This window comes from Tachypleus tridentatus, chromosome 12 (genome assembly GCF_004210375.1).
Source record: "Tachypleus tridentatus isolate NWPU-2018 chromosome 12, ASM421037v1, whole genome shotgun sequence".
Classification (NCBI taxonomy): domain Eukaryota; kingdom Metazoa; phylum Arthropoda; class Merostomata; order Xiphosura; family Limulidae; genus Tachypleus; species Tachypleus tridentatus.
The window spans coordinates 120608532-120680620 of record NC_134836.1 but is presented as its reverse complement, the minus strand read 5'-3'; the positions used below and the strand labels follow the sequence as shown (position 1 = coordinate 120680620).

The 72089-nt window shown below is 33.3% G+C and overlaps 2 protein-coding genes across 3 annotated transcripts; one reads left to right on the top strand and one right to left on the bottom strand.

Moving 5' to 3' along the window:
* Positions 1-18585: 18585 nt before the first annotated feature.
* LOC143234525 (ribosome biogenesis protein WDR12 homolog) lies at positions 18586-46039 on the bottom strand. Its single transcript, XM_076471944.1, is given in 14 exon segments — positions 18586-18750; positions 22840-22963; positions 23730-23862; positions 26912-27017; positions 29710-29850; positions 30408-30496; positions 31337-31382; positions 33580-33584; positions 33586-33735; positions 35219-35334; positions 36250-36356; positions 38337-38443; positions 41130-41215; positions 45916-46039. Coding segments are annotated over 14 exon segments (1308 nt in total). The 5' UTR covers positions 45984-46039; the 3' UTR covers positions 18586-18720.
* A 2672-nt stretch (positions 46040-48711) lies between these two features.
* Positions 48712-71004, top strand: LOC143234523 (phosphatidylinositol 5-phosphate 4-kinase type-2 alpha-like). Of its 2 annotated transcripts, XM_076471942.1 has the most exons (8): positions 48712-49174; positions 50561-50658; positions 51161-51257; positions 52318-52470; positions 60887-61033; positions 64870-64983; positions 65452-65737; positions 68040-71004. In XM_076471942.1, exons 1-8 carry the CDS (start codon positions 49031-49033, stop codon positions 68213-68215), a joined length of 1215 nt encoding a protein of 404 aa, XP_076328057.1. In that variant the 5' UTR covers positions 48712-49030; the 3' UTR covers positions 68216-71004. The 2 variants fall into 2 exon arrangements, with proteins under 2 accessions (XP_076328057.1, XP_076328058.1); XM_076471943.1 differs by lacking the exon at positions 52318-52470 and having other exon boundaries at positions 68040-69661.
* Positions 71005-72089: the final 1085 nt, after the last annotated feature.

The following is a 72089-nucleotide window of genomic DNA, read 5'->3' as shown; positions in this document are numbered from 1 at the left end:
GATGGCCACTCCAGAACGCTTATATGGTTCCTCTGCAACCAGGATTGCACATATTTCGATGTGTGCTTTGGGTCATTGTCGTACTGGAAGATCCAACGATCCCCAAACCGCAAGTTCCGAGCATCATTCTTGATATAAGTGCCTAAATATTAACGTGCTCTTCTTTTTTCATGATTCCGTTGACGCGGTGAAGGCTGCCTGCACCAGAAGAGCTGAAGGAACCCCATAGCATGATCGAGCCACCTCCATGTTTAGCTGTAGAGACAGTATTCTTTGGAAGATTTCTTACGGAAAATATAGCGAACATCATTGTGGCCGAAAAGCTCGATTTTAGTCTCTTCTGATCAAAGAATACTCTTCCAATAGGTAAAGGGTTTATGTACATGCTTTCTTGCATACCTCAATCATGCTTCTAAATGAACAGGCTTTAAATATGGAGTTCTACAAGGACAGCATGCTTTGAACTCAGAAGAGCGTAACATGTCATAACTGTAGAGGTGCTTACTTCAACCCCAGTTTCCCTTACCAGTTTCTGTATGTCATTACGTGTTAAACGATGGTTCCTACTAACTTCTCTGAGAACCTTCCTCTTGGTTCTCTCTGGAATTTTGCTAAGGCATCCGGAACGAGGGAGGTTAGCAGTTGATCCTGTAAGCTTAAACTTGACAATTATGCTTTCAACAGTAGATTTCGGCACATTAAGTTGTGTAGCAATACCAGAAAGAAACACACGAGACTTGTATTTTACAATAATTTGGTTTTTTAAATCACTGGATAGCTGTTTCCTGTTCGCCATGATGACCAAGCAGATAATGACGGAGACGGCGCTAAATTGCTGGAAGTACATTTTTTGCTGGCTAAATTCCAATAATTATGAACCCAGTGTCTAGTTCTGGAATGGTATAATGTAGTTTATTCGTTAAACTAAAAAATTTTTACAGGAATATAAGTTTTTTTCACACGTTTTAAACTGTGCGAGCACTTTCTGCTTCTCCTATGTTTGGTTATTTGTTTATAAACAGTTTATTTGTCGTTTAATTTACATAAAAACTTATGTAGGTGTGTGTTAGTATAATATTTATAATATACTATACTTCTATTAGCCTACTCATGATGCTTTTTAAGTTATGAGCAAAAAAACACTCGGTACGAACACTTTCTGTCGTAACTGTATTTGTAAGTAGTTTTGGTTATTGAACATAAAGTTAGTTTTGGTGGTAGTGAATTCCATAAGGGTTGCTAATTGGTTGCTGGGGATGTGTATCAATGGGTTGGTGTCTTGGATATAAAGTTCTAAAGCTATCTTGCAGGCTTCAGTTGTTGAGACTTCTGTAAAGAGGGAGATTACATCACAACCGGCCATTAATGCTTTATGATTTAGTTGATTAAGAATATATTTAAAGTTAAACAAGTATTTGAAAAATGAGCCGGTTGATGTTACATATTTATAAAATTCTCACGCTATATATTTACCGAGATTGTAGTTAAATGATTCATAGGTCGACATTATGGGTCGTAGTGGAGAATTGGGTTTGTGAAGTTTGGGGTTGCTGTATAGTTATGGTGTGCGTGAGACGATCTTTCGTAGGTAAGAATAAATGTTTTCTGACATTGTGTTGTTGTCGGGTTTTTTTCGTTTGTAGTAGTATTTTGTTTAACTAGTTTCATGCGTTTTTGTTGGATTTGTGTTTAGTAGTTTAAATTTGTTTGTATCTGATGAGATGTTGTTCATATTTTAGGTTACTAAGACTGCTGGCTCTCGAAGTTACTTTACAAGAGAAGTGATTCTCTTCTCTGTCAGAGGTGTGTCGATAGTCCAGTTTTTGTTTAATACCTTATGTAAACACACTTCCTAATAAAATTGCGCCTCATTCGAAACAGAAAACACCTTTTTTATCACTTTTGTTAATAGAGGTTGGTGTTCTATGCTGTATATACTAATGATGCTAAATAATCAACTTTGACGACAAGAATCCCGACGTAGTTCAGCAATAAGTATAAGTAAAGATCGGGTTTTGATATCTGCGATGGGCGAAAACTTTGTAGCCTGTCGTACAGACTTGTGCCTATTAACAAAACAAACAAAATTTTTGTCCCTCTGTCACCAGTAGATTTATACACTAAAATCCATGGTTTGATAACCAGCGATGAAAAGAGTGTAATTAGCTCACTGTTTAGCTTTCCACTAAATCTCCGTCGCACCAAACATGCTCGCCCTTTCAGCCTGGAGGCGTTATAATGTGACGGTCCATCCCACTATTCGTTGGTAAAAGAGTAGCCCAAGAGTCGGCGGTGGATGGTGATAACCAGCTGTCTTCCCTCTAGTCTTACACTGCTATATTGGTGACGGCTAGCGCAGATAGCCCTCGAGTAGCATTGCGCGAAATTCAAGAACAAAACAAGCTTTGCACAACAACAAAAGCAGAGTTTGATTTATTCAGAATTAAATTCTAATATGCATGACATAAAAATTAAAATGAGACGTATCACAAAATACCAGAATGTATACAAGTATAACGCATACTAGCATAGAACGTGTACTACGCTGTTAAGTTATTAAAGAATTTTTAAAATCACGGGAAGAAAGGACACATGTTTGTATGTATGTATGCGCATGCTCAACCTGCAGGTATACTATCTGCTAGCGTAAACATTTTCCAGAACTCAACTCCTGCACGTAGCTATAACATAAAAATTCCTAGTGTTTTTATATCCGAGGTCAAACACAAACACAAAACTCTTAGAACGACAAATATGTGACTAGAGAAAATGCGCGGAACAACCTTCGAATGCTTACAACATTCTAGCGCGCCCTCTTCGCATGTTTTTCCCGCCAATCATAGATTTTATTGAGGCCTATTTCAACATGGAGAAGAAGAAACGACAACCAGTTCGTGTGCAAAAAACAAAAAAAAACAAAAAAACTGGCACCGGTCTCAACTTATTTAGTGGTCCATGAAGGCTTGACAGTTTTTTTGTGTTTTTTTTAATGTCTAAATACTGAATAGCTGTTTCCTTTGGACGTTCCCCACTCAATTTCACCCCCGGAAAAGAAGGTAGGTATATGGTTGTTATTTAAATATCGTTCATAAGCCTTGTCAATTGGCAAATTTAAATAATTCATAAGTTCTAAATTCGCAACAATAAAAACAGTTGTTTTTTCTTGAAAACAAGATCTCTCTTGACATTTATGTTCCCCCTGATGGCCTATCAGCTTGAGGAGCGATAAAGTTAAGATGTAGGGCTTGATTCCACGCTGTAGACGTAACTCAGATAGCTGGTAGTTTAGTTTTGCCGTTACTAACAAAAAAGGTAAAAGTCTTTAGTTTTCTTTACGTGATATTGTGTGTGTACTTACAATACAGTCCTCGTGTAGTTTAAAATTCATCTAAGAGTAACTGAGGTTATATGATAAAAAATATTAGAGTACAATCTGATAATAATTTAACCATCGAATTAGGAATTCGTTTCTATACCGTTCACTACCGGTGGGATCTACATATTGAGTCATTTTATGTTTCTACCTCTTGCAACTATGGATGTAAAAAATAACCAAAAGAATTAGTTACAATCACTCGTTCTACATGTGAAATGTATTGGAAGCTCCAGCAGTCAAATACAGTGAGGTTAAATATAGAAATTATGATGTTTCAGTTTTAATTTTAGTTATACAAGACACTAACACACATTTTAGTGCATAAAATAGTTCAGAAAATGCGTTTGAAAAGCCGTTGATATCCATACTAGGATTAAAGAAGGGTTATGATTATCATTCTAGGGTTAAAGTAGGGTGATTATTGTCATCTTATGGTTACAAAACGGTGATTATTGTCATTTGAGTGCCACTTAAGAGTGTTTATTATCTTAGGGTTAACGAATGGTGATTATTATCATCTTAAGGTTAAAAAAGGGCGGTTATTATCATCTTAGGGTTAAAGAAGGGTGATTATTATCATCTTAAGGTTAAAGAAGGGTGATTATTATCATCTTAAGGTTAAAGAAGGGTGATTATTAACATCTTAGGGTTAAAGAGGGACGATTATTATCATCTTAGGGTTAAAGAAGGGTGATTATTATCATCTTAAGGTTAAAGAAGGGCAGTTATTATCATTTTAAGGTTAAAGAAGGGTGATTATTAACATCTTAGGGTTAAAGAAGGACGATTATTATCATCTTAGGGTTAAAGAAGGGCGGTTATTATCATCTTAAGGTTAAAGAAGGACGGTTATTATCATCTGAAGATTAAAGAAGGGTGATTATTATCATCTTAAGGTTAAAGAAGGGTGATTATTATCATCTTAAGGTTAAAGAAGGGTGATTATTAACATCTTAGGGTTAAAGAGGGACGATTATTATCATCTTAGGGTTAAAGAAGGGTGATTATTATCATCTTAAGGTTAAAGAAGGGCAGTTATTATCATTTTAAGGTTAAAGAAGGGTGATTATTAACATCTTAGGGTTAAAGAAGGACGATTATTATCATCTTAAGGTTAAAGAAGGGCGGTTATTATCATCTTAGGGTTAAAGAAGGGCGGTTATTATCATCTTAAGGTTAAAGAAGGACGATTATTATCATCTTAAGGTTAAAGAAGGGCGGTTATTATCATCTTAAGGTTAAAGAAGGGTGGTTATTATCATCTGAAGATTAAAGAAGGACGATTATTATCATCTTAGGGTTAAAGAAGGGTGATTATTGTCATCTTAAGGTTAAAGAAGGACGATTATTATCATCTCAGGGTTAAAGAAGGGTGATTATTGTCATCCAAGGATTAAAAATGGTGATTATTATATTTATACTTCTGTAACGAGACTTATAGATGTAGCACGTGAAAAATTTACTGGAGATACAGAACAGAAGAGAACTGATTGTTCAAGTAACGTGTTTTCTAAAAACTTATATATTTGCAGATCAGAACGGACATTGCATATGATAAAGAAACACACAATATTTTTGTAATAACGATTTCTGATATTTCGCATCGTACATTCTCAAATCACAGCTTGATTTCTGACCCATCATGCTGCTGGGTAGATGGCTTAGAAAAAAAAACGTTTAAGCAAAAAGCTGTTGAGATCGTTGGTAACTCTTTTATTGATAGTTCTAAACTTTATGCTTTCCAAAAAGTCCTTTCGCTTTATTATTATGTTAAAATTTCACGATACGTTACCACTTTTAATAGATTAATATTCCCGTTATAGTTAATTTAAACAAAATCATTTAGAACAGAAAAATCGGTAATAAATCAGCAGAAACAGTCTGTGACACGATTGTATTTACACCGTACTGGTTGGGTCTTATCTCTTGATGTCCTCTTTTAGTGTAATCTTCAGTTGGGTCTTTACTTCCTCTTTTAGTGTAATCTTCAGTTGGGTCTTTACTTCCTCTTTTAGTGTAATCTTCAGTTGGATTTTCACTTCCTCTTTCAATGTAATCTTCAGTTAGGTCTTTACTTCCTCTTTTAGTGTAATCTTCAGTTGAGCCTTTACTTCCCTTTTAGTGTAATCTTCAGTTAGGTCTTTATTTCCCTTTTAGTGTAATTTTCAGTTGGGTTTTCACTTCCTTTTTTAGTGTAATCTTCAGTTAAGTCTTTATTTCCCTTTTAGTGTAATCTTCAGTTGGGTCTTTATTTCTCTTTTAGTGTAATCTTCATTTGGGTCTTTACTTCCTCTTTTAGTGTAATCTTCAGTTGGGTCTTTATTTCTCTTTTAGTGTAATCTTCAGTTGGTTCGTTACTTCCTCTTTTAATGTAATCTTTAGTTGGGTCGTTACTTCCTCTTTTAGTGTAATCTTCAGTTGGGTCTTTACCTCCTCTTAGTGTAATCTTCAGTTGAGTCTTTACCTCCTCTTAGTGTAATCTTCAGTTGAGTCTTTACCTCCTCTCAGTGTAATCTTCAGTTGAGTCTTTACTTCCTCTTAGTGTAATCTTCTGTTAGGTCTTTACTTTCTCTTTTAGTGTAATCTTCAGTTGAGTCTTTACCTCTTCTTAGTGTAATCTTCAGTTGAGTCTTTACCTCCTCTTAGTGTAATCTTCAGTTGGGTCTTTACTTCCTTTTTTAGTATAATCTTCAGTTAAGTCTTTACTTCCCCTTTTAGTGTAATATTCAGTTGGGTCTTTACTTCCCCTTTTAGTGTAATCTTCAGTTAAGTCTTTATTTTCCTTTTAGTGTAATCTTCAATTTAGTCTTTACTTCTCTTAGTGTAACCTTCAGTTGAGTCTTTATTTCCTCTTAGTGTAACCTTCAGTTGAGTCTTTATTTCCTCTTAGTGTAATCTTCTGTTAGGTCTTTACTTTTTCTTTTAGTGTAATCTTCAGTTGAGTCTTTACCTCCTCTTAGTGTAATCTTCAGTTGAGTCTTTACCTCCTCTTAGTGTAATCTTCAGTTGGGTCTTTACTTCCTTTTTTAGTATAATCTTCAGTTAAGTCTTTACTTCCCCTTTTAGTGTAATATTCAGTTGGGTCTTTACTTCCCCTTTTAGTGTAATCTTCAGTTAAGTCTTTACCTCCTCTTAGTGTAATCTTCAGTTCAGTCTTTACCTCCTCTTAGTGTAATCTTCAGTTCAGTCTTTACTTCCTCTTAGTGTAATCTTCTGTTAGGTCTTTACTTTCTCTTTTAGTGTAATCTTCTGTTGGGTTTTCTCTTCCTTTTTTAGTGTAATCTTCAGTTGGGTCTTTACTTCCCCTTTTAGTGTAATCTTCAGTTAAGTCTTTATTTCCCTTTTAGTGTAATCTTCAATTTAGTCTTTACTTCCTCTTAGTGTAACCTTCAATTTAGTCTTTACTTCCTCTTAGTGTAACCTTCAGTTGAGTCTTTACTTCCTCTTAGTGTAATCTTCTGTTAGGTCTTTACTTTCTCTTTTAGTGTAATCTTCAGTTGAGTCTTTACCTCCTCTTAGTGTAATCTTTTGTTAGGTCTTTACTTTCTCTTTTAGTGTAATCTTCAGTTGAGTCTTTACCTCCTCTTTGTGTAATCTTCTGTTAGGTCTTTACTTCCTTTTAGTGTAATCTTCAGTTGGGTCTTTACTTCCTTTTTTAGTGTAATCTTCAGTTGGGTCTTTACTTCCTTTTTTAGTGTCATCTTCAGTTAGTTGGTTAATTCATGTGTCACCTTCTAAAGGAGGAGAAAACAGTGAATTGTTAATTTTTCCATATTAGTTGTATAATTCCACAACTTAATTAACTATGTAAAATAAATGTACCACGAAACAAAAGTTAGATGTGGGTGTAGTTCTGTCAAAGTAATTCTGTCATAGAACCAGGAGCCTCTTTTTCACATGTTTGGTGATCCTGAGATGTAGCATGAGGGAGTGCTGTAAAAGGTGGACATCTTGAACTGTAACTTGAGAAATTCTGTGAATGTTTATTGGAGAGAGGTGTGTGTGTTTTTTATAAGAGTATTAAGGTGCTCTTTCTACAGCTTGACGAATATAAGAATCACATCAGATGGTCCATTATCTTTTTACTGGACATTTTATTCTGTAATCTCGATTTTTATCTCAGTTTATATTACATCTATTACCAGTTATATTATGTTTGTATTTATTTCGATTTTAAAACGACAAGTTTCAGATAAAACATATTTATTCTCATGAAGTTTGTATCAGAAAAACATGAATACCCTTTGAAGAGTCCCCCGCCAGTACAGCGGTAAGCCTACGGATTTACAATGTTAAAATCAGGGGGTTCGATTCCCCTCGGTGGGCTCAGCAGATAGCCCGATGAGGCTTTGCTATAAGAAAACACACACCACACCCTTTGAAGACTTATTCATGTTAGGCGCTACACAGACACTATGTTGTGCGAACAGTGCGTGCTGATATGGGCTAGTCATGTAACTTTCCTACTTAGAAACGACACGTTGTTTCTTTTTTAATATTCGCACAAAGCTTCTAGAAGAAAGGCAGCTAGTCGACGGCACCCACCGCCATGTGAATAACTAACATTAACTTATAATCTGAGAAAGCCAACTACATAGAAAGAAACTAAAATCAACCTAGTGACTATTACAGCTAATTAAATATACTGTTCTTAAGTTTTTACATATTAAGATTATAATTAACTGTTACGTCAGTTCGATACTTTCGCTGCTAATAACATTTTCGGCCATAAACCCAATAATAACTTACAAGGTTCGGCCGGCTTAGAAAATTTACGTTAGTCTTACGTACACATGTTAAGCTAATAACGCAAAACATTCTCTAAAATAAAACTACTGTAATGAAAATTAAAATGACTACAATAAAGTTAAATATATCAAAGATTCTAACCAATGCTACTGATGAAAGACAGTAAATAGTGAATAAGCTTACCAAACAGACAAATACTAGCTGTTGGCTTCCGGTTCCGTCGAATAACTAAAAATTATACTGCATATAACTGACAAAGAATATAAACACAGAGTTAAATTAATCGAATAGCATTAAAATTATTTTCATACACGATTATAAAAGGTTTGGTTGAAGATTAGCAACACCATCTTATTACGTTCTATATGAGTATAACAGTATTGTCTGTAATGTAAATACTTCGCAGGGTGTGGATGGATCTGCGCCAAAATTAATATGTAGGTTCATTAGGTCCATGCAAAGATACACACAGATTTTCAGTTTTGTATTGTTTTTTTTAAGTAAGAGTTTGTTTTGGTTTTTATACCAACACCTCATTTCCTTTGGATGAATCTTCATCAAATTTGATAGAGAAGTTCAGTGGACTCATGGAGAAATACATGCAAACCTGCGATTTCACATTTCGTGTTTTGAATTTTTATGAGCATTTTTACAACTAAATATAGGGGAAGAAACTTTACATATTCTAAGATAACCTTTCATTAATCATACATTTACAATACTTCCGTCCTGGGGACGAGTCCTCCATCTGGAATGTAATAAAGTTTCAAGTTAAAACACCCCTTACTTCTGTCATTAATTGTTTGTTTATTTTGCACAAAGCTACACGAGGGTTATCTGCGCTAGACCTCCATAATTTAGCAATGTAAGACTAGAGGGAAGGCAGCAGTCATCACCACCCACCGCCAACTCTTGGTCTACTCTTTTACTAAAGAATAGTGGGATTGACTGTTACATTATAACGTTCCCACGACTGAAGAGGCGAGCATGTTTCGCGTGGCAGGGATTCGAGCTACCGATCTTCAGATTACGAGTCGAGAGTCCTAACCACCTGGCCATGCCGTGCCCTAGTTAATATCCTTTATAATCTGAGCAGAATCTTCAAATATCATTTGGTTATATATTTCCAGTAACTTTTAGTGTTAACACACAAGAAAAGTATCTGAAATGATACAGTAAACAAAATAAATAGTTTCACACATCAACAAGAACAAAACGAAACTGATAAAGATATAAATTTCAATCTGAACTGTCCCTGATTTAACACGTTTTCTCTATCTTAGGTATTCTTTCGGAACTCGGCACCGTATGTCCAACATCAGATTCACGAAGCAGATTAATACACTGAAAACCACATAACAGAGTTAACCCACCCAATCATTATACGCTGTAAATACAACCTAACGACTTTTTTTCTATTTGCCCTGCTGCAATTTACCGATTTGTTAAGGTGGACTTTTGTATTTGAACTAGTCTCTTAGTCCGTTTAGGTCCGGCATGGCCAGCCAGTTGGTTAAGGTACTCGACTCGTAATCTGAAGGTCGCGGGTTTAAATCCCCGTCACACCAAACATGCTCGCCCTTTCAGCCATGTGAGCGTTATAAAGTTACGGTCAATCCCACTATTCATTGGTAAAAGTGTAATCCAAGAGTTGGCGGTGGGTGGTGATGACTAGCTGCCTTCCCTCTAGTCTTACACTGCTATATTAGGGACGGCTAGTGCAGATAGCCCTCGTGTAGCTTTGTACGAAATTCAAAACAAATCAAACTTACTACGTTTAGAACACATCGAGCGAAATCTCCTCTAAGCAACAATATTATACTTGTTTAAATGGTGTGTGAGACACATGTTGAAAATAGCTCAAGATGGAGGTATCGACTAACTAGGTCAAAAGGTGGAAAGTTACATAAAGTATGTGTGCTTGACCGCTTCTAATTTTAAACTGCTAATCTACAAGGAAGGCAGCTATTTATTAAATAGCGCGGACATAATGGTTGGCATAAGCTATATTTTAAAACGTTTGATTATAATAACAAGTGTTTCGTATTTTTATCCTGAACGGACTTCAAGGTTAGAAACCCTAAATTCATGTGTAACCATTTCCAACTTAGAACTGCTAACCAGGGGGAAGGGGCAACCAATCAATTGCACACGCCGCCTACATGTCTACTCTTAACCAAGTAGCAGGATTGTCTCAATTATAACGTCGACATACCTACAAATTCGAGTGTGTTCATTTGCACGTGGCCTCTCGAATTTTGGACCATTCAACACGCAGCTATGCGCGCTAACAACTAGGCCACACCCGGTCTGTTAACAATAAAAAGTAGATAGAAGTCCGAAAAGAAACGAAGCCAATAAAAGCAGTGAAAACATTTTTAAAAAAAGTTATTATATTTGTAAAACAGGATGTTTACAATAAACAAGGGAAATTCCTAAGGTTTTAGATTTTCTCTTCGTATCTACGTCACTTTTCTTACCCACAAGTAACATCACTTTTAGTGCAACTGCAAACGAAATTGGCATATTCTCGGAACAATTAAAACTTGCGATTTGTAAATTAGCCGTTTGTACAGCCGCCTAGTGGCATAAAGTGTAAAGTAAAAATTTTTCATAAAGAATTATTTGATATATTGAAACGTTTGAGTTCTTATTTAGCCTTAAAAAAACAAACTCGACCAGTCATCCAAGGGTAATGAGCCAGACCTCCTGCTTCTTGAACAACAACTTAACTAAGCAACCAGCTAATGAATTTAGAAATAACATACTTTTTGTAAAAAAATACCTGGCTATTTTTAAGTAAGACCGGACAACTCGTCTTGTAAAAAAACAAATAAAAAACTGTTAAAATTGATAAAGCTTTACAATCTTTGTAATATATTAATATCATTTTGACTCATAAGCTACCCTAAATATATAAAATATGACTCATTTATTTCTTAAACCAAAAACGCGGTTTAGTGTTTTCTGGGAAAGGTGGGATCTACCCTAGCCGTCCCTAATTTAGCAGTGATAAACTAGGAGAAAGGAAAGCAGCCAATAAACTACCCGCCTCCAACTCTTGAACTACTCCTTACCAGTGGATAGTGGGATTGACAGTCACGTTATAATGCCCAACTGCTGAAAGAGAGAGCACGTTCATGGATGAGATTCGAACCTACGACCCTTATATTGCGTGTCGAATAGAAAGCAGGCCGTTAAGTTAGTAACAGATAATTACGTAAAACATAACCGTTTGGGGATTCCGTTTCAAACATGTGGCTACTATTTTCAGAAGAATGGAAATCTCGAAACCGGATTTCATGTTCAATTCATTTTACATTAAATATACTTTAATGGAACATCATATAAACATTAGAAGTTTATCTTTCCTTGAAGTGGAGAGCGTCCTTTCTCGATAAATTCGTGTGTGTGTGTTTTGAAGTAACATGATATTTCTAATTTAATGTTTGCTGCAGTTGAGCATGTTTGCTTTAAGGTGTCACCGTTTCATGTAGAATAAAGATTTTAGATGTACAATTATAATACCGAGTGGCACGGCAGCATGTCTGCGATCTAACACCAGAAACCGGATTTCGATACCCGTGGTGGGCAGAGCACAAATAGCCCACCGTATAGCTTTGTGTTTAATTTTAAACCAGATAATACTGAGCACATAACTAGTATTAAGAACACCAAAGTCCACAAACATATTGTTTCCCAGTCACGCGCACATTTTCGTGAAATAATTATTTTAAGATTTAGGCTTAGCTGTGTCCTTGATAAAGTTTACACTTGCATAGTTTATTTTAATGTTTAATTCTATATTTCAGAAATAAATGTTTAATATATGTCGTATTTTGCTTTCTTGAAAAACGTTTTTTGTAATTATAATTTTAAATAAAAATTAGAGAACTTAGATATTAACATTATCACACGTTATATAAATATATTATGGAGTTTTAAGTGCCAAACGATTAAACTCGATGCTTTAAAAACAGTAAGAATTAACTGAATGACGCAATTAACTTAACGAGATTGTGTGGGTTAAGGCCATTAAAAAATATATTTTTTAAAACTCGTTTCCATTATTTTTACTCGTCTGGCAGTAGCTAATTTGTTTGTTTTTGGTTTTTTCGTCCTGAACATTAACTTTTCGCAAGCACTTCTGACCGAACGCTGCGATTCGTCAACGTGACCCTCAACGATTTCGGCTGACAACTGACAAGTGGCGCGAAAACTAGCGAGATGAATTTTCCTGATTAGGCAACTCAAGCTTAGAATGTATCCTAGCACGCGTTAAGATGGCGAAGAAAGAAAAAAAAATATATATATATGTAAGAGATTTATCGTTATTTCTGATGAAATGAACAGAAAGTCGACACTCTTAACATTAAAAAATAATAACAATTAGTTATTTAATATATTTATTATTTGTTTGTTTTCAATTTCGGTAAAGCTACACGAGGGCTGTCTGCATCAGCAGTCCCTAGTTTAGCTAGTTGGGCCACTCTTTTACCAACGAATAATGGAATTAGCCGTAACGTATAACGTACCCACAGTTGAAAAGGCGAGAATCTTTGGTGTTACGGTGATTCGAGCCCGCGACCTTCAAATTATGAGTCGAAATCCCTAATCACCTGGCCATGCCAGGATTATTTTATATACACATATATCAATAGGTGAAGTAAGCTAGTAGCAGAGGGTGTTATTCCCCTATATACTCATATTTGACCGGATTTATATTTGTTAATAATGTTAATGCTGACAAAGTTTCTGTGTTTTATTTACCTTGAGTGTTTTACGAAGTATTTCATTTGGATTATATAAATGCTACACTTTTTGAGGCAATTGTACCCCTCTTCACCATAAATTTACCATATGCAGAGGCGTCGCTAGGTGCTGGCACACGGGTCTCATGTTCCCGGTAAGTGTCTTGAAAAATGATAATAGAAAAACCGTGATGAATATCAAAGAAAATTCCCTTGCCTATGGACCCGAACGTCGAATCTTTTAAGCACTTGGCGACATCTGATAGTTCTTACTAAAACTTCTTTCTGGGACAATAAACTAAATGTGCCTTGAAATTTGTACTAGGATTATTTTTTTTTTTAGTTTAATGTACATTAATATTTGTTGTGCTTTGTAATTATCTCAACAACAGAAAGGCCCCGGTATGGCCAGGTTACGCCACTCAACTTTCAATCCGTAAGTCGCGGGTTCGGATCCCCGCCACACAAAAACATGTTCGCCATTTCAGTCGTGGAGGCATTATAATGACACAGACAATCCCGCTATTCGTTTGTAAAAGAGTTGCCCAAGAGTTGTCGGTGGGTGTTGATGACTAGCTGTCTTCCATTTCAGCCATGGGGGCGTTATAATGGTATCAGCCTCACTGTTCATTGGTAAAAAAGTAACCCAAGAGTTGGCGGTTAGTGGTGATGATCAGGTGCCTTCCCTCTTGTCTTCCACTGTTAAATTAGGTATGGTTTGCTCAGATAACATTCGTATAGCTTTGCGCAAAATTCAAAACAAACAATAACTGAAATTTCTTATTTTTTGTGGTTCAGGTCGTTTAAGTTCGTTGAGAAAGAAATCACAGAGACCAGTTGTTTATTACTGTTCTATGTAAATATTAACATTACTTAGACTGCAGCTAATTAAAGTTGTTCATTTTGATATCAAATAAGTCTCTTATTGTGCTAATACATTAAGAAAATCACACAGTTTTAATTATCATGGTGTAATTTAAGTCATTACAAAATACGAATTAAAAGCTGTACCACAACCCAGTCGTTTAGTAAAACTGACGGTTAACTTCTCGGTATCATAAAACTGTGTGTGAGAGCGGTCATGTTTACCGAGATAGATCGATTCTCCGGTTAGTTCTCAACCCAGCCATAGCCGTAAGTCTGTGATATGACGTACTCCGATGTGGGTAACCGTCTCTATTTCAGGCCGTGCTCGTGGGTTTAAGCCGAAGAACTACCATAGTTTCACTAAGAATCACTATCGCTCACAATATACTTAGAATATCAATTTATATAAATATTTATAGAATATTTCTATAAAATATTGATAGACATACAACTGATTTAAAAAAAAAAATCACTTTAAATACTCTTTTGTTTTTCATATTCCTCTCAACTTATAAACTGCGCACACAAATACATCTGAAATTATTAGAAATTTTAGGCCTAGTAGCTTTAACTGTACAATAACTTAAAATATTATACTGCATAAAAAATAGCGTTTTAGATAATTTTGTCTCTCTTTGTGCAACCCAACTGACGAGTTCTGGTATCACGCGAAAGACCTCTAAGAGTTAAATTTGTGGAAGACAAAAGATAGACCTGAAATGTTATTTTTGTACACCTCTTACTTCGAATATGCAATGTATAAATCAAGGAGAATGTGGGGGAAAACATGATTTTTATGATATATTTTATGACTCGCTATCTTTCAGTTTTTTTCCGTAATATTTAAAAATGTAAGATGTTATTACTGAGATATATCGTCACCTACTGCCATTTAACAAAGTTTCGAATTTTATTTGATAGTCAACATAGTTTCGCTAAAGGAAAAGGTTCCCTCACAAACATGTTAACATTCTTTGAAAAGGTTACTGCTCGTGTAGATATGGGAAAGTGTGTAGATTTGGTGTATATTTTCAGAAAGCATTCGACAAAGTGCCACATGAAGGATTTGTTTAAAATGTTATCTCCACTGATGTGGGGGAAAATTAGCAAATTAGAAGGGTGACTGGCTGGAAGAGAGATGTTATAAATAGAGTTCACTCATACTGGAGTAATGTCACAATCTCAGAACGTTTGCTCATTTTGATATGCATCAATGACACAGATGAAAGGATGGTTAATCAGTTAACTTTGTTAATTATATTAAGGTGTTGGTGGCTGTGAAGATGGTGCTGCTGATTTACAAAAGGATTTAGATCATTTAGTGAGTTCGGTAAATAAATGGTAGATGAGGTTTTAATTATTATAACCCACATACATTATCTTACATTTATTATTAAAATTATAGATACAACCTAAAATCCTATTTGCCCTACCACTAGCAACAGCATACTGCTTATATCTACTGAATTTTGAATACAAGTCTAAAGAAGTTACAATTTCACTGTGTAGGTCACTGGTTAGGCCACATTTGGGGCATTGTGTTCAGTCTTTGGCTCATTATCTTAGGAAAGACATTGAATTGTTAGAAATAGTTCAGATAAGGGTTACTGTAACGGATAAAAGGACTGTCATACCAGAAGTTGAAACTTCTCGTTTTGTTTTTTCCTGAAAAATTGAAGAATTCAAGATGGATCTGATTGAGATGTCTAATATTACAAAGGGAATTGATAGTGTTGATTTATCACAGTTTTCATATTTAACAGTAGGACTAAAGGGTAGAAATATAAATGTTGGTAGAATAGGAGTCATCTTCAGCTAAGACAGTTTGATTTTTCTAACAGGGTGATTGGCTTTATATACTTGTCAAGGGCTAGCTCTGAAATTTTTCAAAATTACTTTAATTTGTTTTATAGGATGGCACAGCCAAGATGGAATAATAAACCTCATGTTGCTCCAAAACGTTGTGTTATATGTCATAGTAAAAGTTTGTAACCAGCGCAAATATTAAATTTTGTGAATTTCTTCTTATGATGAGCGCGCCATAACACATCATTATCTGGCCTTTCATGTTTATCAAGAAGAAAGGTCGCCACCAACTACTGAGGTCTTGTGGTGAACCCTTTTTTGTGAGAAACGTGTCATTGGCAAAGGATATGACGAATATATGGTTGTTAAAAGCCGACTTGTTTTTTCCTGAATGAAAGGACCTAATACATAACGTGGAGTTCAAAAATATATTAGGCTTAATACTGCTGTCTTATGACAAGAGTCGATAGGACATACCGTTAATGATTAGAATTTCACTGAATGCAAATATTGAACGATATGAAATAATCACAATGCCCGTATCTTATTATTTCAATAATGATAAACCACAGAACAAAGTTCAAATACAGGGGTGCTATAGTATTTAGGTTTCAGTCCAATGTACATTACATAACCGTTTTATCTTATTAACTGACAGCTTCTATAGATAATAAAAATACACCACAAAAATCATGAAATATAAGAATTACTAAGCAATCCCAAAAGTGTTCCCAAAATTGCCACACCGATTCAACCAAATTAACGCATTACTAAAATTATACTTCATTGGACAGGAATAATTGTTAGGCTTAACTCTCCAAAACCAGGTTTTGTATCGTTTGCAACACAACGCTGAATTTAATACCACCGTTAGAGACCAGAAAATAAAAGTAAAGTAAAAAATGATGGTACCGTTTTTATCTGCCTACATCAAGAAGATGAAATTTTATGTCACGATATGTATATACACATGTCACTATTAACTAACTGAACATGGCTTAAACCTAACTTACAGATTAAATACAAACGTCTGTTTAGAAGAAACGTGTAGGTACCAAGATTACGAAATCTAGATTACTACATCCTTTCTAAAAGCATGCACGCTGACGTCACTAGGCGAACATTAAAGTAAAACTACTGTGTGTAATATATCTTTATGTTAGAGTTGTGACATTTGTCACGACAGTTTTGTGTCACGAAATAAATTTTCAAAACAAAATTCTGAGCTCTTTACACGATGTTAAAAGCCAGAAGTGGGGGAGGGAAGTATAAGGTGTTATATTCCCCACAAGAACACATCCCTTATCTCAGTACGTATTTTGATGTTGATTCCAGCTGGTAGGTAATTTAGTCTATTCAAAAAAATAATCTATTGCTGTTCTAATAATAGTGGGCAGACAACCCCTATGTAATTTACGCTTAAATGGCTATAACGTTACGTCTTCAGCTCAGAGGTACGGTGGTTAAACTCTTGAAAAGGAATAACCTCTAGAGGGCGTTACTTGTTATGATTTGTAATGTAGACTGGGCAGTGTCTCTTTGCTATATATGGAAGTGACGATATGAAAAATAGCCATATGAAAATTCTAGAACGAAACAATTTTCAGCAAAAGAAAAATATGGTCAAGTATGTTGTAATGAAATGAAATAAAAACATGTATATATTACATTAAATGACCTCATTTGCCCTTTTTAAAGTTATAAAAAATACTGCCACTGAGTAATGGTTGTACTTTTTATTCATTTTATTAAATTACAATTTTCGTTTGCGTAAAACTTTAACAATGAAAGCACTACTGTAAGATTTATATTTTTATTTATGACCAAGTAAATATTCTACAAATAATAAGGCCTTAGTAATTGAAACTATATAAATTATATGTTTTACCCTTTCAAGTGTTTGTTTGTTTGGGAATTTCGCACAAAGCTACTAGAGGGAAGGCAGCTAGTCATCACCACCCACCGCCAACTCTTGGGCTACTCTTTTACCAACGAATAGTGGGATTGACCGTCACATTATACACCCCCACGGCTGGGAGTGCGAGCATGTTTTAGCGCGACGCGGGCGCGAACCCGCGACCCTCGAATTACGAGTCGCACGCCTTACGCGCTTGGCCATGGCAGGCCCATTTACCCTTTCAAGTTATTAATTTAAGACACTGAATGCTAATACAAGTTTCTCAAACGAGAGGGCAGTGATTTGAAATAACGACACAACATCTGAACCGTTTCAACACAGATAACTACTTACTTAAGATTTTATAGCCAGTACTTAATTAACTGCCTCATAAAGTAGTTATGGAAAATACCTACACCATATAATTCCAGATGTTTTAAGGCATCACTGGTTATAGAGGTGAAACATCCACTACAAAAAATGATGTGAAATTCGTTCTGTTTAGCTACATACGAAGAGGTTAAATGGCAGGTTAACATTTGCTGATATGTGAAACAAAGTTTATGTAAACACCTGAATAACATTTAAATATGTGCTCCTTCAAAAAAACCTTATTCAAATTTTATGTCTGTGCAACTGTAGTTGTCCAGATAGTTATCAAATCTCATTAGTTCTCAAGTCTCTCTCATTCCAATAATTGTAACGTCTGACATAAACATGTTAGCGATCTGACTATTTTGTAAAAGTGTTATAAATTTAAATATTTATTACTGTAGTGTTAAATCTTATGCTTGTACGTAAAAGATTTATTATGAATAAACAAATATAGAAAACCATGGTTGACTACAATGGTTTTATCAAATTTAATTTAGAGAACTGTTGATTTTGGACCAGAAGTATAGAAATCTTTTATCTGTCACAAACAACTGCTGGAGAGACATTTTGTTTAATACTAAAACTTATCAGCTGTGCTGGAAGAAGCAACAAAAAATGATGTGGGAAAAACATGTGCAGCAGACATGATACATAGTTGATTTAAATGGTTATTGAATGAACAATCAAAACACATGGAAGTGGAGTATTGACTCTGTCAAAATTGGAAAAAAAAAACAAAAGGAATCACACACACACACACAAACAACAGCTTTGATATAATTTTATCTCAATATTTTTACATTTATATATTTCTTTTTGAACCTTGTACATAAGAAACAGTGGTTTATGTTCTAATAAATACTTATGGATTCATAGAAGCTGGGTATCATATGTTGAACTTATTCCATAGGTTCATCTTCTGTCACCACCTGTGGAAAAGTTTAAAAGCTAAATAATTTTATATTTGAATACAAATTATCTACCTCCAAATTAAGCTGTCTATAATTAATCACTGCACCTATCCAACATTTTATTATATATATATATATATCAATTGTTACATACTGACTAATGTTTTCTAAGCTATGCAGCACAAACTTTCTCAATAATTGTGACAGATTTGTTGATGTAGGTTGATACATAACAGTAAATGTTTTGCTTATAACTGAACTTCTTAATTATTAATAGCTTTTCAACAAATATGTTTACATTAACACTAGCTAATACTGGAATCAATTAAAACAATAATTAATAAATATGTTCTGGTAGTTGCAATTAATTTTCTGCAAATAATTACTACAGAATATGTACATATAATGATAATTTAAAAAAAGTTATACTATTGTATATATAATATTATTCATCATACATATACTAGTTATGAGACTTGAAACTAAACATCACCAGTTGGTTATTCTTGATGTTTCTAAACTGTTTGGCTACAATTCCACTAATATTCTGTCATGTTTAGACACAGTTTAAGGTTTAGATTTTATGAAATCATTAGTTGGTTATTCTTGATGTTTTTAAACTGTTTGGATACAATTCCACTAATATTCTGTCATGTTTAGACACAGTTTAAGGTTTAGATTTTATGAAATCATTAGTTGGTTATTCTTGATGTTTCTAAACTGTTTGGCTACAATTCCACTAATATTCTGTCATGTTTAGACACAGTTTAAGGTTTAGATTTTATGAAATCATTAGTTGGTTATTCTTGATGTTTTTAAACTGTTTGGATACAATTCCACTAATATTCTGTCATGTTTAGACACAGTTTAAGGTTTAGATTTTATGAAATCATTAGTTGGTTATTCTTGATGTTTCTAAACTGTTTGGCTACAATTCCACTAATATTCTGTCATGTTTAGACACAGTTTAAGGTTTAGATTTTATGAAATCATTAGTTGGTTATTCTTGATGTTTTTAAACTGTTTGGCTACAATTCCACTAATATTCTGTCATGTTTAGACACAGTTTAAGGTTTAGATTTTATGAAATCATTAGTTGGTTATTCTTGATGTTTCTAAACTGTTTGGCTACAATTCCACTAATATTCTGTCATGTTTAGACACAGTTTAAGGTTTAGATTTTATGAAATCATTAGTTGGTTATTCTTGATGTTTTTAAACTGTTTGGATACAATTCCACTAATATCCTGTCATGTTTAGACACACTTTAAGGTTTAGATTTTATGAAATCATTAGTTGGTTATTCTTGATGTTTCTAAACTGTTTGGCTACAATTCCACTAATATTCTGTCATGTTTAGACACAGTTTAAGGTTTAGATTTTATGAAATCATTAGTTGGTTATTCTTGATATTTCTAAACTGTTTGGCTACAATTCCACTGATACTTTTATTCTTAGAGAGATTTTAATGTTAGGCCTAAATTGACACAGTAAGCCAAAAACGAAAATTAATACTTATAAAATTAATCCTAGCTGAAAGGACACAAAAAGATATGTCAGTATAAAAAAGTGTACAATATTTTAACACTTATTTAATGAATACACTAAGATAATAAATTGTAGGAATTGGTTATTATTTACACAGATATACATATGATAACTTGTCCATTAAATATATGTACACATTATATTCAGTAAAACCTGTCTAAGCCAGAAAACTGCATAAGGCAGAAATCTGTATAAGCTGGAAAGATTTCTCTTCTGTCAGAATCTGCTTAACGCAGACAGAAAACTATCTTTCACCTACCACACATATCAACAAGTAGGATTAGAACCTGAGTAAGGCAGGAAAAATGTTTTTGAATAAATATTAATTTCTTACTTAATTTATAATTTCTTTAAATACTTATAAATTCTTGTTTAATCGATAATTTGTTTAAACATTAATAAATTCTCACATTTTGTTACGGTAAGTATTGGTTAAATATTCTATTCATTATTTTTACAGTTAAATTAGATTCATGATTTGTAGAAATATATTTGTCTTCTAAGTGCAAAATTCTACTCTTCAAATAATTCTCATGAAAAAAGTAAATTCTTATGTTCCTTAATTTCAAAATTTAGGTAAAATTCACCATGGGTAATGGGTAAAAGTGAAAATCACGCTGTTTCATAAATTTAAGAATCAACTTCCTGTGGAATGGAAAGCGAATAATAAAGCATGGATGACAAGTGTTATATTTCAGGAATTTTTGAACAAATTAAACAAAAGAATGGAAGAAAATAGGAATATTCTACTTTTCCCAGATAATGTAACTTGTCACCTAAAAGTTTAACATTCAAATGTACGTTTAGCCTTTCTACCTCCATGTACAACATCAGTTCTACAGCCACTAGATAATGGAATTATACAGTGTATAAAATTGAAATACAGAAAACTGATGCTTCAGTATATTATTGTAAACATGGACAACTGTAAGAAAGCATCTGAAATAACCATGAAAATTGGCATGTTAGATGCAATTGCATTTTTAAGTCATTCAGTCAAATGTGTAATAAAGTGCTTTCAAAACTGTGGATTTATTCTTGATAATGACGGAGACTGTGGAGAAGTTGTTTGTTATGATGATTCTAGTGAAATCCAAACTCTGATTGAGAAGATTGATGCAGATGATTCTGTGAACGTTGACAAGAATGTTTTGACAGAAACTGATCAAACTGATCTAAAATCTGTAATAGAATCAGAAGATAACAATGTGAGAGATTCAGAAGATGAACAAAATGGAAAAGATAGTGAAGAAATAGAAATTCCTACTTCATCGCAAGTGTTAAGTTATCTTAACACTATCAAATTTTATGCAAAAATGAAGGGGGAAAGTGAACTTCAAGAAAAAGCTGTAGAACTGGTGTTATCTTTTAACCATGTGAGAAAGCCAATTAAAAACACGAAACAGCTGAAATTGGACACTTTCTTAAAATAAATTTAAGATTTTGTGTACTTATGTATATTTTGAATGTCTATTTTTGTTCTTATTCTAATAAATATAACATAAACAGTATAATAATGTTATTCACAAACGTCTTACTTCCCTTGAGTAAAGCAAGTATAACGTTCCATCAAAAATTAAATATAATTAAGGAAATGCATGTTCACCTGATTAACCCGGAAATTTTACTTAGTCTCATGCGATTTCGCCTTAGACAGGTTTTACTGTATAATATGTTCAAAAAGTACCTAATACTTACTAGATACTGGACTTTCATTGTCACTGACATATTTAGTTACATAGTACTCATTCATGACACTAGGAAAAAATGTGTAATCATAAATGAAGGTAATTTGCAAAACAAGGAATCTGATTATTCAAGTACTTTTGGAATGTAGACTTTACTCCTTCAAGGATAAATTTGAAATTTCTGAAATGAAACAAACTCTTAAAAGAATTATTTTTTCTTGCATAAGGTCCAACTTTCAAAAATCAGTGAAGTACTTTTTAAACCTAATTATTCATAAGTATTTCTATTCATTTTATACAAGTTTAATTTTTTTTTTACTTTAGCAGGGAGCTGAGGATATTCAATCATACAAGAGAACTGTCTTACTTCAGATTGAGGCAATATAATCTTGAAAGATAGTTAACTGATTAAACATTGCTGTAAAAGCAAAATAACTTGGAATAAACATATTATTTTATGACATTCCTTGTAAATTTGTTTTTCTAAATGGACAACCATGTTTTATCAAATTGGAGATGCATGTGTTCCTATCTCCTGTTACATTAAATAAGCTGTGTATGTTATTTTTATCTTTTCTCTCAAAACCAAGTAGAGGCAGACACAATGACTCGTGTTTATCACAGAAAATAAGAATTGAAGTGTCTGCCTCTCATCGGAAGCAGTCTGTTGTTAAACTCATTCTGGCCAACAAACAAAGTAGTAATATGACAAGAACCACAAACTGGATTCACAGTGTTTTATACTAATCACTAGGCCTATCATTTATACTGCAGTTTAAAACTACTCCATTACTTTGAAATAAAAATAATGAAGTAATTTAATAATATTACTTTCCATATGCAATAAAAAACAAAAAGTAAGTATTCTTACTTCACTTTTGAATATTTTTATATGGCTATCTGCACCTCCACTGATCATGAGACTAGGAACTGACCAATCAACACACATGATTTTATCTTCATGCCCTGTCATGTCATACAGAGGAGCTTTGGGACTGAAAAGAAAAGGACAAACAAGTTAATTATAAAATATATATGTAGTTAGAAACAAATAACCACTTTGTACCAAATATTTCCATACAGTTTCAAATGAGCTATTCAGATAGCAGTGAAGGTTAGACAATTAGTTTTCAAGCTGTTAATTGTTCAATCTACTTAAACTTATTTTAACTGGAATCTGTACTTCTTGTTTGGAAGACTTCTGATCTTAATATAAGATACTTGTCCTACACTTTATACAAAGGTCAATTATAACACAAGATACTTATTTCCCAAACCTCATACAAAGTTTGATTTTAACACAAGATACTTATGTTCTGCACTTTATATAAAGGCCAACTTCAGATAAAAATGAATATCTTGGTGAGCTCAAAAGAACCTAGAGAGAAATCATTCACTATAGTCTAAAATTAATTTTATTAAATAAAGTGTTTGAAACATAAATAAAATACTTCTTATATACTGACAGAAATATACAGAAGCCCTGCTAGAACAACTGTATTTTGAACTTCATAGTACCAAAATATTTCTATGGGTAACATTTTCTAGTATATATCTTTTTTTTGGGTCACTTTTGTAAACGTTTGATGCACATATCTTCTTTTTGTTGTTTTATGTTGAGTTTCTTGGATTTTATTATTTATTTTGTTGTTTATACCTAGCATTATGCAAAATTTTGGATTTAACTTATAGAAATGTTTGATCAGTGCACAGAAAAAATATTGTACCATGAAAATGTTAAAATGACCTCAAAGAGCTTACCTTCTTATATCCCACAATTTCAAAAGCATATCATGTGATCCCGAGATAAAATGGTATTGGTTGACTGGTGACCAATCAAGTGCAGTCACCCAACCAACATGGGAGCTAAAGACACATTTGACTACAGTGCCCTCTATGAGGATAATTAAAAATAATAATTTTCAATTAACAATGTTAACTTCTTAAACTATAGTTACTACAATGAGAATGATTAAAAAAGATTATTTAATACTTTTGATTTAAACCACTTTTTTAACAGTTTAATAGCACAGAAAATGTCTGTACTTCAAAATATTCTACAAATAGAAGTGTACAAGTCATACAAGTTAATAAAATTTATCCTTTAAAAACACAAAAACATCATCTGGAATAATGACTGTCAAAACGATTTATACAATCTGAAAGAATCCCATCTTTAAACTATTTATTAAAACTGTGGATCAGTTTTTATTTTGTGATACATTACTAAAAAAACAAGAACTTTATTTTTTTTCTATGAAAAACCTTCAATTTTAGAAGTTGTAAAAACATGTGTCACTTTAATTTAGGTTACTTTAATTGCATGAAATTCAGTTTGATAATCACTGGTTAAAGAAAATTCATGTAAAATTGAAATATGCAGTCACAATAAGATAAATCTGAAACATTAAATTTTGTTCGAACACTTTTTTGTCATTTTAAAGATAAATCCTTACTCTCTAATGCACTGAACAAGTTTGAAAATTATAAAACTTAATTCCACTGAAAATCTATGATATAAACAAACAATATCTCAGAGAAGGAATAGACCAATATTTTTGTAGTGTTGTGTCTCTTATGAGAAAAAATTATAATAATTCATGCATTATACAGATTATCATTATGCCTTTTATGAAAACAAAAGTCGATTACCTCAGATACAATAACAGTCTCATAAGTTTTTCAAACCAATCAATAAAGTTAAAAATTTACCTGCTCTGAATAGCATATTGATCGTTTGAGGATGAGGAATTCACTTTTTAGAAAATAAAGTTGAGACAATTTGAGCAGGACATGAAAGAAACTTTATTACAAACGTTTGAAGTTTTAGCAAGTCCAATGATGAGGTTATCTGATGATAATACTAGTCCAAACATTTTACATTTATACTGAAGTTTTTCTATCTACTCAAATTACATTCAAACTTTATATTGATTGTTGTGTTAACAGTTGGGATTTTGTTAGTTACACAAGAATAGTCCTTATAAGGAACATTTATTTGCCCAACATTATAATCAGACACATATGATGAATACTGTCCTAATACAATTTAACACTACACAGTACAAAAACAAAGAGAGAAGAATCCTGGTGAAAACTGTCCTAATACAATTTAACACTACACAGTTCTGGTCTGTGCTACGACAAGCAGATTATGTGAGCTAAGTACTTAAGAATAAAGAAACATAAATAACTGCAAATATAAAATGTATACCTTATCTCTCTAGGAAAAAACAAAAATTGAAACAAAATGTCACTTTAACTCTTTTGCAACAGGTCATGTGTCAAAGGCCATGTCATCACATTTGTTGACTTGCATTCAAAATTTTATTGAACCATTATTTCACAAATTAATATCTAAGTTTGGAATGAAATTATAATTCAAACTTTAATATTATATATCAGGTAATTTCTTTATTTAAACGTAAATATTAAAATAAATATAGATTTTAGTGAGTTATGTTGTATGTTGATGTAGCACTGTTTAAAATTAGATGTTTATGATGTCAAACTATTAAGTCTATAGTTTGCACAAATTATGAACTCAATAATTTGAGTTCATAATATTATTAATAATATTATATTATTGAGCTAGAATATAAAATAAGAACCTATATCTTTTTATTTTGCTGAGATATGACTTGTGTACTGAATCAAACATGGTTGCCTCATTCAAGTCTTTCCACTTTTTTAAATGGTCCTTTATATATACTTACTTCAATACATGACATGTGAAGAACCAATCAACAGCTTAGAATGTCCCCAGAGTGATTTTCCCACCACTTTAATCTATGAAAAGGCTACCACATTCTTTTGATCCTAGATCTCAATGAGGTCTTTAGTCTGTTCAAAGTTTCATATTTTATAAAATCTAAGTACATGTTAGTTACTAAACTTAATAAATTACAGCAGAATTATATTGTAATAGTGTAGTTATTTATGATGTTTTTGGTTATTCAACAGTAGATATAAAACCTAAAAAATGTTTTGTTTAACATCCTCCATGTGCAAAATTTTAAAAGCTTAGCAACAACCAAGTTCAAAGGTTGTAGTGAGAACACATAATTGTTTGCTTCGTATTTTGAATTATTGTTCTATATTTTAAGAAAAATAGGTTTAATAATTTATTTCTAAATAGTAATAATGTATATAACATATAACAATTGAAATGTAACCATATATTACAAAATACTAGTCCACTAAAGCACAGCCAAGACAGTGAAAACTAAAGGTTAGTCTTATAACACTGGATATATAACATGACTGCACATGCACCACGTAAATACAAGTTATGTAATGTTAGGTAGACATGACTTGAAGGTCAATATAATAAAATATAACGAGACTTAAGCTACTTAGACTAAACATTTGTATTTTTATGTTATAATACACAGTTATTCTAGGAAGAAAAAAAGTATAATTTATTTGTTTCCTAACTTTTTTATGATGGTTACAAGGTTAATTAACTGACAGACCCCACATACAGGTTACAGTATAAAAAAAATAACACAAAATGAAAGTCTTTCTAAAGACAAATATTCAAAATGTATTTAGGAGGTTTTAGAGATGATGGAAATAACATTTGAGATTTTTGGGACAATGAATAGTTTTTTAATTATAATTATAACTTTGCACTCAAATGAGGAAAGAAACAGATTCGATATTTTCACTAAAAAAATTTCAGTAAAAATATTTCATTAAAAAATCAAATTTTTTTGCATACAAAATAATTGTAATCTTTACTAAAAGTCTAACAAATTTTATGAAGATACATGTGCTGTATCAAAAGTTATAGTGCAAATACTTAACATGTGCAAACATGCAGATGAACTCGTGTATATTGTATCAAGCCCATTGCAAAAGGGTTAATAAACTATCAAAAATCATTCCATCAATTACATTTTAATACTTATAAATGTCAATCATATTCATATAATACGAACCTTTTGAACGTGGATCCCACAATCTAATATGCCTATCTGTAGATGCAGATAATAGGCTTCTATTCAATCTGGAGAAAGATATATCTAGAAATGCCTTTGAACCTGTCTACAAGTAAATAACCAATTAGACGAACTGTTAATCAAAGTCCATAAGTACATAACCAATTAGACGAACTGTTAATCAAAGTCCATAAGTACATAACCAATTAGATGAACTGTTAATCAAAGTCCATAAGAAGTACATAACCAATTAGATGAATTTCTAATCAGCATATTTACAGGGTTGACTGCTTCCTCAGCCAGAATGTAAATTACAATCTTGCTTTTATCTTAAAATTTCTAATACAGAAAATAAAATCAAACAATCTCTTATTTGAAATTATTACAAAATCTTTTACTACTGTTCAAAATTCGTTATTTGATATAAAAAGCATTCTACTTCAGCTGGCAATTTCTCTATATAAAGAGTCCATTTCAATTGTGAAAAAAATCGTTCAATGAACGATTCATCTGAAAAATAAGCCAGACGTAAGCAAAATTATTTCTGTTATTAATTTTTGTGGAAAGAAAATTTAGTTTCATGAAAAATCAACTTTTTTTTCCAAAATTTAATCTCAACATTCAAACTTGATGCTAGATGTGGGTAAGTATTTTTGTATAAAAACTATAACAGTATTCTCTGCTGCCATATGGAAAATATCAGTACTACAATATAAACAGTTAAAGAAACCTGATAACTTTGATGTTAAGCAAGTATGAAGAATCCTACAATATCCAGAAGAAAAGCTTTGTTTTCATTCCATATTGGGTTGACTAGGGGCTCAAGTTCCTAAATGCTGGACATTGTGTTTCTCTAATTTATTTATTTATTTATGTATTTTGCATGTTTTAAGAAGGTATTAAAGTATAAATAAGCTGTAAATATTCTATGGTCAGAATTAGCTACTGCTTACTGATATAGCAATGCTTCTTTCAAACTTTCTCCATTTTGAAAAAAAATCACCTTAAAAACTGGAATGTGAAAGTTAGTTTTTATTAGCCTGATGTTGAATAAAATGCACTAATGGTTTTGCTGGAAAGAACAGTTATGTGGATTTATCTTTAAAAAAAATATAAATATTACTTTTGATCAAATCTTGAAAAATAAATTTTGGATTTCAATATATAACCAATGAAAGTTCTAATGCAAAAATCACATAATTCTCACTGCCTCTCAATCAACTCCTACTCTATGTTTTAGATCATTCTGTTATATCCTGATGTTATCTGTTAGATCATTGTTATATTCAGATATTCTCTGCACAAACAAAACATAACTGATCAGAGATGAACCCTAATAAACAATAAGTAGTTAGACTTTTATGTCCCTAATATATATATAAAGGTTAATATTAATTTGAGTAGCCACCAAATGACGTGTAAATACCACAAGTAAGAATACCAAAATGTAGAAGTTGTATAGGTGTCTAAAAAGCAAGACAAAGCAGCAAAAATATGAAAACTGTAGAAATGGGAGAGATGAAGCAGCTCAGAAAAACATCTGAAACAAAAACAGAACTTAAACAAAAATGTAACTGCAGTCAAGTAGTGATAAATATAAACAAGTCTCATGTGAAACCAGCTAAAGAACAAACAAAAGTTGAACAGCTGTTTTTTTTTCCATAAAAGATGAATAATAAAGTTAGGTAACTTACTCAAACACAGCTGGAAATAAAGTATTAAATGTCCACAAAGACAAAACGTTTCTCTCAAGACAAGGAATCTAGTTTATGTTTATTTGAACACAAAACTATACAATTAGGCTGCCATGTAAACCAAAACCACAATTGTCATGTGTGAAAACCTTTCTGAAATGGCAAAGCACGATTATAATTAGGTCTGTTACATTTTTTTCAACATTAAAGTTTTTATTCAGTCACTTATAATTTTTCAAGAATAATAATAATAATAGTATTTCAACTGTAGTATGTCCCCTCCTATCCATTGCTAATGACAGAATTCATCAAATCAGCTAGAACATAACATTTTAAAAGCTATTTGTTAGAACAACTGTTACGGTGTGAATGACTTTTACCAACTGTAAATGTTAGACACAGTGTGGTTAAAATATTGTTATCCATAGAAATGTTGGGCATAGTACAGGTTTACACGTAATAACATCTGTTGTAACAAATGATTTATATAAATAGTGTTGCAATAGTTGTCATAATTGTTGTATCAAATGGTTTATATAAAGTGTTCCAATAGCTGTTGTGATTGTTGTATCAAATGATTTATATAAATAGTGTTCCAATAGCTGTCATGATGTTGTATCAAATGGTTTATATAAATAGCGTTCCAATAGCTGTCACGTTTATTGCATCAAAATGGATTATATAAATAATATTGTCATAAATGGATGTGACAAATGTATAGTGATTCTAGAGAAGGTATATAAGTGGCTAAATGTAGTGTTAAAATTTTAACAGGTCTAAAATAAAGTCTCACAACTACGTGCTCTACTAGAATCAAACCTCAAATTTTTGCATTATAAGCTTTAAACCTTACTGTTTACCCAATAAGAGTATTGAGAAGCAAGCATGAAGTGATGTGTGAAATAAAACACTACCCTGCTCTTCTAGATAGGCAACACACAGGTTTCTGTAATAAAATATGGGTAAAGTCCAAGTGGTAGTAAACCAAAAAATAGAATAAAAGAAGCAAAATGCAAAACAGATGTAGATAGAAAATAAATATTAGTAAACAATACAACAAAACAGATACATAACTTGAAGAATTATCACATGTTCAGTACTTACTAACTGAGATTTCAGACCTCCCAACTCAATGTCCCACAGTCGTATAGTATTGTCCATGGATGCTGTACACACTTCCTCTAGGCTCGTCCATTCTAGTCCAGTTATTCCTTCATTATGGCCTGCTAATGTCATGATAGGTGTCTTAAAAATAAAAGTATTGGAAAGTCAGATATTTTTATAGTTGATTAAAAGAAAGAAATTTTACTTTTTTCTACCAAAACTCTAAATAAGTTTGTCTTAAAGCATAGAAACCCTCGATCCATTTGTCTTAAAGAAAAGAAATCCTTGATCCAAAAGGAGAAAAAGTATCTCTGTAGTTTGAATGGAATGACAAAATTTTCATAGCTACTTTGTTTTATGATTTTAGAGCATAGCTAAGTAATGGGCTCTCAGCACCATGTTGAACCAAGTCCCACATTTTAATGAAGCAAGTTTGTAAACTACCATGCAATAAGTGATATAAAAATTTAGGAAGAATAACATTCCATAACTACAGTGTGCATGTAATACCTCATAAGTAGACTGCTTATTATTTTGACTCTGCTCAATAGACCAAACAAACAGTAAAGTACATTTCAAACTTTCATACCCCTGAGCTGATTTAACTACAATCTTGACATGCGAGTTTATAGTTTCACAGTTACAGCATAATTAAACAATGATACAATTGTGATCACTATATAAACACTGTGACTTACTCTATTTTTGTTTTTCCCGGCGTCATTTTTCAAGCGTTTCCGACTCCCCTCTCCTTCATTGGCTTCAAGGTCACCATCTTCTTGGTCTCCTGAAAAATAAATATTTAAGTTAAAAAATTGCTACTTAATCAAAAAAAAAATTAAAATTAAAAAAGTTAGCAAATCTCAATGCCTCTTACTGGTGGCAAAAAATGTAACAGAACTTGTATCAAAATTTTACTAACCAAAACTGTTTAATATGTAATTCTTTCTAAAAACTATGTAAAATGATGTTTAGATTTATAACAGAATTTAAAAAAATGTACAACACCATGTAAAACTGAAAATAATTTGCACTCAAATAATAAAATGATAACCACCAAACAATTGTTTGAAGTTAAGAGAGTTAAAATTTACTAACGGTTTTAACATTGAGGTTAAAGAATCAAATAAAAATTGCAGATGAGGGTCAAACAATAAAATAAAAATAGATTATTGATGTTGCAAAAAAAAAAAAAAAAAGAAAATTAAGCTGTTGGAAAACAACCAAGGTAACACTAATAAAATCTATATCCATTAATTACTAGATAAATAAAATGAAAGCTGTAGCTAACCCTAATACTTATCTAACTATAACAATGTAAAAAGCTCATAGTTTTGAGTCCTAATGTCTTAACAAATGATGAAAATTAATCCTGTTTTAATATAGTCATTCTTTCACAGATACCAGTAACTAAAACCTGACAGAAATGAAGGAAAAAACAATCAGTTTTTCAGTTTTGATGTTACTCCTGCTTAGTTTTAGAAAAGTTCACTCTCATTTTAAACAGTTATAACCAAAATGTTTAACATTATGTATCTCTTAATTATGTTAGAAGTTACATTTTTATCCATTATGGAATAATTGCTGAAGTAACGTTTATTTTTTTGTTAAGACAAAGCTCCCTTACCTACACACCAAACCTTCAACATGTGGTCATAAGAACCTGTAGCAAACTAGAAAAAAAAATATTGTTAAAATAAGGACATTAATACTTCAGAATGCCACAGTTTAATGACTACAATAAACCTTCCATACCTGTTATGTGCATTACTGTACTACAACGTAAACTACTAATGAACAACTATAAGTTTAGTTCACCAACAATCTTGTTCATTACTAGACTTAAATAACTTTGATAACCCTAACAATTACAGTAACACTTACCTGTACAAGCTGTTTTATTGAGTTACGCAGTAAGATAAACATTTTTTATTACCGTATATTTCTGGAACATTTTATAAAATTCCAATTAATAAAAATATAAAATACATTCTCTTTATCAGTGATTACAAATATAGGATCAAATAAAAATAAATTTCTATAGATGTTAAATTCAATTCCAGCTTTCATAATAATCTTAACTCTACCAGAGATTCTCAGCCAGTGAACCATCAGACATGCAGTCACGAGCCACCTCAGGTCAAAACAACTGCCACTGCCCTAAGCTAATAGGTCATCAACTGCATATAGCCTTTCACTATTTCATTAACTAACTAACTGAACCACGAGGCACTACTATAAACTAAAATCAAGTTTTATTACTCTCTGTAACTTCATCTTCCAAATGTGACCAGTTTTGTAACTTTTTCAATAAAAGTCAGTCTTCAAAATTTTAAAATGATAATAAAATAACTGTGATGGTAAAACAGTTGCCAAGATTTATGTGGGTTCTTCCTCTAATTGAAAGATGTACATACACTTTAACTGATATGGCACAAGACAAATGTTAAATGAGATGGCGTGGGACAAATGTTGACCAAGACAAATGTTAAATGAGATGGCATGGGACAAATGTTGACCAAGACAAATGTTAAATGAGATGGCATGGGACAAATGTTAACCAAGATGGATGTTAAATGAAATAGCATGGGACAAATGTTAACCAAGATGGATGTTAAATGAGAAGGCATGGAACAAGTGTTAACCAAGATGGATGTTAAATGATATGGCATGGAACAAATGTTAACCAAGATGGATGTTAAATGAGAAGACATGGAACAAATGTTAACCAAGATGGATGTTAAATGATATGGCATACGACAAATGTTAACCAAGACGGATGTTAAATGATATGGCATGGAACAAATGTTAACCAAGATGGATGTTAAATGAAATGGCATGGGACAAATGTTAACCAAGATGGATGTTAAATGATATGGCATAGGACAAATGTTAACCAAGACGGATGTTAAATGATATGGCATGGAACAAATGTTAACCAAGACAGATGTTAAATGAGATGGCATGGGACAAATGTTAACCAAGACGGATGTTAAATGATATGGCATGGAACAAATGTTAACCAAGACAGATGTTAAATGAGATGGCATGGAACAAATGTTAACCAAGATGGATGTTAAATGAGAATGGCATGGGACAAATGTTAACCAAGATGGATGTTAAATGAGAAGGCATGGAACAAATGTTAACCAAGATGGATGTTAAATGAGATGGCATGGGACAAATGTTAACCAAGATGGATGTTAAATGAGATGGCATGGAACAAATGTTAACCAAGATAGATGTTAAATGAGAAGACATGGAACAAATGTTAACCAAGATGGATGTTAAATGAGAAGGCATGGAACAAATGTTAACCAAGACAGATGTTAAATGAGAAGGCATGGAACAAATGTTAACCAAGATAGATGTTAAATGAGAAGGCATGGAACAAATGTTAACCAAGATGGATGTTAAATGAGATGGCATGGGACAAATGTTAACCAAGATGGATGTTAAATGAGAAGGCATGGGACAAATGTTAACCAAGATAGATGTTAAATGAGAAGGCATGGAACAAATGTTAACCAAGATGGATGTTAAATGAGATGGCATGGGACAAATGTTAACCAAGATGGATGTTAAATGAGAATGCATGGAACAAATGTTAACCAAGATAGATGTTAAATGAGAAGACATGGAACAAATGTTAACCAAGATGGATGTTAAATGAGAAGGCATGGAACAAATGTTAACCAAGATGGCATAAAGTGAACATTAACTAAGATAAATGTTCCATATGTTACATTACTCTTTTTTCACTTGTACTCAAGCTTAAAATACATGTGAGTATATTGGACTCACCCATCTATCTATTACGCTTTCTCCAATGAAATGATTAACTCAGTGAATAACTTTAATGCAACTTACTCTTCTTTGTGAGGGGTCCACCCCCCACACAGTCAACACTTCTTGCATGGCCTCGACATACGTTGACACATTCTATGGCATTTGTTTGTTGATTCCACTGCCAGATGACAGCTGTTTCATCATGTGATGTACTAACAAAGGTGCTTATTGGATCACCTGAAAGATTAGTTGATTGTGTACCTTATAAACAGAAAGCTGTATCATTAAAGAAATACACATTCGCTGATGGGAAATTTCTTCCTCACTTCTACCAAAAAACTAAAATTCTAATGGACACAATAAATTTAGTTACCATAGTATTGAGGTCTTTCAGTACGTTTATTGTGCAGTATTACAAAAAGATAATGTAAATAAATATACGTTACCTGCCTTTAAGAGAAATATTTTTTCACTTGTTTAACTGTCTCATTATTAACACAAAAAATGAATACGTAATGAGATCTACACATCGATAATTAAATAATTTATATAATAAAACATTTCTCCATTTCATTCCAAGCAACAGAGCTCTGAACACGGAAAATAAGTTCATAAATGTAAAAGAAATGTCTCATCTGTTAAGCATTAAGTCATATCTTATTCTATAAGGTTGTACCTAAAAACAAATATTTAGTCACTTTTGTTTAAAAAATACAAGTTATGATACAGAAATCTGTACTTAACTGGATATTTACATGATCTGTATCTAGTGCAGATCATTAGAACTGAGTCAGCAGCTAAAATGTTCTAAGGCAGATGCAGCCCATAGATGTTTCTAATCAAATTATTAGCTTTTATTTAGATCTTTTAGAATCAGAAGCACCTAAGATAAGTCTTACCAAATACTGTTCACTTAATATCTTGTTGTAGAGATTTGTCTGTGAATAACCTCTGATGTCATACACAAAAGGTTCTTATCCATAACGACACATTAATCTCTCTTCAGATTGTAGCTTTTACCAAATATATTTGTTCAAGGTTACAAAGAAATATTTATTACAAACATCAACCCTAACTTTCCCTCATTTCCAGGAATTACAATTTTACACAGGTAATTATCACTTTACACTTGTACAGAAAAAAAAGAATGTTCTGAGTTACTTTCATCCAGATTATTGTTCTTACTGAGATAATGGCCTAAAAAACAAACATTATACATTTTTCAAACTACTACCTGTATCAAGACTCTACCTGAGGGCATTGCAAACTGCAAAAGGGGGGAGTTAATTTTTCACGTGTGATTTGTTGATTTCAATACTAATAAGTGTGTATTTATTTTTCTGTTTTTTAAATCAAAATTATGGTAATAAAAGTGGATTACAGTAGAGAATTATATACTGTTGTCACAAGATTTATAAAAATAATGGGGGTAATTATGGGCAATATGGTAGTGATGTACTATAAAAATACTTGGGGCAATACAGTAGTAATGTATTATAAAAATACTAGAGAGTACAATATGGTAGTAATGTATTATAAAATATCAGGGGGTAATATGGTAGTAATGTATTATAAAAATACTAGGGAGTGCAATATGGTAGTAATGCATTATGAAAATGCCAGAGGGTGGTAATATGGTAGTAGTTTATTCAGGTACATAAAAACAAAGGCTTTCTTTTTCAAACTGTATCCACTCTCACGGAACAGATAAAACCCTCACCAACTTCTATCCAGGCCACAGCTCTTACAGGAGCAATGTGTCCAGGAATGGTTAACAGATGTTTCCCTTTGATGGTCCATAACTGAATCGTGTTGTCATAGCATCCTGTCAATATCCTGCAGATAGAAAATCACAGTTCTGATATTTAGTCACGGACATTCTTAACGATTGATACACCAACTGACATACAACTGAGTTTAACAACTATTGCACACCTATGTTCAAAGAATATATAGTGTAAAACTGGTCATTTGAACAAAACCTTGACTAATTTCTCATCACTACATTTTAATAATTTTTGGATTTTTACCATGCTCTAACTGTATTTATAAAACATTCAATTCATTCAAAGCCTATTTGAGAAAATCATATTTCTAAGATTTCACACAATTCAATTTTTCATTTTATTTAACACAAAACATTCAGTAACTCATAATACTCACAGCATTTCAGAGACTAACTGATTTTTAAATTTTAATACAATAAAATGTGAGTAAACTATATTATTAAATCAAAGGTAGAAAAATCAATTGAAAAAGAATGCATCAAAGAAGTGTTATAATAAACATAGAGTAATATTGATAAATAACATAAAACAAGAACAAAAGAAAAACTTTCTAGGTTATGTTGTAATGAATAAAGAGCTGAGAGCAAATATAAAAAATATTCCACCAAGAAGAGGTGGTGGGTGATGGGCAATGTTGTACTGCCCTGAAACAAAATATCTGAAAATCTTGCTTGAATAATAATATTTAAAAAATTAAATATTGGATTACTGTATAAAATGTTTTATTAGTTACAACAGCAATATATAAAGACTGAATGGTAAAAATGAACTGGTCATGGCATCTCAAAGCTTAACCATTTAGCTTCTGGGGCTCAGTAACCCTATTTTGTATCTCACAACATTTGTAATTAAAATTATCTGTGTATCATACAAGTGATATGTACAGATGCCACAACCCTTATTTTGTTATTTTTACTAACTGCAACGTAAATCACATTCAAAGTGAAACATTTTGATAACTCACCAGTCTTTACAGGCTTGTACCCCACTAACCCAGTCATCGTGAACAAGGCTATCTTGAGGTGTAGGCGCCGAGTAGCGTTCAAAATATTCTATTTCTACAACGGTTTCCTTCAAGAGTAAGATAACTTAAGATCAAACTGAAGTAATGCACAATGCAGATTTGCATTTTACTTTATAAAGTTCTCAGTTACATCACTTCTCTGATGTATAATTATTGTAACAGCCACGTATATATATTTATCTTTTAAAGTTAGAGTTCATGGGCAAACCTGGGTCACAATGCATAAATGATTCAAGATTAAAAACCATTTAAGTTTAAAATGAGACTCTTGGATAATTAATTCTTGTGAAACACAAGTTATAAAACTTTCCAGATACAACTCATGATAAAACAATGTCAGTGTAACTACACTTTGAAACACAGAACACTTAGTTGAACTATTACAAGTTTATTACCAGAAACAAACAAATATAGGTAAAAAACAAAAATTTCTCCCTGTATCCCACTTCTGGATTTATAGAAAGTCTAGAATCAATTTGTAACTTTACAGAGAGCGTGTAGACAACTTGTAAATTTACAGAGAGTATGGAGCTAACTTGTGACCTTACAGAGAGTCTGGAGCTAACTTGTGACCTTACAGAGAGTCTGGAGCCAACCTGGGACTTTACAGAGTATAAAACTCAACTTATAACTTTGCAGAAAGTGTGGAGCTAACTTGTGACCTTACAGGAAGTCTGAAACCAACTTGTGACCTTACAGGAAGTCTGGAGCCAACTTGTGACTTTACAGAGAGTGTGGAGCTAACTTGTGACTTTACAGAGAGTATAAAACCAATTTGTGGTTTTAGAGAGTCTGTAACCAACTTGTGACCTTACAGGAAGTCTGTAACCAACTTGTGACTTCACAGAGTCTATAACCAGCTTGTGACTTTACAGAAAGCCTGTAATAAGCTTATGACCTTACAGAGAGTGTGGAACTAACTTGTGACCTCACAAAGAATCTGGAACCAATTTATGACTTTACAGACAGTCTGGAACCAACTTGTGACTTTACAGACAGTCTGGAACCAATCTTGACTTTCCAGAAAATTTCTTAAAATCAAACTTTATTCTTTCTTGTACCTACCTCATGGAAAGGTTTGTATTAAAGTAACTAAACATGTTTGTCTTTGCAGTAAATCAGTCTTTACCATGGAATAAAAAAGGTACAACTTTTCTTGCTTTCAAAAGACACAAAGATGTTCTAAGTGTAGATAAATTAGATGAAAGACAAAAAAAGAAAAGAAACAATCTCTTAAGGAACTAATCTTAAATAATAATATTAATCTGAAACCCCAGAATTCCTAATAATAATTCATCGACTGTACACAAAACAAAAGTAACCTATACAATACTCATGAAAATAAGATGCACTCATTTTGATTATTCTTGTGATAGTAACTGATTAAATCATAATTTTCGATTATCAATATTTTATGTGACATTAATAAATTCTCAATGGTAATTGGTCTTATCAGTTAATCACTCAGCTCTGGTGTGTAAATACACTTAAGAAAAAAAAATAGATAAAACTACTCCATGCTGGTTTAAAAGTTCTATTATTACTATGGTACATGTTCAAGTACACAAGTATCTTTACCACAAAGAGAGTGAAGTAACCCTCATATTAACCTTTAATAGTTGTTTGTAACACTGCAACTGAATACTGTACAAAAACAATGAGGTATTATACATTTCAAAATAACTGTACAAATATCTGTTAAATTATCCAGTACACTTGTGGGTAATTAATCAAATCATTTTCTTATTTGACACTATTCAGAATGCTGGAATTATCATACACCCAATCTTATAGGGATTCTGAAAGATCATGAACTGCACCTGAAAAACACACCCCACAAATTATCAAGACTTAGACAGTTAGAAGAACAATTTAAACGTTGAAGAGAAAAATATTACTTATTTATAAAAATATATTTTCTCACAGAAAAAAATAGCCCTAATTTAAAATTTTAATAGAGTGGTATTTTTTGGTGTTTTTTTTTGTATTTTAATAGGTGAAAATACGATACAAAAAATATTAATTACATTAGAAATTTCTTTTTTATCCAAAAGTTCCTGCAGAGGTAATCTTAACAGTTCCCCTCCAACAATGAAGTCAAATTCTATGGTCTTCCAGTCTTCTTCACTCCAGTCTGAAGTACCAGAAAATGAATTATTAAGAATTGTCTTGAATCACATTAGAATATATAAAAACATCATGACACAAGTACTCATAAAGGTATTTCCACTTACATACAAAACATTTGAACTTCTAACGATGATATTAAATATGCAGCAGCAGTCAAGATAAATCATCTGTGGTCAGTTTGGACAGGATAACATTAACTATGCAGTAGTGGTCATGATATTAAATCACCTGTGGTCAGTTTGGACAGGATAACATTAACTATGCAGCAGTGGTCATGATATTAAATCATCTGTGATCAATTTGGACAGGATAACATTAACTATGCAGTAGTGGTCATGATATTAAATCATCTGTTGTCAGTTTGGACAGGATAACATTAACTATGCAGCAGTGGTCAAGATATTAAATCATCTGTGGTCAGTTTGGACAGGATAACTTTAACTATGCAGTAGTGGTCAAGATATTAAATCATCTGTAGTCAGTTTGGACAGGATAACATTAACTATGCAGCAGTGGTCAAGATATTAAATCACCTGTGGTCAGTTTGGACAGGATAACATTAACTATGCAGCAGTGGTCATGATATTAAATCATCTGTGATCAATTTGGACAGGATAACATTAACTATGCAGTAGTGGTCATGATATTAAATCATCTGTAGTCAGTTTGGACAGGATAACATTAACTATGCAGCTGTGGTCAAGATATTAAATCATCTGTGGTCAGTTTGGACAGGGTAACATTAACTATGCAGCAGTGGTGAAGATATTAAATCATCTGTGGTCAGTTTGGACAGGATAACATTAACTATGCAGCAGTGGTGAAGATATTAAATCATCTGTGGTCAGTTTGGACAGGGTAACATTAACTATGCAGCAGTGGTCATAATATTAAATCATCTGTAGTCAGTTTGGACAGGATAACGTCAGCTATGCAGCAGTGGTCAAGATATTAAATCATCTGTGGTCAGTTTGGACAGGATAACATTAACTATGCAGCAGTGGTCGTGATATTAAATCATCTGTAGTCAGTTTGGACAGGATAACAACAGCTATGCAGCAGTGGTCAAGATATTAAATCATCTGTGGTCAGTTTGGACAGGATAACATTAACTATGCAGCAGTGGTGAAGATATTAAGTCATCTGTAGTCAGTTTGGACAGGATAACAACAGCTATGCAGCAGTGGTCAAGATATTAAATCATCTGTGGTCAGTTTGGACAGGATAACGACAGCTATGCAGCAGTGGTCAAGATATTAAATCATCTGTAGTCAGTTTGGACAGGATAACATTAACTATGCAGCAGTGGTGAAATAATAATATACAGAAGGAGTTTTGCTGTTAAAGTTTTTGTAAGAAAGTCAAATGACAAGAATCAACATTAAAATTTAAATAGTACAAGTAATACAGAAATGTTTGCCATTCTAAAAAAACTTTGAGTTACATGACATGACTAACATAACAACATACGATCACACATGTACAATCTATTCGTATATATTTATCACACACAAGAAATAACTTCAATTATGTAATATGTTGGCTAACTATCCTATCCAATGCCCAGTGGTAAGTTTAACCATGAGAAAATATGATGGATCACAAAGTTATATTTTATGAAAAGATGAGATTGTTATTAATTTGATACTGGTACAAGTTTTAAGATGGATCACTAACTCAAAGATTCATGTAACTGATTATGAGCGACAGATAAGCTAACTTGCTATAAAACTGATTTTAAAAGTTCATTCTGATTGAAGCTACAAGAGTTTTATAAGTACACCTTATACCACAGAATTTGCATCACAGACTATGTTTAATCAAGAAACTCCCTATCTAAACAGTCATAAAAAACATTTATTTCAGTTACACATGATTAAATACCTAGAATTATTTCATTTATACCACTTTTAAAAATTCTCTTCATATATACAGGTATCAGAAAGTACTTACAAAGCTTTTAATGATGAACAGGTGTATAAAAAAATGAACTATTCTTTGTTTTTCACACTTCACATCACAGGATATAATTATAAATAAAAAAAGAGAAACAACAGGGAATCTCTAGAGTCTAGACAATATTGGATCATGTAAAGTTCCATAGCCTAATATAATGGTTCAAAGAATTATGAAAAAATACTTAGCATAAAAAAACCTACATACCAAATGAACACACATTTTAAATTTCATTATCAAAGCTGTACCTAATATCATTGGTTAAGATGAGAAAAAATTGCATCAGAAAACCAATCAAAACCTGAAAACCACATATGACAAGAAATGTGTGTAAAGGAATGAAGAAACGTACCACAAACTTAAAACATTAAAAACCAAAGCACGAGGGACAGTTAAAACTCTCAAACAGACATGACATAAACTCGTGAGAAAATAAGACTAGGTCTTTAAGACTATCCTCTGTTACATTTCTTTTCAACTGTCATTTCAGTAGTCCAGAGAGAAAACAGAGAAAGAGCTGAACACATAAATGTAAAGGTGTGAAACACACCTCAACAAAGAATTTACCCACAAAGCAAATGGGTGTGGAGCTTGGGTCAACCAGAGCACCAACAATTTAAATATAACTGAAACAGATCACACAAAAAACACTTGAAAACCTGACAGAGAACCACATGTTTTACATAAAGAATACATTTTGACTAAGGTTATTTAAACTTTAAATTCACACTTACCTTTTAAGAGTGTATTAATTAAATCATTGAGTTCTGATGAAGTAGCATTTCCAGGAACTGAAAATACACTATCAGGTAATGAATATCTGAAAGAAAAAACAAACATGCATCTTAGTAACAACAAATTAATCTAATATTAATAATACTTTGAGACAAATTTTCTTTCAGGCTTTTAAACATTGGTATAAAATACTTTAACAAATTATATTTTTCAAATAACAAAGATTTACTTAGTTATTTTAGATGATACAGTGGGGAAGAGACTAACAACCATTATCAGTTTCAGTAATGTCTGAAATTTTAACAGCTTCTAATCACACATTTGCAGATTCTCTTACAAAATACTGGGAGATGACTCAGTCAAGAATTAACCAACCTATACTTTACATGTAGCGAGCTAGCTTAGCACAAAAACCTTAACATTATTGATTGAGTGGGATGTTTTCAATGATTCTCACCTTTTTCAGTAGGCCTAATTTAAAGTTCACAAATTAACAATGTTAACATTTTCTGACAGACAACTGTTTGCAAGGACTAAAAGTAATGTAAGCTGTGGTTGCACTGATTTATGGAGTGAGGAACGACAAGAAACATTAATGTATGTTATAACAATAAAAAATATATATTTATCAATATGTACTAGTTTTCCATGTCAGTATACACAATTGTTTATATTTCTATTATCACATCTATTTAGTTATACTAGGAGTATATTATAAAGCTACTTTGACAAGTGATGCCATGAGACAGACATCACAGGTTTTATGTGAATCACTTAATAATTCTGTCATTTCAGAAGTTCATCTTTGCATTTTTCTGACATGTTAATATTTTGCCTGTCATAAGAGAACCATACTGACAGATGCAAACAGACAACATTACTGTCATAAAGTTTGTAATAGTTATCAAAGACATTAAGCTGCAAATGTGTTGGTCAGATAAGAACTTGTATCTAAGATAACCCTAAAGTAAGCCTTCTGAAACAAAAGCTTCACCAAGTTTAAGTAACCTTAGTCAAAATGTATTCTTTATGTAAAACATGTGGTTCTTTGTCAGGTCTTCAAGTGTTTTTTGTGTGATCTATTTCAGTTATATTTAAATTGTTGATGCTCTGGTCAACTCTATAAATTATATAGGTTTTTGTTTAATACAAAATTCATAAATATTAGAGGAATCAGATTATCTGGTGAGTTGGAGGAATAAATGGCAGATGGATTTTAATTATAATAAACACAAGGTTATGCACGTGGGTTATAATATTTTGAAGTATAACTGTAATTGAAAAAACTTAACAGGGTTATGAAGGAAAGTGGCCTTGGTGAAATAGTTGATCAGTTTCTTAAGCCATCCAAGCAGTGTGTTGTCGCAAGCGGTAGGACAAATGGGTGTTTAGGCTGTATCCACAGAACTACTGGAAACAAGTCTAATGAGGTTATGATTTCATTTCATACATTTCTGGTTTGGCCACATTTGGAGTATAGAGTTTAGATTTAGGCTCCTTAATATAGGAGAAACCTTTAATTGTTGTTCATGATGTTATAAAAGTACAAAGATTCAAGAAGCTTTGATAAAAATTAATAGAAACCCAATAACCTGAACACTTCAAAAGGTGGACCTTTCTTCTTCAAAGGAAAACTAGGAAGGTTAATGTAATTGAAAAAGTGATATATATATAAAGGTAATTTAGCAACATCATGAAGGTCATATGGTTTCTCATGAAATGTCTATTTCTCTATGGACTGCTGTAAGCACTTCATTTCTGGTACAATGTAGCCAACAACAAAAGTGTATGTGAAAAGGTGTTATGAAGGATATTTTACTTTAAAAATGGCCAAATATATGTATGTTTAAAACTATACTTAAGTGTTTAAGTAAAATAAGTGACACCTGGAGAATGAAAAAGATATATTACACTAATCAGTTTATAAAAACAGACATGAAAAATTATCTTAAACAAATAGTTTGTTTTAGGAAATTCAGCTTTCACATTATGTTAAAAAAATAGCCAGAGAACAAAATTTATTTTTTTAATAGAACTCTGACTAAATTGTTAGACACTGTTCATAGGAGGGCTACCAATGTAATACTTGCAATGGAAAGATTGTCATAAAAAGACAGCTAAAGATCTCTGAAATTATTTTATCTTAAAACAAAATGAAATAGGGATACAGGGAATGTAAATCAGGTGGTTCAAACTGTTAAGGGAGCTGGAAAGTATTGATCTATCACAAATTTTTGTACTTAATGGTTGTAATGGCAGGACTAGGGTGCAAATATAAATTTTGGAGAGATAGGAATAACATTCAGTTTATTTTCTAACAGGATATCTGACCTTTGTAATGGGTTGTTTTCTGGTGTGATAGAAGCAGTAAAGTTAAGAGAGTTAACCCTTTCACTGTGGATTGGATGGAATCCATCTAGCTCATAACCATGAAAGTATCCATTTGAGTAATTAACAGTATGAATAATGTAAACAGATATTTACAAAATTTTGCAGGTTATTGGTAAAATTAGACAGCTTTCTCACACAAAGTATAAGGTTTTTGATTTAAGTATTAAGTTTTTTTTCATAACAATTGTTCTTTCAGAATGTTGACTATCAAACATGCAAAGTAATTTTCATTTTAAGATTAAAAATACTTTCCTGTATCAAAAAGTTTCAAATTTCTCATGTAAAATCTTTACTATCCCCAATTATCAAATGTTTTTTTCAGAAAAAACTTTATATTTTATTTGTCATTTTCCCTGTTGAATCAGAATCTCTGTACGTGCTCAACAGATTTGACCAATCTCAGAGCCACCATAAAAAATTAGGCAAGACATAAATTATGCTTTTTTGTTTCTAAAATGACTACAAATCATACCTAAAAAAAACAAATGTTTCATGCAAATAACTTGAATGTCATAACATTAAACATTTATATCTATTTATTATTTTTATTATTCTGACCTTTCAGCCATAACTTATGTTATAATTACAAGGTACATGTGCACTCATGTTATTGTATCCAAGAATATACAAAAATGGATCTTTACAAAGTAACTTGTCATGGTTGCATTTTAACATGCTAGTGTTTTGTAAAAAAAAAAAAAAGTCATATTTTAGTTATAATACATTATATATGTATGTACATTATTATTATTAATTACAAATACATTTTAAACTTATTTTTCTGAAAACATAGAACAGTTAAGAAACAAGTAAAGCAAGTAATTATATATCCTAGTTATTATGACCTTTTCACTCATTTACTGCTTTCTGTAAGTTGTTAAGCCTTTTAAAATCTTGCACATGGAGGATGTGAAACAAAATATTTTTGTTTTAGATACACATTTGAAATTACCAAAAAAAGACAACATACATAACTATATCGATACCATAGAATTCCACTATAATTTTTTAAGCTTAGTAGCTAAGCTGTATTTGAGTCTAAAAGAAATATGAAATTACAAACAGACTTTCTTGAAATCTTGTTTAAAAAGGAGATGATGTCATAATACTTAAAAAATGGCTCAAAAAGCCACCAGGGAACATTCTGAGCTTCTGGCTAGTTATTCATGTGTCATAGACAGAAGTAAATGTACATAAGGGAGCATTTCCAAAAATGGAGAAAAAAAAATTAGCAAGTCCACTATATTTGATTCAGTACACGAACAGTATCTCAGCAAACAGTAAAGAAAGGTGATTATTATTTCATATACTAGCTTACCAATATCAATAATTTTGATTTAATAATTTATATAAGAAACTATGTATTTGATATTTTAACATTACAAACATCTAATTTGAACTAGTTCTGCATTGAACATAGCACGACATATAAAAATCGATATTTAGATGTTTTTTAATATTTTTTTGAATTTAATAAATTACCTAATATGCAATACTAAAATTTAAAATAATCTACAATTTGATACCAAATTTATAAACATACATTCATAAAAGAGTCATTCAATTAAATTATGAATGCAAGTCAACGTAAGTGATAACATAGCCTTTGACTCATGGCTAAGAGGTAGACTCATCTCAACAGGCTTAAAGGAAAAGCTTGATAAATATTTAAATAATAAAAAATACTTTTTTGAGGTTGTTTCTTTTTACATATCCTGCTGATAGAAAATGGTAATGTGTTCTTACATTAATAGATGATACCGAAAGAAGCCCCAGCTAAATATATCTTTTCTTGCAAATGTTTTTGACACTAAAACAATCCATCACAATTTGATACAAACCAACTCATACGGTATAATAGTTTTGGCTATGGATAAAGGTTAGTGATAAAAAATTATAACAGAGAATTTAAAGTCTGAATTTCAGGCCAAGATACATAACCAAATGATAAAAATAAGGCCTTACCTATTAGACTTATGGTATTTGTGATTGTCTAATGCCAGAACATTAATACAAAATTAATAAATATTATATATTAGTATTCATGTAATCAAATTATTGTTTGTATAATAGCTATGCTGTTATATCTTTTGTTCATCTTTTTTAACCTGAAGACGACATAAGAAGTTCCAAACGTTGTTCTGTACTTTATTTTAATTAAAATTTTAATACCCACATCAACCGTGTCGAGAATATGTTTTTACTTCAAGCGGGTTTCTCGTCATCCCCAGCTCAATTTTGTAATCGTGGAATCATATTCACTTGCTCTGTCAAAAAATCATCAAATGTTAACGTTTACTCTATAAACTACTCACTTCCTACCAAATTAAGATAAACCTCTAAACGTTTTTACTGTTTTAGTAAATTTTATGTCAAACCTTTTCATTTACTCACTTTACTTGCTTGGTATAAAACTTAACTTGACATTCTGGAAACGAACTCATGCTTATGGACGCTGCCATTATGACTTAAACGACACCTCTGTGGAAAATACATTGTTCTTGCAAATAAAAATAAAATAAAAAACATCAACTGTTTTTCAATAACACAAAAGATTGTTTGTTTGTTTTTGAATTTCTCTATCTACGCTAGCCGTGGTGAAGTAATTCTTGATGACGAGAAACCGACTTGAAATAAAAATGTATCGCAGAACGGCATGTATGGGTATTAACATTTTTATTTATAAGGAGAGAACAACGTTTCAACCTTCCTAGGTCATCTTGAGGTTATTGTCTAATCATTCATACATGCCATTGATCTAAATAATAAAATGGTCCAAATATTTAGTCCTGAGGTACTCCACTTATGACATTAATCTTGTTTGTTTCTTCCATTCAACCGTTCTTCTGTTTGAAAATCCAGAAACACCAAATCTACACCCTTAACTATATCTAAACAAGCAGTAACCTTTTCAAAGAATGTTAAAGGATTTGAAGGCAATATTTTTCCTTTGTGAAACCATGTTGACTATCCAAAAAAATTATAAACTTTGTTAAATTACTTTAAAATGTAATTTTTAACAGCCTTTTCAAAACTTTCCCCACAACTAATGTAAGACTAATGGATCTATACTTAATGCAAGAAAAAAATACTTCCGAGTGGCACATTTGTATGTCTCTGGACTAAAACACTACAAATTAGGTTTCAATACCTGTGATGGATAGAGCACATATAGCTCATTTTATAGATTTGTGCTTAACTTTCAACAAACATACAGCGAAAATGTATATTATCTACCTTAAAAATAGGAGTAAGATTAGCTAACTTGTGATCCTTTAACTTTTTCCCACTATTCAAAAACTTGCAAAAAATAGCAGTTAGTGGCTCACATATCCAGTCCTTAACCTTCTTCAAAATCCTTGGGTATTATCTCGCTCAAGAGCCTTATTGTTAATCATATGTTACAGCATAATTCAAAGTTCATTTCTTTGTTATTATTATTTGTGTTTATTATCATTCTTTATTTTATGTTAAAATGCATCTAAAATAAATATTCTTTTATCAGCCTCCTTAATTAACGAAGCAGAAATATCAGAATAACTTTTACATATATTGTGGATATTGACAAATTTATTTTTATTACATCTTTATTGATCACGTCATAATAGTTTCATTGAATTTGAAAAATAAATGATACTTAATAATTAGTATTAATTTCCGACCATTGTAAATTATGTACTTAGAACGAAACTAAAAGTCACTCAGCAATCAGTATGGCTAATATAATACATTTTTCTTATGTTTCTACTTATAACAATTAGAATGCATTGGTTCATCAGGTATTCTCACTGTTAATGTTGTGTTCGGATGTAATCCCAGTAGCATTCCACTAGGTTCGGCTCATAGGAGGTTTAAGCTAGTTTTAAATATATTTAACAAAGCAAAACAGTTTTGTATAATAAAAGAATAATAACAATAAAAATGATTGTGTTTGTGTTTTACTATAGTAAAGCCACATCGGGCTATTTGCTGAGTCCACCGAGGGGAATCGAACCCCGATTTTAGCGTTGTAAATCCGAAAAATGATATTAAAATGTACAAACAGCTCTGTTGATGACGGCTCGGCATTTGGGTTAAGACATTCGACTCCTAATCTGAGGCTCACGGGTTCGAATCCCCGTCACACCAAACATGTTCGCCCTTTCAGCCGTGGGGGCGTTATAATGTTACGTTCAATCTCAATATTCGTCGGTAAAAAAAGTAGCCCACGAGTTGGCAGTGGTTGGTGATGACTAGCTGCTTTCCTTCTAGTCTTACACTGTTAAATTAGGGACGGCTAGCGCAGATAGCCCTTGAGTAGTTATGCGCGAAAAATCAGAATAGAATACCATGCCTTTTATTCTTGATGGGTCTTAGGTGTTTTGGTGGTATTTAAAACATGAAAGAGGCAGATGCAATGTTTTCCTCTTTCTTCCTCATTGACGATCAATGGCGTATTTAGGTGGTAGGTAGAGCGGGCTCAGCCCCAGTGCCCATGGTCTTAATAGGATCCCATTAATAGTTTTATTCTATGTAAAACTACATGGGATGCAGGGTCCACCCAAACTTAAATTCACCATTGTTGACGATTGTTTAAAAAATCGTGATCTATATTACTCTGAATAGTTAAAAATTCCCAAGCCTATCGGCCCGAAAATCGATTTTTTTTAAGCAGTCAGCGAAACCTGTGAAAGTAACAATACATAAATAATATACTATTACTTAAGGAGCACAGAAACACTAGCTGTTGACTTGAACTACTATAGTAGAGGTAAATTCTGTGATAGATTGTTTAGGCAGGGTATTCATGATGAAATTTTATAGAATGGACGGCAACTGCCTGTTGTGGAGATACAAGTGTAGAGGACGACGTCTCGAAAGAGTTAAATGTTTTGCTGAATGTAACCTTTATATAATATACCACCATTTTCCAGTCACGTTGGCCCGTAGTGATATTGATCGATATATTATAACATCCTCACAGTTAAAAGGACGAACATATTTAGTGTGAAGGGGATTCGAACCCACCATTCGTATTGCTTTAACCACCTGCCCATGCTGGGCCAACAATCAAACAGACCAATTAGTATAACTTTTACCTTACGTTTGTATAACCATATATATAAAAAAGTATCATTCATACAACTGCTGATAAATTTATACTTATTTGTTTATTTTCTTTACGAAGATAAGACTGAATTCTTTTCTCCGTGTTTTTTTTTTTTTCATTTGAGTGCTTACGTAAAGTCAGTAAAGCGAAGCGTTTTTGAATAGTAAAACTAACATATCACTGTATTAAAAAAAAAGTTAGGGTAAAATTGAATTTATTACAATAAGTGCATGGTGCTTGAAATTAACACATTAAAGTATAATTGATATATTAATTTTGATAGTAATATATACTATGTTTTGGAAGTAAAGAAGAAAAAATAAATTATTTAAGCCTAACTCAAATTGTTACAAGTATCTTGGCCTCTACTGTGGTTGCCCGTACGTGCAGTTGTATAGTGAAGTGATTTGTGAAAACGTCATGGCATCGGCTGGAGATGGAAAGATTGTTCACAGAGGAAGCAAGTTCAAGAAAAAACATTTCAAGCCTAAATACCAGAAGACAAAAATATTTCGAGCTAATGAACCAATTTTAAGTGTTTTGATGTGGGGTGTTAACCACACTGTAAGTTATTGTTACCGTTTTAACTTTTATAGTTGTAGGCCTACCCCAAACTGACAAAGCAAATAAAGGCTACGCGGCTTTGCTACGGCATATAAATAAACACGTTCTTTCTACAATTCTTTAGAAAGATTAGTAGTACGTGTTTATAGCATACTGTAATATTCTAATAAAAACTAATAACTGTTGTAGTTTTATTTTGGTAATTGCCTGAATAATGGATTCCAGTTTTGTTTTTGTTTGGTTTAATTTTTTTAAGTTAATTTGTAAAATGAGTTATAAGAAACAGAACTTGGACTGTTGTTATTATTAACTTATAGTGATACAAAGGTATGATACTTGATTTTTTATAGTGTGGAAAATATAATAAACAGAGTTGTTCAAAACATATTTTTATAAATTATATTTGAATAGGTATGTATGTTATAAGATAATATTTTGGGCATGACAACAAATATTATCACTAGTGATAAATGTATAATATTAAAACCATAATGTCACTGAATATCTGTTGTTATTTCCAGAGCTGCATTGTTGTGTTATAAGCTTTAATAAAGCTTGATTTTCCGCATTACTCATAACATTTTATAGCTGTAATTAGTAACACTACCAACTTTAGAACTGAACAAATGAATTTTTTTTTTAAGATAATGTTATAATTTATGTATGAATGATCAAATATGAAAAATGTAATAACATTCTTTGAATTTTGATATATGATTTCTCTGAATATCCATGTACAAAAGCTAAGAAGAAAATTTTAGTGAAGTAACAGTATTTGAGATATTACATGTATGTGTGTGTATAAATGATTAAACATCAAAGATGTTCCAACTTCCAATCTTTTTGAACAAATAGAAAACTTAATCCAGCCCAAATCATGCAAATATTCATCAACCCTTCTCTTAAACTTAAGTTCTTTATTGAGCTTCTTCACTGAACTTAAGATAAATACGTATTTTTTGGTTAAAATAAATCAGAATACAAGACATGTAAACATGTTTATATCAGACAAGTATATTTTGTAGCCATTCTAATAAGAATAATAGGACATTTGATTCAGGTATTCAGAGCTACGTGGATAGGCAACATGATTGAGTGTTGAAATGAAAATATTGTAAATAAAAAGATTAGTATTAGGTTAATAGGTGTATAAGCTTTAAAAATCATTGTACAGACTTGTAAATTTGTGGAATGTCTTGCCTAATCATGTGATGTGTACTGTTTCAGTTCTCTTAAAATTTTGTTTTATAGATATATGAACCACTTCATATAACTTGGGAAATCAGATACAGAAATAAACACTTATATTTTGTGTTTTATAGTAAGAGTTTGATATCATAAGTCTAAGATTTTGGTATGATCAAATTGATGCATTATATTATTTAGATTCTGGAGTTGAACCATGTCAGTATCCCTGTCATGTTAATGCCAGAAGACTTCAAGGCTTTCAGCAAAATCAAAGTGGATAATCACCATTATAACAAGTAAATTAATTTTCTTTAACCACAGTGTTAAGAAGTATCAACCAACTTAGCATGAGTATTGAACAATCATTATTATGTGTGAGTTTTAAAACTTTCAGCCCAGTTAGAGGAACACCCATCGTATTTGTCATAAGTTCTTTACATATGATTTGTTAAAAAAGAGATATTTTATACTTAACTTACCTTGTTCCCAGTTCAAAAGTGCTCCAGCACTTTCCAGTTTGATTATATTTTTGAACACATGTTAACATTTTATCAACTATTCTTTAATTCTAGAGCTCCAATAAAATAGTGTCACGTGTTTACAAAAAAATAACATTTAATATATTGAATAGTTTGCTAATTAAAAGTTAGATTAATCGTCTAGTTTCAGTTTTGATCGTAGAGATTGATAGTCTAACTAATTTTTGATATAGTCTAGAACAGTTATGATTGTTTTACTGCTGTGAGGTTTACTGTCATCTATTTTTTATGTTTGTTAATGTTGTTTTTCTTGTTCTAGGGAATCTCTTCCTAGCCATTTTGTTGTAAAAGAATACTGTCCACTGGTGTTTAGGAATTTGAGAGAAAGATTTGGAATTAGTGATGAAGAATATATGGTATGTTTCGTAAGTTGTTGATTTTAAAAACTTTTTTTTTATAACTGTGTGGTAAACCTTTTAATGCTAAAACAATTACTCTTTCAAACATATACTATGTATAGTTATTAAAGTGAGTAGATCTAGTTGTGAAGCAGTCCCTATCAACAGTAGTTACTAACAGTGACAGTTGAACTTATCCTTTCTCAACCTGTGTCGTGTGACAATGTGAAGTTTATAACACCTTACTGAGCCTCACCTGTTTCTAACATGGTCTGGTGGTTAGGGTGCTCAACTCACAGTCTGTGGGTTTGACTCCCCATCACACCAAATATGCTTGCCCTTTCAGTTGCATAGGCATTATTATGTGACATTCAATCTCACTATTAGTTATTAAAAGAATAGTCCACTAGTTTATAACTGCTAAGGTAGAATGGTGAGTGAAGATAGCCATTGTGTAACTTTGTATGGAATTTAAACCAAATCTATCTTTAATAGGCTTTTAAGTTTTGTACAGGTTCCTAATCCAGGATAACGTTATACTTTTCTTGATTTCCATCAACACATAGTTTGTTTTGCACCTTCACTCATATCTTCTGCATGTGAAGTAGTAATTTCACTGAATAGTTGAAATGTTTAATTTACAAAGATTGTTCTGTATAAATGCTTTATTTAGAATAAAATAATGTTATTTTCTATTGGGCTATTTGTGCTAACCATTTTGAATTTAGCAGCTATATATTAGAAGGAAGGCAGCTTGTCAATATTTCATGCCACCAACTCTTGGGCTGCTCTTTTACCAACTAATAGTGAAATTGGCTGTCATATTATAATGTCCCCACAGTTGGAAAGGTGAGCATGTTTGGTGTGACAGGTATTGAAACCAATAATCCACAGATTGAGAGTTGAGTGCTATAACCACCAAGCCATGCTGGTCTCTTCAACACCTGTGTAATAGAACTACACAAGAAACACAGTCTCTCATACATCTACTAAGACATAACGGCAGAGACTGAAGTAATATTGTATGGTACTTGTTATACTTTGAAGCTGTTACTACCTATCGTGTAATATTTTACAGAAGTCGTTAATCAAGTCACAACCTGTAGCAACAGAACCTCTTACCCACAGCAAAGCTCGTTTGTACCAATCCCACAATAAGATGTTCATTATTGAAATACTAACAAGTGAATTGGCAGAACTGTTACAGTTGTTCCTGAAACAGTATCACCCGGTAAGTACTAAACCAAGTGTATAATTCTTACCAAAATTTAAAACTTCCGTTTATCATTTAAAAGACAATCTTTTCTACGTGTTAACATTTTGTACTTTGTAACAGATTTCTGAGTGTTTGATTTCTTTACCTCAGTGAGTCACAAATGTTGTGTATCTGTAATTATCATTATTGGTTAAGAAAAATTGATGAAGATATACTTGTGTTGAACTTAGGGTTTGATATGTATCTTTGAGAGAGCTGGCAGAGTAACCCAGTTAATGATTACCCATGAGCATCAATTACATTAAATTATTGTTTTCAAATAATTAACTGAGTTTATGATTAATTCAGTAGATGTCACAAGAATAATGATCTAATGATTTTGATTATTTCAGCTATTCATTAATCAAAATTACAATTAAATCAGTTAATGTCACATAAATAATGAACTAATTGGAAGTAGTTTCCAACTGTTCAGTGATTGAAATATTACCATTGGGATCTTTCATTATTATATTTGGCTAGATCATTAGAATTGATTAGTTGAATGTAATTGACTTAAAAGAGTCCAACGTTTAATCAGTTACCCTCTAAACTAATCATTCAGCTTTGATACAGGAATAGACAGATGATTATTCAGCCCCCCTGTCTCCCATAATATTTTATAATTTTATAGAAAAGCCTTTGTATGTGATAAAAAAAAATACATGTAGATTAGATTCTAAGATAAAGCTACATACAAAATTTGAAGTGGAAAAAAAAAAGACTTGCACCTATAAATAAGATTGTAGATAAATAACTTAAAGAACATGCACATGGACTGCATGCAATTTCCAAATACAGATGACTCTCTGACCCACTACAAGGAAGTTAGTAAAATGTAGACATTAGCAGTAGGTCATGTTCAATTAATAGACTGTGTATAAACATCAGATAAGATACACACTGGTTGCTGGTAAGTTACATGTGGTTTGTATGTGAAGTACCTATGTTGTTTTGATAAATTAACAGCTTGTTGGTAACCAACCCTGAACAGGAAATACACATAATTATCTGTCATAGTGACTTAAGGTTCCAAAGATACACAGTTTCTTTATAAGCTAACCTATTGAACTGAGAATATGTACATCCTCTTCTGGGTCAGCTGTAGGTTTGTAGACCAAAAATACTAAAGTCTGGGGTTTGATTCCCCATGATAAACAGAGTAAAGATTGTGTATCATTGCATGGAAACAGAACAGAAGTCAAACAGACGGTCAGTACGAGCAGGTGATGAGTGCAGTAATACTACATAACATTAGTGAGATAAAATACAAAAGAAAAGAAATTGTAAAATTTGGTTAGACTATTGCTTTATGCAGAACATTACACCTTGTTTACATGTTTCGATATAGTTTATCAATGTTCATTTGTGGGGTACTGTCCTGTAAGTTACTTCTCATGATACAGTAAGTTGTCTGGTTACTTTTAGACATTCTCACTTTATCTATAAGCCCACACCACCTCAGTAATGTCCATATCAGAACTCTGTACAAATCAAGTTGGTTGTTATTACTATCCCGTCGGTGTGGATTCCAGTACGTGGTGATGGGACCTCCCAGGGAAGGTTCTGTTCTATCTGGTTACCTTCTCTAGGATCTAAACATCCACTCACGTGTTTGCCGTGCGTGGCGACCCGTGAAGGGGAGGAGAGGATCCTGGTGGTTGAAGGGTCCAACCCTAACACACCACTTTGGCCTCGAATTCCTGTAGACGGGCAGCCTTTGGGTGGCCCCCCTTGGGTCAATCGGCTGGTCCACTTGGGCTAGAGTCAACCAAGTACCAGTGTTGGAAGTTCTCAACGGGTGTTGTGGACATTGTGCCTGATGCTGGTGTTTGGGTATAGTGCTCACGAAACCCTGGCGTTGCTGCATTGTCCTTGCATGACTTTGTAGTGCATCCCCTTGTAGGGCTCCATGGTGGGTGGGGTCAGTGGGTACCGAAATTTTTTCCTTTTCCTATGGATCCTCCAAAAAATTTAAATAAAATTGTAAAAAAACAGTCAATGGGTAAGCGACCACGTCTTGAATACTCAGAACAGCAATCTTCAACATCAGTAGCACACGTATTTCATTTTCTTATATTACATTCTCTTTCGGAAAAACCTTTAGGGCAAATGTCCCCTTTTTTTATTCAAAAGGGACTAGAGGGACTTGCTGGCTATCCAAAGTCAGTAAAGAAACTTCGATCTGGTGACATATTGGTTGAAACATCCACATCCCAACACAGTGAACTCCTCTTGAATTCAAAGGCAATTGGGGATATACCTATTGAGGTTACACCCCATGCTACCTTGAATTCTTCACGAGGAGTTATTGTTGAAAGGGATTTGAAGAACGTTCCCGAGTCAGATATTCTCACTGGTCTCTCCACTCAAGGAGTTTCTGCAGTGAGGCACATCTCCACTCACAAAGATGGAGTTACACTGCCAACAAATACCCTCGTTTTAACATTTACTTCACCACGTGCACCTGCCACCATCAAGGCAGGTTATCTCACTTGGAGGGTTCGGCCATACATACCAAACCCTCTTCAATGTTTCCAATGTCAGAGATTCGGCCACTCAAAGACATCTTGTCGTGGTTCCCTGACATGTGCTCGTTGTGGAGGCAAGGACCACGATGCCTATGACTGTGACATGAACCCACATTGCGTAAACTGCAAGGGTTCTCACCCCTCTTACTTTCATTCTTGCCCGAAATGGTTGGAGGAAAAAGAGGTGCAGCGTTTGAAAACGACACATAACATTAGTTATCCTGAGGCTCGGAAATTGCTGTCCACAACTCCATCTCGGACATATGCTGCTGCACTTCATTCCACAACTACAGTGAAAATGCAGACAGATCTCTCTGTGCCTCTAAGAGAATCATTTTCAAAACAAATGAAAAGCCTTTTGACCTCCGTGGTTAAAAAGGTTGATGAATTGACTTCCACACCCATCTCTGTTCCTCCCATACCTTCCAACAAACCTCAAGATCCACGTCCTTCAGTTTCAAATACAGGCATTTCTTCTGATACATCTTTTTCTCCCACCACAAGAGACAAAACAATTATTTGTTCGCGTTCTCAGTCACTGGATTCCCCTTCCAATAACAAAAACCTGCCCACCTGACCCAGAGCAGGATCCATGGAGGTTGATAGACCTCCTCCGACTAAAGACAGTAAAGAAAAAAGACGTGGTCGTAAACCGAAGGGTTCTCCAGCCACTTCACCTACCCGTTCTTAAAAATGGCCACCTTGATACAATGGAACTATCCAGGTTTACGTTCTAATCTGGATGATATCAAAATGCTGATTGCTTCCTACCATCCTGTTTGTCTTTCTTTACAAGAAACATTTCTCAAAACTGCTGATACTGTCTCCATTCGGCAGTTTTCTCTGTACAGAAATGACAGGTTGTGTGATGGTCGAGTACATGGAGGGGTGGCACTGTTGGTTGATCAACACGTGCCCACCCTGTCTTTGTCACTTAACACACCCTTGGAGGCTGTACCCATGCGTGTTTCCTTGGATCATACCATCACTGTTTGTTCTCTGTACCTGTCCCCTGGATAGACATACGATCAATCAGATCTTGATGCTCTCGTTGAACAGTTGCCATCTCCATTTCTAATCCTAGGGGATTTTAATGGACATCATCCCCTCTGGGGAAGTGCTATTATTGATGGGAGGGGCCGATCTGTAGAGTGGATGCTCTCTGATCACAATCTTTCTCTTTTTAATACTGGTTGTTCCACTTACTTTCATGCACCTAGTCAGTCCTTTACCGCTATTGATCTCTCAGTTTGCTCCCCTTCATTATTCTCCAATTTTTCATGGAGGGTTGACAGTAATCCACTAGGCAGTGATCATTTTCCGATCCTTTTGAGAGAGACTGGCCGTGGTCGATGCCACCCTATCCTCGTGCCCTGGTGGAAGCTGGATCAGGCAGACTGGTCCACTTTCACTGCTCTTGCAGAACTTGATCCTGCCATCGTAAATCAGCCATCAATAGACGACTGTGTAGCAGCGGTAACTGACTGTATTACACATGCAGCTGCTCAGTGTATTCCTTAAACCTCGACACGTTTTCCACGATATCCTCGTCCGTGGTGGAATCCTGCTTGCCACTTAGCACGGAAGGCTCAAAAGCGGGCCTGGGATACTTTTCATAGATATCCCACACTTTCAAACCGGGTTGCTTTCCAACGGGCCCGTGCACATGCTAGGTGGGTAAGACGTCAAAGCCAGAAGGAATCTTGGATTAAGTTCACAACCGGCATATCTTCTACCACCAGTTCCAAGATCATATGGGACAGGATTCGAAAGGTTAATGGGCACTACAATTCTGTCCCCCTCTCGATCTTACTCTCTGATGGTCAGGAGGTGACTGATGTTCGGAACATCGCTAACACTCTAGGTGAAAGCTTTTGCCAGGTATCTAGCACTTCTGCTTGTTCCTCCACCTTCCTGGCCATCAAGACTCGGGCAGAGCGATCACCTCTTTCCTTTCGAACTGACTGTTTCTTTGACTATAATTGTCCCTTTACCATGGTGGAACTAAAAAATGGCCCTTCATCAGTCTGCCAGTACGTCTGTTGGACCTGATGATATTCATTATGACATGCTGCACCATCTATCTCCTGCTTCTCTTGATGTCCTTCTGATTGTTTTCAACCGGATCTGGCAGGAGAATGTTTTTCCTGATGCCTGGCACCAGGCTATTATTTTACCTTTCTCTAAGCCAGGGAAAGATCCCAAGATTCCTTCAAACTACCGTCCAATTGCTTTGACGAGCTGTCTCTGTAAGACATTAGAAAGGATGGTTAATGCTCGTCTTGTTTGGTTTCTTGAATCAAACAACCTCCTCTCGCTCACCCAGTGTGGGTTCCGTCGACAGCACTCCACCACAGACCACCTAATTTGTCTTGAATCATCTATCAGAGAAGCCTTTCTCAACCTCCAACATCTTGTATCAATATTCTTTGACATGAGAAGGCTTACGACACAACATGGAGGTATGGCGTTTTGCGAGACCTCCATACATATGGGTTACGTGGCCATCTACCCATGTTTGTTAAAAAATTTTTAATGGACAGGAGATTCCAAGTTTGTGTGGGTTCGACACTTTCCGTTCTTTTGTACAGGAACTTGGAGTCCCTCAAGGCTGTGTATTGAGTGTTACACCCTTCAGTATAAAGATAAATGCCATCACTGAACAACTCCCTCTCACTGTTGCGAATGGGCTGTATGTCCACGACTTTCACATCTCATGTCAGTCGTCAAACATGAGATATATTGAGCGGCAACTACAAACCGCCCTCAATTGTGTACGGAAGTGGACTCTGGCGAACGGCTTTAATTTCTCTCTCTCCAAAACTGTATGCATGCACTTTTGCCGTCAACGGGGTATTCACCCTGATCCTGAACTTCATATCGGTGAAGTTTTGCTGGCAGTGGTCCCGGAGACCAAGTTCTTGGGGCTTATCTTTGATCGTAAACTGACCTTTATACCACACTTAAAGCAGCTTCGGGTCAAATGCACAAGAGCACTGAACATCCTCCGTGTTCTCTCTTCTATCAGTTTGGGGACAGATCGCTGTTCAATGTTAAAGGTATATCGTGCTCTTATTAGATCGAAACTCGATTATGGATCAATGGTCTATGGCTCTGCCAGACCCTCGGCCTTAAAGATGCTGGACCCCATTCATCACCACGGACTTGACTCTGCACTGGGGCTTTCCGTGCCTCTCCAGTTCAAAGTATATACATTGAATCTCATGAACCTTCTCTACACCTTCGCCGTTTGCAACTATCTTTACAATATACTTCGAAACTTCATTCCTTACCAAAGCATCCCACCTGGAAATGTGTTTTCCTTCCTCGGTGGGCAGTACTTTTTCAAAACAGACGATCTCTCATTGCTCCGTTTGGCCTTTGCATCTGGGCGCAATTGGATGAGTTGGGTCTGTCCTTGGATAACATTGGAGATTCCACAGGTCGGCCCATCCCACCATGGCTTATTACAGCCCCCAAATGTGACCTTTCTTTCAGTCACCTAAAAAAGTAGATACTCCAGATTGGAAGTACCGTCTTTTATTCAATGAATATCTTTCAAACAATCATTCAGTTCCCATTTATACAGATGGTTCCAAATCAGGTAATTCAGTGGGCTCTGCTATGGTTTGCTATGGGTCAGTAGTTGCGTGTAGAATCCCTTCTATAGCTTCTGTGTTCACTGCTGAACTGTATGCCATATCTCTTGCCCTGGATCATATTGCAGCTGAGCAGTACTCCAACTGCACTATTTATACTGATTCGCTTAGTTCTATACTTGCCTTGGAATCGCTACACGTTAGCTCACATCCTATTCTTGCTGATATTCGAAACCAACTGGCCCATTTCTCATTAGCAGCTACTTCAATCCAGTTTTCTGGATACCAGGCCATGTTGGTATTCAGGGAACGAGCTTGCAGACATGGCAGCTAAATATGTCTGCTTCAGCACCAGCACTCCTATGCCTATTCCGTACATGGACTATGGTGTTGTCTTCAAGGCTTGGCTCCGTGCCAGCTGGCAGTCCACTTGGAGTGAGCAACGTGAAAACAAACTTTTTCAAATCAAACCCAAAATTGGACTTTGGCCATCTAGCTTCCGTAAAGTTCGGAAGGAGGAAGTTGTTCTCACTAGGCTACGTATTGGTCACAGTTTTTTAACTCATCTTTTTCTTTTATCTGGAACTGATGCACCAATGTGTAGTTTGTGTAACACTCAAATCACTATCAGCCACATTTTACTTTCTTGCCATCGTTACAATTCTCAATGACGGCAATATTTTAAACATATTTTTTCCCAGGGTCAGTCTGTAACATTGGACAGAGTTATTGGTGATGGTGACTCTGTCCACCTTGATAATGTTTTTAATTTTTTAATGGCCATTAATCTTTTTAATCTCATTTAAGTGTTGCATATTTATTCATTACACCTTTTTAATTGTGGTTCCTTTTTTACAGTTTTAATCTCTCTCCTTCAATTTGACATTGGACAACGGCCAGAACATTAAATAACTCGACACCAGGACTGGAAAGTCCAACTTCAGGTGACTAACGCTACTGTTTGAACTATCCGTTTGAACTACTCGTTAGTCGTCCTGGCGAGTTGTTATTATACTTTGCTGCATATCATTTCACACTTTTACTACTTTACTTTTTAGTACTGGCCATATTGACTCATAACCCGGAACCAGGACTGGAAAGACCAACTTCAGGTGACTGACGGTGGTTTTTATACTTTCCTGTTAGTCTTCCTGGCGGGTTATGATCATTACCATTCTGCTACAGGTAGTTCTTTACAACTTTGTTGACAGGATGTCAACATTGGTTTTTACGCCATTTTCTGTTTTAATTGCCGTTTTGCTTTTATCTTCAATTACTTTTACAAATTTTACTCCATTTACTTGACTTTTATCTTTTTACTGGACATTTGGCTACTCATTATTACAATTTTGCTATGCATCTTTTAAAACTTCTATTTTTTTACATTTTGATAATGGTTGCTATGACACATAACCCGGAACCAGGACTGGAAAGACCAACTTCAGGTGATTGACGGTGGTTCTTGAACTTACCTGTTAGTCTTCTTGGCGGGTTATGATCATTACCATTTTGCTAGAGTAAATATTTTACAACTTTGAAGACTGGATGTCACCATTGGTTTTTACACCATTTTCTGTTTTAATTGCTGTTTTGTTTTTACCTTCATTTACTTTTACAAATTTTACTCCATTTACTTGACTTTTATCTTTTTACTGGACATTTGGCTACTCATTGTTACAATTTTGCTATGCATCTTTTAAAACTTCTATTCTTTTACATTTTGATACTGGTTGCTATGACACATAACCCGGAACCAGGACTGGAAAGACCAACTTCAGGTGACTGACGGTGGTTCTTGAACTAACCTGTTAGTCTTCCTGGCGGGTTATGATCATTACCTTTTTGCTAGAGTAAATACCTTACAACCTTTTATACTCTGCCTTCTATCTTAACATTGTAGACTAGGTGTCAACATTGATTTTATACTTTTTTGTTTTACCTTCATTTCCATTTATGTCTATTACTACATTTATTTATTTATTTATTTTTATTTTTTTACATTTTTACAGAATGTCTGGCGCAGATAGCCCGCTGCTTTGTGCCATAAAACACTAAATCAATCAATCAAGTTATTACTACATCAGTTTTTTTTCTTCACTTGTGCTCTATGCTTGGTATTGCTATATTGCTTGAAAGTGAATTTCTGCAGTGGTTGTATGTGGCAGTATTGTCTTGAAATGTAGTTTATTATTTAAGAAAAGAAAACTATGCTGACATTTGATACAAAAGATAGTCCAAGTTGTTGTTGTTTCTTTATTTTAGTACATCGTTGAACAACACGGGAAGACGCTCCTGCCGCAGTTTGTAGGAATGTACAGGTTGACAGTTGAAGGAGCAGAGACCTATTTGGCAGTTATGAGGAATATCTTCAGTAGTTCTTTGAAGATTCATTATAAGTATGACTTGCAGGTAATATCTAGGTACAATAAGATAACTGAGACAAGGTTTTCCTGTAGAGTGAATTAAAAATTTAACCGATTGAAATAAAATATGTGCATCCCCCTCTTTTATATATAGATATGTTATTGTGGTGCAACTTATAGATATGTTATTGTGGTGCAACTCTTGTGGTTGTTTTCATGTGATGGCAGTTTGTGAAATGTGAATTAATGAAACTTCTAGACCATGTATCTTGTATGTAATCAACAAGAGGTGTTGTGTTTATCAGAGTATCTTGTATGTAATCAACAAGAGGTGTTGTGTTTATCAGAGTATCTTGTATGTAATCAACAAGGGGTGTTGTGTTTATCAGAGTATCTTGTATGTAATCAACAAGGGGTGTTGTGTTTATCAGAGTATCTTGTATGTAATCAACAAGGGGTGTTGTGTTTATCAGAGTATCTTGTATGTAATCAACAAGGGGTGTTGTGTTTATCAGAGTATCTTGTATGTAATCAACAAGGAGTGTTGTGTTTATCAGAGTATCTTGTATGTAATCAACAAGAGGTGTTGTGTTTATCAGAGTATCTTGTATGTAATCAACAAGAGGTGTTGTGTTTATCAGAGTATCTTGTATGTAATCAACAAGGGGTGTTGTGTTTACAAGAGTATCTTGTATGTAATCAACAAGGGTGTTGTGTTTATCAGAGTATCTTGTATGTAATCAACAAGGGTGTTGTGTTTACAAGAGTATCTTGTATGTAATCAACAAGGGGTGTTGTGTTTATCAGAGTATCTTGTATGTAATCAACAAGGGGTGTTGTGTTTATCAGAGTATCTTGTATGTAATCAACAAGGGGTGTTGTGTTTATCAGAGTATCTTGTATGTAATCAACAAGGGGTGTTGTGTTTATCAGAGTATCTTGTATGTAATCAACAAGGGGTGTTGTGTTTACAAGAGTATCTTGTATGTAATCAACAAGGGGTGTTGTGTTTACAAGAGTATCTTGTATGTAATCAACAAGGGGTGTTGTGTTTACAAGAGTATCTTGTATGTAATCAACAAGGGGTGTTGTGTTTACAAGAGTATCTTGTATGTAATCAACAAGGGGTGTTGTGTTTACAAGAGTATCTTGTATGTAATCAACAAGGGGTGTTGTGTTTACAAGAGTATCTTGTATGTAATCAACAAGGGGTGTTGTGTTTACAAGAGTATCTTGTATGTAATCAACAAGGGGTGTTGTGTTTATCAGAGTATCTTGTATGTAATCAACAAGGGTGTTGTGTTTATCAGAGTATCTTGTATGTAATCAACAAGGGTGTTGTGTTTATCAGAGTATCTTGTATGTAATCAACAAGGGTGTTGTGTTTACAAGAGTATCTTGTATGTAATCAACAAGGGTGTTGTGTTTACAAGAGTATCTTGTATGTAATCAACAAGGGTGTTGTGTTTACAAGAGTATCTTGTATGTAATCAACAAGGGGTGTTGTGTTTATCAGAGTATCTTGTATGTAATCAACAAGGGGTGTTGTGTTTATCAGAGTATCTTGTATGTAATCAACAAGGGGTGTTGTGTTTATCAGAGTATCTTGTATGTAATCAACAAGGGGTGTTGTGTTTATCAGAGTATCTTGTATGTAATCAACAAGGGGTGTTGTGTTTATCAGAGTATCTTGTATGTAATCAACAAGGGGTGTTGTGTTTATCAGAGTATCTTGTATGTAATCAACAAGGGGTGTTAGGTTTACAAGAGTATCTTGTATGTAATCAACAAGGGGTGTTGTGTTTACAAGAGTATCTTGTATGTAATCAACAAGGGGTGTTGTGTTTACAAGAGTATCTTGTATGTAATCAACAAGGGGTGTTGTGTTTACAAGAGTATCTTGTATGTAATCAACAAGGGGTGTTAGGTTTACAAGAGTATCTTGTATGTAATCAACAAGGGGTGTTAGGTTTACAAGAGTATCTTGTATGTAATCAACAAGGGGTGTTAGGTTTACAAGAGTATCTTGTATGTAATCAACAAGGGGTGTTAGGTTTACAAGAGTATCTTGTATGTAATCAACAAGGGGTGTTGTGTTTACAAGAGTATCTTGTATGTAATCAACAAGGGGTGTTGTGTTTACCAGAGTATCTTGTATGTAATCAACAAGGGTGTTGTGTTTACCAGAGTATCTTGTATGTAATCAACAAGGGTGTTGTGTTTATCAGAGTATCTTGTATGTAATCAACAAGGGGTGTTGTGTTTACAAGAGTATCTTGTATGTAATCAACAAGGGGTGTTGTGTTTACAAGAGTATCTTGTATGTAATCAACAAGGGGTGTTGTGTTTACAAGAGTATCTTGTATGTAATCAACAAGAGGTGTTGTGTTTATCAGAGTATCTTGTATGTAATCAACAAGGGGTGTTGTGTTTATCAGAGTATCTTGTATGTAATCAACAAGGGGTGTTGTGTTTATCAGAGTATCTTGTATGTAATCAACAAGGGGTGTTGTGTTTATCAGAGTATCTTGTATGTAATCAACAAGGGGTGTTGTGTTTACAAGAGTATCTTGTATGTAATCAACAAGGGGTGTTGTGTTTACAAGAGTATCTTGTATGTAATCAACAAGGGGTGTTGTGTTTACAAGAGTATCTTGTATGTAATCAACAAGGGGTGTTGTGTTTACAAGAGTATCTTGTATGTAATCAACAAGGGGTGTTAGGTTTACAAGAGTATCTTGTATGTAATCAACAAGGGGTGTTGTGTTTACAAGAGTATCTTGTATGTAATCAACAAGGGGTGTTGTGTTTACAAGAGTATCTTGTATGTAATCAACAAGAAGTGTTGTGTTTATCAGAGTATCTTGTATGTAATCAACAAGAAGTGTTGTGTTTATCAGAGTATCTTGTATGTAATCAACAAGAAGTGTTGTGTTTATCAGAGTATCTTGTATGTAATCAACAAGGGGTGTTGTGTTTATCAGAGTATCTTGTATGTAATCAACAAGGGGTGTTGTGTTTATCAGAGTATCTTGTATGTAATCAACAAGGGATGCTGTGTTTACCAGAGTAATTCAATAAAACTTTGATTTTTCTTTAGGAGTGCAGTATTTATGCACAGAATAAACAACATGAAATTAGTTTAGTATCACATGGAAAATGTGAAGAGAAAACTGTATCTATAATATATATTTTAAAATCAGTTTAATACGTTTATGAAAAAATAACTTATTAATTATTTATATGTTATAATTATTATAAGGGACTGAACCCATGCTAGTTATGAAAAGTTGATTCTAATTAATTCTACATTAATTACACAAGACCTAACATGACCTATTGGTTCAGGAGCTGGACTCATAATGTGCAGGTCACAGTTTCGTATTCCATCACTTAACATGCTTGCATATTCAGATGTGAGGGTTTCGTAATGTGATGGTCAGTCTCACTGTTTGAGTTGAGTAACTGAGGAGTTGCCAGTGGGCAGTGTTGATTAGTCTGTCATTTCTAAACTAGGGACAGCTAGTGCAGAAAGCTGTCAAGAAACATTGCACTAAATTCAGTAAAGAAAGAAACCAGATATGTTATGTATTATTGTGATTTTAAACCTTTGTATCCTGGTAACATTTTAAAGTATAAATATTTTTGGAGTTTAACAATTATATGGTATATCGAAGATGAACTACTTATTTTTATCTTCAAGATACAGAGAGAATTTAAAACATTACTAGCTGTAATCAATGGACTTTATGTTGAAAAATACATACATGTGACTCTTGTACACATAGCTATACACTTACTGCTGGAATTTTTTTTAAAAGGTTTATGATAACTTGAAAATTTCTATTTTGGAGTGAAACATGAAAATTTCTATGTTTACAGAGCAAACACTCTACTTTCCTGAAGGACAGTGACATTCTGAAAGATGGAAAAATCATCCACATTGGTCCAGAAGCTAAAGAAAGGTTCTTGGAAAGTCTTGGTGCTGATATTGAGGTTAGGGTAAATGGAGGAAGTGTTTCTAGTAAGATAGTGTGATATCTTTGGAGACATTATCTCTAGAAGGCATCAGTAGTAATTTAATGTAATGCCAGTGGCATTTCAGACTTGGGGATAAATCGCTGTCACATTTCAGATTTAAGATAACAGTGGTGTTATTATCACTTTATGTTACTGAATACTTTGTGTACAAGTTGTTTAGTAATGAAAACACCACTGGTTTATAATGGATTACTTTGCTTAGTTGGACCTTAAATGCTTGCATAATAAATATTTATGTTCAGGTAAGATCTAATTGTGATTGGTTTGCTTGTTATTTTTTCATGTTTCTTTAATATAGGTGAATTTAGTTGTATATTAAACTTTATATCACTTGAACAGTTTATATTTGGTTCTTTAACTCGTGTTTGTCTTTCTCATGCACTCACCTTGATAGTTTTAGCTGGATTGTTATGTTCACACTAGTTCCTGAAAAAGAATAATGTTACGGAATACTCACTCTGTTTGGGAATACATGACTGTAAAAAATCAGAAGCCGAGGTTGGAGAACAAGAAAAAATGGAGGCTGATGGAAATGAAGTAGAAAATGGGGCCCTTCCAACAGATGATGATGAGGACTCTGCTGGAAGTGGTTTAGGGCAGGTTGTCCCTACCCCTCCAGATTCTCCCAGAGCAGGAGAGCTAAGAGAAGTAAAGAATGGTAGTGGGTTTATTTCAAAGAGAGACGTCTACGCAATCAGCAGTTGTGAAAGTGAGTAGGAACATGGGGAATGTTTTAATGTAAGAAGATACAATGTAACTATACTGAAGGACTAGAGTTGTAAGAATGGAAAATAGTTGTGTATGCATTCTCACGTTTACTGTTCCTACAAATTTTGTGTGAATGGAATAGAACCAGGAAATAGTTCTATAGTTTATAGTGTTTGTTTAAACTAGTTTACAACACAGTACAGGAAATAGTTCTATAGTTTATAGTGTTTGTTTAAACTAGTTTACAACACAGTACAGGAAATAGTTCTGTAGTTTATGGTGTTTGTTTAAACTGGTTTACAATACAGTACAGGAAATAGTTCTATAGTTTATAGTGTTTGTTTAAACTGGTTTACAACACAGTACAGGAAATAGTTCTATAGTTTATAGTGTTTGTTTAAACTGGTTTACAACACAGTACAGGAAATAGTTCTATAGTTTATAGTGTTTGTTTAAACTGGTTTACAACACAGTACAGGAAATAGTTCTATAGTTTATAGTGTTTGTTTAGACTAGTTTACAACACAGTACAGGAAATAGTTCTATAGTTTATAGTGTTTGTTTAAACTGGTTTACAACACAGTACAGGAAATAGTTCTATAGTTTATAGTGTTTGTTTAAACTGGTTTACAACACAGTACAGGAAATAGTTCTATAGTTTATAGTGTTTGTTTAGACTAGTTTACAACACAGTACAGGAAATAGTTCTATAGTTTATAGTGTTTGTTTAAACTGGTTTACAACACAGTACAGGAAATAGTTCTATAGTTTATAGTGTTTGTTTAAACTGGTTTACAACACAGTACAGGAAATAGTTCTATAGTTTATAGTGTTTGTTTAAACTGGTTTACAACACAGTACAGGAAATAGTTCTATAGTTTATAGTGTTTGTTTAGACTAGTTTACAACACAGTACAGGAAATAGTTCTATAGTTTATAGTGTTTGTTTAAACTAGTTTACAACACAGTACAGGAAATAGTTCTGTAGTTTATGGTGTTTGTTTAAACTGGTTTACAACACAGTACAGGAAATAGTTCTATAGTATGTTATGTTACTGAATAGTTTGTGTACAAGTTGTTTAGTAATGAAAACACCACTGGTTTATACTGGATTACTTTGGTTAGTTATGTAGTTTACAACACAGTGCAGAAAATAGTTTTGTAGTTTATAGTGTTTTTGTTTAGACTAGTTTACAACACATTGTGGTTTTTGTACAATTAATCTGGAGAGGTTTCAGAAAATGAAACTGGGTAAGCAGGACATAGGAAGGCATGACCCAGGTTAGAATAGTAACAATCAAACTTCACTTTGTCGAAGTATAAAAACACACAAGGACTATCTGTAAAAACTATACTCAATTTCTGAAATAAATATTCTGACTTGAATCAGTGACATTCCTAAGATAACTTCCTGACTTCAAATTGGTAAACGAATGTCCAGGTAAGTTTTCACAGTTTTTAAGTCCTCCGAGGTTAAGTCCCATTCACTTATTGAGTGGTTCAATAGTTTTTTCATGATTACTGCTGAGAATGGTTTATAATTTTTATATTTCCTGTAAATACACAATAGAATGGATATTACTGTTGATGAAGTCCATCGTTATTGTTTAGTTTGTGAAGGATGATCTTTGGGCACATTCACTTGGAACAGGATAAATTAGTGTGTGTAAACACAGTCTCATCAGCTTTGTGGACTATGGACTCACTTCTCTTGTGTCGCCTTTATCGCACTCGCCTGTCATTTTTATAATGTCTTATCGCACTTCATCACCTTAAACAAGTCAAATACCGGTAAATTCCCATACAAAGTTAAATAATATTTCGTGTGAGGAGACAAAGAGGAACCACAATGTTCCTGACCGCCCCTGTTGGGGAGGGAATTCTTGAGACTTTTCTCTCTCTAAACTAAACCTGTGCCAAGATGTTTGCAGTCTCCATAGTAGGTTAGTGAATTTTATAACTGTTGAGCATCAGAACTAAAATAAAATCGTAGTGTGTTTGTCCTCTTTCCTTCTGTATCTATATTTTTTTTGGTTAGTGTTGGCTGTCATGCTTTTTGCTCATATTTAATTTACAAAAAACACTTGGCAGTTACTATGAAGTACAGCTGAGATTCTAACTACGAGCAATGGTAGGGATATTTATAAAATAATATATATTTTAACTTTTTTCTTTTAATAACTTGGTTGTTGTCAACAAATCAAATTTGGTTAAACTGTGTGTGACGTGATAATGCTGGTACATACGAATGTTGCTACAGAATCAATACTTGTTAATATCACGTACATTTATTCTATCTTTAGAGGCACCAAACCCAGAGATATATTTCATGGGGCTTGTGGATGTCCTAACTCACTGTGGAACCAAGAAGAAGTCAGCAAAGGGTGGGAAACATACAGCTACTTCAGAAGTTTCTACCGTACAGCCAGAACAGTATGCTCAGGGTTTGATAGAGGTTTTAAACAGAATTCTGGAGTAGTTTATTAATGTCCTGCTGTAGTGTGAGTTGTTATTTTATTAATTTCAGTACGTTGGGTCACGTACACGTGTAGGTATAGGTGGCTTAATTCTAACTTCTGTCAGGACTTACATTACTTACAGTCGCATTATTATTACTTTTCTGTTGTACTTCAAATTATTGTATAGTTGCAGGGTGAGCATTAACCAACAAGTGCTCCCGTGTAAAGTTTTATTTCAGAGCCCATAGTAGGCCCTGAAATTTCTTCAATTTTTGCAAAGTGATAGTTCCATGTGTTGCACTTTTCTTCATAGTTATGTTTTCATGAAAAACACATGTCGTTAGGTTTCTGTTCACACTTATAAGAAGGATTTGTAAATATGTCACTTTTAAATTGTTTAATGTGTTATACAAATATATGCATGTAGTTATTAGTTCTTTCTTATGTCGATATAAACCTAATTGTGTATTAGTCCTTTAGTGTTGTCTAACCTCTAAGTTAACAGACTTTATATTGTAGAAAAAATATATTAAAATCAGTATTACTTGTTTTAAACTATTTACATATGTTACTTTTTTCTTATATTGGAAAGTGTTTAGGTTAAGGGCTACTTATCAATGTTTTAAAAGTATGTGTTATTAACAATATATGCATTTTTATTGTAAACGATTGATATTCTAAATATAACTATTATTTACCAGCAATAAAGTTAACAAACAGTAAATAATGATATTTAACTAACAACTTGTTGCAGGTTATGTTGAATTAATGTTACAGATTTAATGGAGTAAAACGTAAAATTAGATTATTGGTTGGCAAAGAGACATATAATGGGATAAAACCTAAAATTAGATTAATGGATGATATTAGCCTGTCATTCCTAGTGTTAACCCAACTTGATGGGTATCCACGGTTCCTTAACAAAAATGATATTAGTTTACACATTCACAAAAGGTTTGTCATAAAAGGTTCTGTAATAATTATATAATAAAGTTATTGTTATATAATTATTACGGATAACAAAAATGTTTTATAACATCAACTTGTAACTAGCTTCCAGTGTTGTATCAACTATCAATGAATATGAAGCTTCCAGTGTTGTATTTTTTTCATACAGTTATTCTGGATGCTTTTCAAAAACATTTTTCTTCCCTGTTGATTAAAGTAGCAGTTGAAACATTGATAGTTATAATATTACACATGTAGGACCTGGAGCATGGTGTATATTAAACTGTGAATGGAAGTGATGATAAGATAGTTATAATATTACACATGTAGGACCTGGAGCATGGTGTATATTAAACTGTGAATGGAAGTGATGATAAGATAGTTATAATATTACACATGTAGGACCTGGAGCATGGTGTATATTAAACTGTGAATGGAAGTGATGATAAGATAGTTATAATATTATACATGTAGGACCTGGAGCATGGTGTATATTAAACTGTGAATGGAAGTGATGATAAGATAGTTATAATATTATACATGTAGGACCTGGAGCATGGTGTATATTAAACTGTGAATGGAAGTGATGATAAGATAGTTATAATATTATACATGTAGGACCTGGAGCATGGTGTATATTAAACTGTGAATGGAAGTGATGATAAGATAGTTACATGTAGGACCTGGAGCATGGTGTATATTAAACTGTGAATGGAAGTGATGATAAGATAGTTATAATATTATACATGTAGGACCTGGAGCATGGTGTATATTAAACTGTGAATGGAAGTGATGATAAGATAGTTATAATATTATACATGTAGGACCTGGAGCATGGTGTATATTAAACTGTGAATGGAAGTGATGATAAGATAGTTATAATATTATACATGTAGGACCTGGAGCATGGTGTATATTAAACTGTGAATGGAAGTGATGATAAGATAGTTACACATGTAGGACCTGGAGCATGGTGTATATTAAACTGTGAATGGAAGTGATGATAAGATAGTTATAATATTATACATGTAGGACCTCGAGCATGGTGTATATTAAACTGTGAATGGAAGTGATGATAAGATAGTTATAATATTATACATGTAGGACCTGGAGCATGGTGTATATTAAACTGTGAATGGAAGTGATGATAAGATAGTTATAATATTATACATGTAGGACCTCGAGCATGGTGTATATTAAACTGTGTATATTAAAATGGAAGTCAATAATGAACAACACATATTTTGATAATTACAATGAAAGTGTTGATTAAAAGCGTGCTGAAAACAACATTGTGTTACTAGTTGTTATTACAGTAATCATTATAAGCGTTACATCTTCATTTTGTAAAATTATGATGTTGCCAATATAGTAAAATGATGCAACAGTAACATAATTAATCATATATTTAGAAATACATATTTTTGTATGGTGTTGGTAAATAATTGTGTTATAAAAATATCATATTGCATGACAATGTACTTATGGAAGGACATCATGTTGGTGGTGGGGGCTTTCTTTCAAAGCAGTCCTCTCTCAGCAAATAAAAACTTAAAATTTTCTGTGTGACAGTATGAGATAAAAGTATTACAAATATTCACACCACTGTATTCTTTACGTACATTCTTCTCAGCTTTATTGGAAAATATTAGAACTACAGTTTCCACCAGGTGTCACTTTTACACAATATTGTACTGGGCTAAATAACATTCATAAAGAAATGAATGATATGAGAATATATTTTCTTGTAATATATGTACTGTGTGATGCTTGCTTCCCGCCCTTATTTGTGATAATTCACAGCTGTGCTAACATTTTGTTTTCATTAATTTGAAAAATTGTAATAAAATGTGTCATTCCACATACTTTAATTTTTGTTATTTTGTTTGACCAAAGTTTGTGTCACTGTGTATTGGTGTTAGTAGAAAGGGTTTGTGTCACTGAGTATTGTTGTTAGTAGGAAGTGTTTGTGTCACTGAGTATTGGTGTTAGTGGGAAGGGTTTGTGTCACTGAGTATTGGTGTTAGTGGGAAGGGTTTGTGTCACTGAGTATTGGTGTTAGTAGGAAGGGTTTGTGTCACTGAGTATTGGTGTTAGTAGAAAGGGTTTGTGTCACTGAGTATTGGTGTTAGTATAAAGGGTTTGTGTCACTGAGTATTGGTGTTAGTATAAAGGGTTTGTGTCACTGAGTATTGGTGTTAGTAGTAAGGGTTTGTGTCACTGAGTATTGGTGTTAGTAGTAAGGGTTTGTGTCACTGAGTATTGGTGTTAGTAGGAAGGGTTTGTGTCACTGAGTATTGGTGTTAGTAGAAAGGGTTTGTGTCACTGTGTATTGGTGTTAGTAGAAAGGGTTTGGGTCACTGAATATTGGTGTTAGTATAAAGGGTTTGGGTCACTGAATATTGGTGTTAGTATAAAGGGTTTGGGTCACTGAGTATTGGTGTTAGTAGAAAGGGTTTGTGTAAAGGTATTGGTGTTGTCAGGTTTGAGTCATTGGTGTTAGTAGTAGAAAGGGTTTGTGTCACTGTGTATTGGTGTTAGTAGAAAGGGTTTGTGTCACTGTGTATTGGTGTTAGTAGAAAGGGTTTGTGTCACTGAGTATTGGTGTTAGTAGGAAGGGTTTGTGTCACTGTGTATTGGTGTTAGTAGAAAGGGTTTGTGTCACTGAGTATTGGTGTTAGTAGGAAGGGTTTGTGTCACTCTGTGTATTGGTGTTAGTAGAAAGGGTTTGTGTCACTCTGTGTATTGGTGTTAGTAGAAAGGGTTTGTGTCACTGTGTATTGGTGTTAGTATAAAGGGTTTGTGTCACTGAGTATTGGTGTTAGTATAAAGGGTTTGTGTCACTGAGTATTGGTGTTAGTAGTAAGGGTTTGTGTCACTGAGTATTGGTGTTAGTAGGAAGGGTTTGTGTCACTGTGTATTGGTGTTAGTAGAAAGCTACATTTT

What these genes read in the sequence shown, in the direction of transcription:
- LOC143234523 (XM_076471942.1), top strand. Translation starts at nt 49,031, where the DNA reads ATGGCATCGGCTGGAGATGGAAAGATTGTTCACAGAGGAAGCAAGTTC. An exon ending in ATTATAAGTATGACTTGCAG is followed by an intron (nt 61,034 to 64,869) that starts GTAATATCTAGG and finishes CTATGTTTACAG; the next exon opens with AGCAAACACTCTACTTTCCT. An exon ending in CGCAATCAGCAGTTGTGAAA is followed by an intron (nt 65,738 to 68,039) that starts GTGAGTAGGAAC and finishes TTCTATCTTTAG; the next exon opens with AGGCACCAAACCCAGAGATA.